The sequence below is a fragment of the Tauraco erythrolophus genome, chromosome 3 (genome assembly GCF_009769465.1).
Source record: "Tauraco erythrolophus isolate bTauEry1 chromosome 3, bTauEry1.pri, whole genome shotgun sequence".
Classification (NCBI taxonomy): domain Eukaryota; kingdom Metazoa; phylum Chordata; class Aves; order Musophagiformes; family Musophagidae; genus Tauraco; species Tauraco erythrolophus.
In genome coordinates this window covers 105,114,314-105,165,834 of record NC_141467.1, presented here as the reverse complement: position 1 = coordinate 105,165,834, position 51,521 = coordinate 105,114,314, and the positions used below count along the sequence as shown (strand labels likewise).

The window sequence follows — 51,521 nt, the reverse complement described above, 5'->3', positions numbered from 1 at the left end:
CGCATCCACCACCAGCAGGGCCTCAGCTCTGCAGCCCCGTGAAGCATGTTCACATCCAATTGCCCTCTGCAGTCTCCACATGCTCCTTCTCACCATCAGACACTGTGCACAGAAGTGGCCTCAGCACTCTCCCAAGGAACGACCCCAAAGGCCCTGGCTCACCAGCCTCCCCTGCTTTCCACTCCCACTCCTCCTCTGCCTCTTGACACACTCACGGGCTCTCCAGAAACTCACCTGCCCTTGCTGCCTGCCCTGTATGGGTCGGGGCAATCCCAAGCACAAGTACAGGTTGGGTGGGAAATGGATTGAGAGCAGCCCTGAGGAGAAGGACTTGGGGGTGTTGGTTGATGAGAAGCTCAACAGGTGTCACCAATATGCGCTGGCAGCCCACAAAGCCAAGTCAGGTGATGCTGCCCCTCTACTCTACTCTACTCTACTCTGCTCTCGTGAAACCCCATGTGGAGTATTGAGTTCAGCTCTGGGGTACCCAGTACCAGAAGGACATGGAGCTGTTGGAGTGGGTCCAGAGGAGGCATACAAAGATGATGAGAGGGATGGAGCACCTCCCCTATGAAGACAGGCTGAGAGAGTTGGGTCTGTTCAGCCTGGAGAACAGAAGGCTCCAGGGTGATCTTATAGCAGCCTTTCAGTAACAAAAGGGGGCCTCCAAGGAACCTGGAGAGGGATGTTTCACAAGGTCCTGTAGTGACAGGAAAAGGGGCAATGGCTTGAAACTGAAAGATGGGAGATTTAGGTTAGGTACAAGGAAAAAACTTTTTACAATGAGGGTGGTGAACCACAGGAACAGGTTCCACACAAACGTTATGGATGCGCTATCCCTGGAAGTGTTTGAGGCCAGGCTGGAGGAGGCTTTGAGCAACCTGACCTAGTGAAAAGTGTCCTTGCCCATGGCAGGAGGCTGGAACTAGATCATCTCGAATGTTCCTTCTAACCCAAAACATACTATGATTCTGTCATATACAAGCATTGCGAGTCATTGAGGTTGGAAAAGACCCTTAAGATCCTCAAGTCCAACCGTTAACCCAACACTTCCAAGTCCAACACTAAACCATGTCCCCAAGCAACACGTCTAAACACCTTTTCAATACCTCCCAGGATGGTGACTCAACCACTTCCCTGGCAGCCTCTGCCAGTGTTTCACAACACTTTTGGCAATGAAATTTTGCATAATATACAACCGAAACCTCCCCTTGCCAGACTTGAGGCCGTTTCCTCTTCTCCTATCATCTGTTACTTGGGAGAACAGACTGACACCCACCTCAGTACCAGCTCCTTTCAGGCAGTTGCAGAGACTGATAAGGTCCTCTCTCAGCCGTCTTCTTCCATAAAGTCAATACCACCACTACCATCAATACTCTTCATAATTCTTGTTCTCTAGGTCCTTCACCAGATTCTTTGCTCTTCTTTGGACACATCGTACCAGAGGCCAGGCTGTAAATGTGCTGGCTCCACCTAAGGGGAGTGGTACGGAGGAGCCAACACAACCCTTTGGAGAGCAGGCCAGACTCCCCACGTGCCAAGTTTTGCGAGCTCTCAACTAGGGCTGCCAGGACAACGTTCTTATCTCGCCAGCAACCCTCCTCTGCCTGCCTGCACTTTCAACCTCAGGGACAGCCCTGAGATGGCACAAGTCGAAACAGGCAGCCCCCTTTCCACTGGATAAAACCTTAAAAGCCAGACTGGCACCAAGATACCTACAAAGAACACCCAATATGAAAGGCAAGGCCAAAGACAGGCTTAGTGACCTTGGAACAAGGCACAGAGGGACCAAATGCGATGGAAGGGGCAGCTCCACACACCCGGCACACCTCCAAAGCCCAGACCAGCCTCCCAGGGCTGCCAGGAAATGGAGTTCCTCTTCAAAACACACCCGCAAACCACACCACAAGGCTGTTGTGGGATGACCTCACTGATGACACCCCATCTCTCAGACATTTTGGACGCGTCTCCCTAATGCCCACACACGCACCTTCCATGCAAATCCTCCCAAATCCCTACTCCCACTTAATAGCTGCCACCAGGGTCAGATGGACACATCCTCAAGAGGAGGACATGAAAAGGGAGCGTAGTGGGAAGGAAAACACCCCTCCAGCTCATGACTTGCATAGCTGTGGCATGGGACAGCAGCTTGCTGCAGAATGCCGTCATGAGCAAAGGCTGTCTCGTGCCCTCGGAGACCGGCATAAAAGCCGGCCCAGCGGCTCTCTCCCTCACACACTTCTCCTCCACCGTCAACAAGGTGAGCCTGAACCCCCTTCCCCTTCTTCTTCTGCCCCACCTGCCCTGTCTTTTCTACCACGCTCTGACCTCACCCTCAGCATCCCTGACACCCCCCCACCATGACGCTCCCCACAGCCCCTCACCAGCCTCCCCACTCCCTCGCCCTCCTGCATCACCACCCCTCGCACCTCCACGTCCCTCCCCTTCCTCAGCACCCTCTCTTCCAGGGCCCCTCCACACCACGGCCATGGCCTGCAACGATACCTGCCGCCCCTGCGGACCCACCCCGCTGGCTAACAGCTGCAACGAGCCCTGTGTCAGGCAGTGCGAGGACTCCCGCGTCGTCATCCAGCCTCCCGCCGTGCTGGTCACCCTGCCAGGACCCATCCTCAGCTCCTTCCCCCAGAGCACCGCCGTCGGATCCTCCTCATCCGCTGCCGTGGGCAACGTCCTCAGTGCCCAGGGAGTGCCCGTGTCCTCTGGGGGCTTTGGCTATGGCTATGGCTACGGCTTAGGAGGCCTGGGCTGCTACGGGGGCAGATGGGGCTGCTACCCCTGCTAAGGGCCAACACCATCTCTCCTACAGTAAGCAGCCACACCCTGGAAGCCATGCTACGGATGGAGGACACACACCTCCAGCCCGTTCCTGGCACATGGGCTTGCAGTCCAGACCGCCTCCTCTCAAGGCACCAAGCAAGTATGCAGGGAAGGAGTCAGCCTGTGCTGCCTGGGACCTTGGCCCATGTACCTCTTCCTCTTCTCCCACTTCCTTCTTTGGATGGCTCCTTCTCCTATGTCCACTAGTCTCTGCTGCAAACACATTCTCAAGAGCCAAAAATCAGCGGGGACCTCCAGTGGGCTGCTCCTACTGCAGGGCAAGAAGATGTATATACTTTGGGAAGATCTATCTTACGGAAGATCTCAGCTGATGGTTACTCTGCTTGCACCTTTAGATCAGCCTCATTCGACTTGGTGCTCTTGTCTTTCACTCTTTTTTTCCCCACAATAAAGTTCTCCTGCACCCCAGCATGAGATGTCTCCCTTTCTTTTCCCAAGGCTCTTCCGTGTTCACCTGGTAGAAACCTGGGACTCAAAAGGTGATATGAGTGGGTGGAAAAAGGGCCACAAGATCTCTGCTAGGAAATACATTACCACCGTTACCACCTCCTACACAGACCAGCACCTGGGTGCTTCTGCCACAAGTCCATCACTGGCTCAAACAAAGGCTTCAACACAACAATACCCTCCTGCGCATGCCTCTGAGGAAGCCTCTCCATGCCAGCACACGCTTGACTAACTCTCTTTCCCAACATGACTCTCCAGCCTCCCAGCAAATACAATCACAGAATCTTTTAGCTCGGCAGGACCCTCTGGAGAACATGTGCTTCAACTCTCCTGGTTAAGCAGGGCTAGCTAGAGCAGGTTGTTGGGGACCATGGCCAGTTGGATTTTTAGCATCTCCAGGGTTGGAGACTCCACCACCTCTTCCACTCTTTGACCACCCTCACACTGGAAAAAGGTGTCCTTCTTTTCCCACGGAACTCTATCTGTTTCTTGTGCCCACGGACTCTTCTTCCAGTAGTGTGCACTACTCAGAAGAACCAGGCTCTCTCAACTCCATTCCCTGCCATCAGAGATTTATACACAGTGATGACAGCTCCCTGCACATTATTTTCTCCTGGATAAACAGGTGCAGCTCTCTCAGCTTCTCCTCATATGAAAGATGTGCTACTAAGTCCCTGTCCTTCTCCCACTGGGGAACCCAAAACCACATGCAGCACCCCACTTCGGTCCTCCACAATGCTGAGGAGAGAGGAACAGTCACCTCCCTCAACCTCCTTGCAATGCTTTTCCTAATGCCACCCTGGAGACTGGTGGCCCCTTTTGCCGCAAGGGTGCTTTGCCACCTCATGGTCCACTTGTTCTCCAACAGGACCAGAAAGGCCTTTTCTGCTAAGCTGCTTTCTATCCAACTGGCTCCCAGTCATTCCTGCTACCTGGGGTGAATCCTTCCCAGAAACAGGACTTTGCATCTCCCCTTGCTCAACTCCACGAGGTTCCTCGATAGTCCAGTGCAAGGAAATCAGGTCATTCCCTCAGCAATCATAGGTTCAAACCATCTTTCCCCACGGACTTATCCACATGCTCTTCCTGAGGGGCAGCCGTGAGTCCATCTATCTGACTCACTGGCATCACCACATCAGCCCTGCATGGGCCCAGCGTGCCTCCTGCCTGCCAGGCACTCCAGCACCTCTCAACACAGAAGCACAGACAACCTTCCTACCTCACCTCATCTTCCTCACCAACAAGCACTGCTTGTACAGTGAACAACCCTCAAGACATATCTCCAATGTTGGGAGTCTTAATAGGTCCTCACTGACTGGAAACTAGCTAACTTTATTGCAACTTATGAAAAGGGCAAGAGGGTAGACCCAAGAAACTAGAGACCTGTCAGTCCAACTTCAGGACCTGGAAAAATTACGGAGTAGATCATCCTGAGTGCTACGGACAGGCATTTAAAGGACAATGCAATCATTAGGCACAGTCAACACAGGTTCACGAAGGGAAAGTGCCTCACAGCATCCTCCTGGACAAGTTGTCCAACTGTGAGATGAGTAGATACATGCCGTGCTGGGTGAAGAACTGGCTGAACAGCAAGACTCAAAGTGTTGTAGAGAATGGGGCTACATCCAGCTGGTGATGACTGGTCAGCAGCAGTGCTCCTCAGGGCTCTATTCAAGAGCCACTTCTGCTCAAGGTCTTAATCAAGGATCTAGAAGCAGGAGTCGAATGCACTATTAGAATATTTGCTGATGATACTAAACTGGGAGGTGCTGTTGACTCTCTTGAGGGACAAGAGGCCTTGCAAAGCAATCTACACAGATTGTAGCATTGAGCAGCGATCACAGAATCATAGAATGGTTAGAGTTGGAAGGGACCTCAAAGATTCTCTTGTTCCAACCCCCTGCCATGGGCAGGGACACCCTCCACTACATCAGGTTGCCCAAAGCCCCATCCAACCTGGCCTTGAACACTGCCAGGGATGGGGCAACCACAACTTCTCTGGGCAACCTGTTCCAATGTCTCACCACCCTCAGAGGGAAGAATTTCTTCCTTATAGCCCATCGAAACCTCCCCTCTTTCAGTTTAAAGCCATTGCCCCATGTCCCGTCACTACATGCCCTTGTAAAAAGTCCCTCTCCAGCTTTCCTGTAGGCCCCCTTTAAGTAATGGAAGGCTGCTATGAGATCACCCCGGAGCAATGGGATTAAATTTAACAATGGATCCTGCATCTAGGAAGGAGTAACGCTGGACACAAGTATAGATTGGGAGAGGAGTGGCTGGAGAACAGCCCTGCAGAGAGAGATCTGGGGGTTCTGGCTGACAGCAGGCTTGATAGGAGTCACCAGTGAGCCCTGGTAGCCAAGACGGCAAACCACATCTTGGGGTGCATTAAACAAAGCACAACCAGCTGGTCAAAAGAGGTGATTATCCCACTGAATTTTGCATTGGTGCATCCTCATCTTGAGTATTGTGTGTAGATCCGAGTCCCGCAGTCTAAAAAGGATGTTAAGGTACTTGAAAGCATCCAGAGGGCAACAAAGCTGCTGACAGGGCTGGAAGGCAAGTCCTAGGGGATCGGCTAAGGACACCGGGTTTCTCTAGTTTGGAGAGAAGGAGGCTGAGGAGCAACCTCATTGCTCTCTACAGCTTCTGAGGAGGGGGAGAGGGAGGTGCTGATCTCTCCTCCCTGGGATCAAGGGATAGGACCCATAGGAATGGTACAAAGAAACATGGCATTACCAAGAGGGTGGCCAAACACTAGAACAGGCTTCCTAGTGAGGTGGTCGATGCCTCCAGCCTGTCAGTGTTAAGAGGCATTTGGAGAATGCCCTTAACAACATGCTTTAACTTTTGCTCAGCCCTGAAGTGGTCAGGCAGTTGGACTAGATGATCATTGTAGGTCACAGAATCATGGAATGGTTTGGGTTGGAAGAGACCTCAAAGATCATCCAGTTCCAACCCCCCTTCCATGGGCAGGGACACCCTCCACTACACCAACTGAACTGTTCTGGTCTAGTCTAGTCTAGCCTATTCTGCTTCATCAACCCTTTGGCACTCACCATCACCGAGAAGTTCTTAGCCCCACGCAGCACGTATGCCTCCCATTTCCCCTTTGCTACCTCCAGTCCGACTCCGGCCCCACAAATACCATACAGAGAAATGGCCTCACCCTTTGGTGACACCCCAAATTACAACACCAAAGGCCCTGCCTGGCTCACCAGCCTCCCATGCCTACTGGTCCCACTCACCCCGGGCATCTCACCAGCCACACCAGCTCTACCAGAGCTGATCAGCCTCAGCCCCACAGCCACAGCCTTCTCTCACCAACTTCTTGAAGGTCCCTTCCAACCCAAACCACTCTATGATTCTATGATTCAATAACCTGCCAACCAGGAGGCAGCTGACAGGTGCCAGCAGCTGCAGCAGCTCATGGAAGGTTCTGGAAGGCATCGGGCAGGACCCGGATCAACATCTCCTGTACCAGGAATAGATCATCTGCACCAAACAGCCCCAGAGCAACTGCTGGGATGGCCGAGGGCTGAGCGAGGGAATGAACGAATGGAAATGGTGCCGAAAGCCAAACCGAACGCCCCACACGGCAGCAGTGAAGGGACTCTGGAGGGTGAGATGGAGGGAAAATGCCCGGATTAAATAATGCCCCAGAAAAAAGCCACAACCCATAAACACGTTAACATACTCTGTACTTCCTGCCTGTGCTGCACAGTGCTCGGGACACCCATGTGGGGTTCTCTGTCACGGTCCATCCTTTGCTGTGATCCCCAGCCCAACCACCTGGTGGTCCCCGTCGCACCATCTTCCTTCACAGCAGGGCCCCGGGGGCACCCACACAGGGTCCTGTGTGCCCTCCCTTGCTGCCAGGACCCTGGACAACCCATGCCGGGTGCCCAGGGTCACCACTCCCCTTGCTCTCAGGTCCTCACCGGACCCCAGTGTAGATACTTCTAGCATGGTTCACTTGGCGCATGTTCCCCATTCCACCTACAAGAGTCCCCAGGCCACACTCTCACCTTGCTATGGGATCCTCAACTGATCCCTTGGACGGGGATCCCCAGGCCACCATCCCCTCTTCACTGCAGGATCCCACAGTGACCCATGCAGGGAGGTCTCTGGACTACCATCCTCCTTGCTGCAGGGTCCCTGGACCACCTGTGCAGGGGAGCCAAAGCCACCACCCCTCTGCTGTGAGGTCACCCAGAAAGCCCCCTCTGTGAGGTCACCATCCTCCTCGCTGTGGGGTCCCTGAGGCACAGCATGGGGTATGGAGGACCAGGTGCAGGAATGAGCCTGTAACCCTGCTCTGCTGTGAAGATGGGGCTCTGTGGAGGGTTGACCTTGGCTGGACACCAGGTGCTCACCGAATTGCTCTATCACTCCCCGCCTCAACTGGATAGAGGGGAAAAAAATATGACGAAAGGCTCTTGAGTTGAGATAAGGACAGGGAGATATCTCACCAGTTACCATCACGGGCAAAACAGACTTAAATAAGAGAAATTAATCTATTTTGTTCCAAATCAAAAGTGAGAGTGGGACAATGAAAAATAAGAACAACTCTTAACACACCTTCCCCATGCTCCTCCCTTCTTCCAGGCTCAACATCATTCCTGAATTCTCTACCTCCTCCCCACAAGCGGATGGGGACTGGTGGTTGTGGTCAGTTCATTATGTGTTGTCTCTCCCACTCCTACCTCCTCACACTCTTCCCCTCCTTCACCATGGGGTCTCACACACGAGGGACTGTCCTTCATGAACGTCTGCATTGTGGGTCCTTCCCACAGGCTGCAGTTCTTCACAAACTGCTCCAGCATGGGTCCTTTCCACAGGGTGCAGTCCTTCAGGAATGGACTTCTCCAGCATGGTTCCCTCATGAGGTCACCGGCCCTGCCAAGAGACCTGCTCCAGTGCAGGCTCCTCTCCACGGGGCCGCAGGTCCTACAAGGAGCCTGCTCCAGCACGAATGCTCCATTTGATCATAGCCTCCTTAGAGCACAACCACCTGCTCCACCATGGACCTCCATGAGCTGCAGGGAGACAGTTGCCTCACCATGGTCTTTACCCCAGAGTGCAGGGAAATCTCTGTGCCGGTGCCTGGAGCACCAACTCCTTGTCCTCCTTCACTGACCTTCAGTTCTGTAGAGTCGTTTCTCTCACATATTCTCACTCCTCTCTCCCGGCTGCTGTCGCACAGCAGGTTTTTTCCCTTCTGAAATGCCACAAGGTGCTACTACTGTCGCTGACTGGATCAGTTTTGGTCAGAGGCAGCTCTGTCGTGAAGCTCTATTGGACATGAAGGAAACTTTTGGCATCTTCTCAGAGAAGTCACCCCGCAGAGTAATGAGAGTTCTTTGACTATGAGAACCTCACCACGCAAAACCAATACACCCAGCTACAACCTTACGAGCAAGAGGGGCACCAGGCCACCCACAGAGCACACCCAGTGGGAATGACCAGGCCTACAGACAGGCTTAGGGAGCTGGGAGCAAGGCAGGGAGAGAGTGAACGTGATGGAACAGGCAGACTGGCACCTTGCACACCTCCAAAGCCCAGACCAGACTTCCAGGGCTGCAAGGAAATGGGGTCTCCTCTTCACAACGCACCCGCAAACCACACCACACGAGCGCCACGGGATGATCGCACCCACAGCACCCCACCTCTCCTACGCTTTGGTCGCGTCTTCTACCCACCCCGACATGCACCATCAACACCAAACCTTTGCCCTCTAATATTTGCACTTAAAAGCTGCCGCCAGGGAGAAGTGGACACGTCCTCAAGAGGAGGACATGGAATTGCAGAATTGTGGTGAGGGAAACACACCCCACCTCATTACTCACAGAGCTGTGGCATGAAACAGCTGCGTGCTCAAAATGTGCAAAGGCTGTCCCGCCCCTGGGGGAGCAGCATAAAAGCCACCCAGCACCTCTGTCCCTCACACACTTCTCCTGACGCCTTCTCCTCCACCGTCAGCAAGGTGAGCCTGAACCCCCTTCCCCTTCTTCTCCATTCCCACCTTCCCTGTCTCTTCTACCACGCTCTGCCCTCACCCTCAGCACCCCTGATGCCTCCCCACCACCATGATCCCCACAGCACCACACTAGATCTTCTCACTCCCTTGTACTCCTCAAACACTGTCCCTGGCATCCCCATGTCCTCTCTTCCTCAGCACCCTCTCTTCCAGGGCCCCTCCACACCACGGCCATGGCCTGCAACGATATCTGCCGCCCCTGCGGACCCACCCCGCTGGCTAACAGCTGCAACGAGCCCTGTGTCAGGCAGTGCGAGGACTCCCGCGTCGTCATCCAGCCTTCCACCGTGGTGGTCACCCTGCCAGGACCCATCCTCAGCTCCTTCCCCCAGAGCACCGCCGTCGGATCCTCCTCATCCGCTGCCGTGGGCAACGTCCTCAGTGCCCAGGGAGTGCCCGTGTCCTCTGGGGGCTTCGGCTATGGCTATGGCTACGGCTTAGGAGGCCTGGGCTGCTACGGCGGCAGATGGGGCTGCTACCCCTGCTAAGGGACATCACCATCTCTCCTACAGTAACCACCCACACCCTGCAAACCATGGCAGAGATAGAGCATACACACCTCCAGCCCGTTCCTGGCACATGGCCTTGCAGTCCAGAGACCCTCCTCTCAAGGCACCAAGCAAGCAGGAAAAGTGCCTGTCCAGGGTGTCCGGAAACATGACCCATGTTCCTCCTCCTCTTCTCCCACTTCTTTCTTTGCATCTTTTTCTTCTCAATAAAGTCCTCCTGCATCCCAGCATGAGACGCCTCCTCTTCATTTCTTCTCCCAAGCCTCTTCCAACCTCACCCAGTGCTAAGCCATGGCTTAACAGGCTGTCAGGGTGGGTGGAAAAGGGCCACCAGATCTCTCCTAGGAAATATGTCACCATCACTACCACCACAAACACAGACCAGCACATGGAGGTCATCCAGAACGTGACACAAGACCATCACTGGCTCAAAGGCTTTGACAACGCTCACCTGCACACGTCTCTGATGAGGTCTCTCCATGCCAGAACACGCTTGGATAACTCTCTTCCCCACCATGACTCTCTGGCCCTCCCGCCAAACACAATCACAGAATCATTTATTTGGCAGCAACTCTGGAGAGCACATGCTTCAAGCATCCCTGACCAAGCAGGGCCAGCTAGAGCAGGTTGTCTGAGAACATGGTCAGTTGGGTTTTCACTGTCTCCAGGGACAGAGACTCCACCACCTCTACGCAGCCCCGTGCACCATCCTCACATCCAATGCCCTCCACAATCTCCAAATCCTCTTTCTGCCCATCAGACACTGTGCAGAGAACTGGCCTCACCCCTCGGCGCTCACCACGACTAAGGACCCCAAAGGCCCTGGCTCATCAGCCTCCCCTGCCTTCTCCCCCTCTGCCTCTCACAATTCTCATGGGCTCTCCAGAAACTCACCTGCCCTTGCAGGCTGCCCCATGTACAATCATAGAGTCATTGAGGTTGGAAAAGACCCTTAACATCATCAAGTCCAACCGTTAACCCAACACCACCAAGTCCAACACTAAACCATGTCCCCAGGCACCAGCTCTATGCATCTTTTAAATACCTCCGGGGATGGTGACTCAACCACTTCCCTGGCAGCCTCTTCCAGTGCTTCATAACCCTTTTGGCAATTAAATTTTACCTAATATCCAATCTCAACCTCCCCTGGTTCCACTTGAGGCTGTTTCCTCTTGTCCTTTCATTTGTCACTAGGGAGAAGACACTGACACCCACCTCATTACTGGCTCCTTTCAGGGAGCTGTAGAGAGTGATAAGGTCTTCCCTCAGCCACCTTCTTCTGAAAACTAAATACCCCCAGTACCATCAACGCTCTTCATAATTCTTTTTCATTAGATCCTTCACCAGCTTCGTTGTGAGCTGCCTGGAAATATGGCCCATATACCTCCTCCTCTTCTCCCATGTCCTTCTCTGCACCTCAGACATGCTCCCTTCCACTTGGTGCTCCTGCCTTTTCACTCTTTTTTTTTACCTCAATAAAGTTCTCCTGCATCCCAACCTGAGACATCTGCACTACCTTTCTTCTCCCAAATCTCTTCCAAGTTGACCCTAGAAAAACCAAGGCTCCACAAGCCACCAGAGTGCGTAGAAAAGGGCAACAAGACCTCTCCTATGAAATATGCCACCACTAACACCAGTGCCTGGGGGCTTCCAGAATGCGACATAAGCCCATCGTTTTCCACAATCAATAAATACATCAACAGACTCTGCACTTCTTTTCCGTGCTGTAGGGTGACAGGAACAGCCATGTGGGGTCCTCCATCACTGCTCCCTCCCTTGCTGTGGTCTCCAGCCCAACTGTCTGGCAATCTCCTTCGCACCATCTTCCCTCATGGTGAGGTCCCAGGGCCACCCACACAGGCTCTTGGTTACCTGTCCCCGCTTGCTGCCAGGACCCTGGGCAACCTGTGCTGGGTGCCCAGGTCACCACGCCCCTTGCTGTGGGGTCCTCAGCTGACCCAAATGTGGGTCCTTATTGCACCACCTGCCTGGCTGCATGTTCCCCGTTCCACCTACATGGCAGGCCCCAGGTCATGGTCTCACCTTGCTATGGGATCTTCAACTGATCCCTTGGAGAGGGATCCCCAGGCCACCATCCCCTCTTCACTGCAGGATCCCACAGTGACCCATGCAGGGAGGTCTCTGGACTACCATCCTCCTTGCTGCAGGGTCCCTGGACCACCTGTGCAGGGGAGCCAAGGCCACCACCCCTCTGCTGTGAGGTCACCATCCTCCTCGCTGTGGGGTCCCTGAGGCACAGCATGGGGCACGGAGGACCAGGTGCAGGAATGAGCCTGTGACCCTGCTCTGCTGTGAAGATTGGGCTCCTGCAGGGCTGCGTGGCTCTGAAGTTTGTTGGGTGGGCATGTTCCCTTATGCCACCCTCCCACCTCTGTGCCTCCCAACACGGGCACTCAAACCCAGATCTTTGGGCACCAAAGATCTTTGGTTCCCCCAAACTGCTTATCACCAATGCTGCTCGCTCTTTCTTCTCCTTCGTTGTTTTTGCTTTTCCCTGTCTCTAAGTGAAAAATAAAAAGCTCCTGCAAAGCAGGTGAACTCTGGGCCAAGACAGGAGATCACAGTCTCCAGGGCTACTGGCAGCACTCAAATATTCATCAAACGCAAATTAAGAGAACATCTCCAGACCAGCTGGATTGCCCCAGCTCCCGAGAGCTTTGTTCACATTAGTCAGCCTCGTTTCAAAGACGAAGCTTTTGCCAAGGAAAAAAGCCGTTCCCTAATATCAAACCCAAACACCACCTCCCTCCGAGCTGGGCAGGGAGAGAGGGGATGGGTTACGATCTGTTTGGCCTTTTTATCCAGTGATTTAGATGTTTCGGCTCTTCTTAAAGTGTCTAAGCAGTAGAAGACAAACTACCTGCAGTAGTTGTTCACCTTGGAGTTCAGCCAGCTTGACATCAACCCTTGAACTGCAACGGGTGCAGGATCTCGCCTCCCTGCAGCCCTGCGACGTGCCCGAGCAGCCAGGCCCAGTGGGATGGCTGCCTCATGCTTCAGAGCGTGTCTCAGCCCAAACTTGCTCCAGAGCTGCTCGGTTTGGGCACAGTCAGCTCAGACGGGTTCAAAGGAGTGCTGGGAGGAGGCTCTCTGCCCAGAGGATGGATGGGCAAGCACATGCCTCTGTCCCATCCACCCTGGGGAAGACAGAGGCCAGGTCTCTTAGATTGCTCCCTGCCCAGCTCTGTGCACCTCATCCTTAGGAGACCCCAAGGCAGGCATGGAGCAGGAGGAACATGCTGGAGGGCACCCTCCCGAGCTGCAGGTGAAATGGGTGGCACCTCTCCCATTGTCTGACTCTCGGTGGGACTCTCACCTACCGAGCCAGGACCTCGCTCTCTGAGCAGCCCCAAACACCATCACGGAGCAGTCACGGCTTGTGGCCATGCACGGCCTTTTCCCTGGTCTTCCTCCTTCAGGAGGATTGGACTCAGCAGGGTGGCGGCAAGGATGTTATTGTCCAGCAAGTCCTCCCAGTTCCATGAACCTGGAGTCTGCAAGGGGTCTAGTTTGTTCTTGTCCCAACCTAAGTCAGAAATTTTCCATTGGAACTGCTCCTGGTTCATATTCCATATGATCATCGAATGGTTTGGGTTGGAAGAGACCTTTAAAGCTCACCTAGTCCAACCCCCCCTGCAATGAACAGGGACATCTTCAACTAAATCAGGTTGCTCAGAGCCTCGTCCAACCTGACTTTGAATGTTTCCAGGGATGGGGCATCTACAGCCCCTCTGGGCAACCTGGTCCAGTGTTTCACCATCTGTCTTCCTTAGATCTAGTCCGAATCTCCCCTCTTTAAAACCATCACCCCTTGTCCCATCGCTACAGACCCTACTGAAAAATCTGTCCCTATCAGATGAGAAACCACCCGTTAGGAAGAGGGTCTACAAAAAGCCGTGGCCATCGCTCCTGTTGGCATCCCTGCCTCCCTGCTCCGTGGCTCTGCAAGACTGTCCCATACTTTTGGACAACTCTCCCATTGCCGAGAGGCTTCATGTTGGTGGGAGCAACCACCAACCCTTATGGAAACTGGTGGGAGCTGGGCTGCTTGGGACAAAATGCACTTCGTCCGGACGGAATCACGGGCAGAGGGAGTCACAGGCTGTGTGTAACCCCTGGGAAGGGGCTCGTTGCCGGCATGCTGTCTACCTCAGAGTGCAAAAAAGAGCCACGAAACTGAAATTCAAGTAGGAGAGCGATGCTTAGAGCTGGTGTGTCTCACCTGGGCTCCTGGAGCTTGGCTGCAGCCATGTAGAGTCATCACAAGCCGGCTTCCACGCTGGGATGGGCTGCATCCAGGCAGCTTGTATCCGTCTGCCTCGCTTTCCCAAGAGAAACAAAGAGGGCAGAGCAGGGAGTGGGGCTGGAGCCGAAACCAGACCAGTTTGAGAGAAAGAGGTCACCCACAAGGAAGCTTCGTTATGGAAACAACATAGAGATGAAGCAGCGGTTCTCCGACGGCAATGGGATCTGACGGACCTACCAAAGCTTCATCCTGTCTGCTGCAAGGTCCTGTGGTTCATGTCACGCGGGAGACCTGCCCGGTTGACTTAATGAGTGTCCTCCAAGCTTTCATCCTTAACTCACAAGATCTTGCTAGGGAATGTCAAAAGCCTGGGTGATAGTTCATTAAACGAGAGAGTCCTGCTCCAGCTCCGTGTGGTCACTGCACGTTTACGCCTCTGCCCTGTGATCTTCCCTCATGCCCTGACATCGCTTTGCTAATTAGCTGCAGAATTACCATATTTAACCCCAGCACTGCAGTTATTCAGCTGCTGCCGCAGCAGCTCCAGCTGCGCCACCTCCTCGCAATTCCTCCACCCAAACAGGGATTACCTCTGGATGCAGCAGGAAGCTCTTATCCTCCCACCGGCACCTGGAATATCTTCCTTCGCCTTTTGCATTTCCCTAGCTCATCTCATGGATGCCCCACAGAATGGTTAGGGTTGGAAGGGACCTCAAAGATCGTTGGAAGTCTTCCATCGTTGGAAGTCTTCAAGTTGAGGTTGGACGGGGCTTTGAGGAACCTGATCTAGTGAAAGACGTCCCTGCCCACGGCAGGGGGGTCAGACCAGAAGATCTTTAAAGGTCCCTTTCAACCCAAACTCTTCTATAATTTTTCCATGTGACGAGCTGGAAGCGTGGATGCAGCTGGATGGGGGGGGGTTGTGATTCATCCCCCTGCCTTGAGCCAGCGCAGGTAGAGCGGGATGTGCAGGAAACATCAACACGAGGTTTCTCCTTGCCAAACCTCGGTGTCTCATGGAGGATGAAGGAGGTGATGCTGTTTGCAGGGCAGACAAGGGATTAGCTGGCATGGAGAAGGAGCTTCAGTGCTTCATCCTTGGCTCCACACATGAGATCAGCCAGGGCATCCTGCATGATTGGAGGGAAAATAGCACCAGGGCTGGAGCTGCTCATGGGAGCGGGACTTTGGAATTGGGAAAGCCCTGGAAGGGCTGGGAACATGCTGGGACTTACCCAGCTGGGAGAGAGGCCGGATGCTTCTGCAGGACACAGCTGGTCACACGAGCACAAGGTGACATTTTTCGATGTGCAGGAGGAAAAAAACGACCCCCGTCAGGAAGGGGATCCCCAAGGATTCAGCTTTTTCCCACCAAAGGAAAAGGGCACGTTTCTCTTCCATGTCTGACCCAGGAGAAAGGAGTGAAAAGCCGCGATGTCCTACTACTCCTCGACTTGGGGACTTTACGTCTTTTGGAGGAAAAGTGAGAATTCCTGGCTGGGTGTCCTTAAACCCATCCTTCACCGTGTTAATTTGGAGCAGCGCAAGGCGCTGCCTGCACTCCCCCCAAAAATCCCACAGGAAAAGCCAGCTGGAGGGGACGTCCCCCTCCCCGCCCACCAGGACGCCCTGCTCGGCTTTAGTCCCAGCTGCAGTGCATTAAAGCCGATGGAGCCTTTTCTCACGGAAATCCCTCTGGAAGAGCCCCTCGCGGGAGGGAGGAGGGGAGGGAACGCGCACCCGCTGCACCCCTTCTGCACCGCTGCCCGCCCGGTGCGGGTGTGCACGTGCCTGGGCTCGCACCGGCACCCCGCGGGGACTGGCAGCGGTGCCAGGGTGCCCCCCGGTGCTGCGGCAGCTCCCGGTGCTGCGGCAGCTCCCGGTGCTGCGGCGGCTCCCGGCACCGGTCGCTCCGGGCGCGGACTCCATTTCCCAGGGAGCCGAGCGGCGGCGCCCGGTGACGGAGGGAGGAAGCGGGGCAGAGCCCGGCCGAGCCGAGCCGAGCTCCGCCGAGCCGAGCCGAGCTGAGCCGAAGTCCGCCGAGCCGAGAGGAGCCGAGCCGAGAGGAGTCGAGAGGAGCCGAGCTAAGCCGAAGTCCGCCGAGCCGAGAGGAGCCAAGCCGAACCGACGGCGGAGCCGAGCCGAGAGGAGTCGAGAGGAGCCGAGCTGAGCCGAAGTCCGCCGAGCCGAGAGGAGCCGAGCCGAGCCGACGGCGGAGCCGAGCCGAGCCGAAGTCCGCCGAGCCGAGAGGAGCCGAGCCGAACCGACGGCGGAGCCGAGCCGAGAGGAGCCGAGCTGAGCCGAAGTCCGCCGAGCCGAGAGGAGCCGAGCCGAACCGACGGCGGAGCCGAGCCTAGAGGAGCCGAGCTGAGCCGAGCTGAGCCGAAGTCCGCCGAGCCGAGAGGAGCCGAGCTTCGCGGAGCCGAGGGCGGAGCCGAGCCGAGCCCCGCCCCACGGAGCCGAGGGCCCTGCCGAGCCGAGCCGAGCGCAGCCGACCCCCGTGGCGGGGTGAGACGGGACCCCCCCAGCCTCATCAGGGAGCGTTTGCGGGGGCAGCACCCCGGCCCCCCCCGCTGCGGGGGCGCTCAGGGCGGTGTAGAAGTGGGGGGGTCCCCAGCGGAAGGGGAGGAGCACGGACGGGGAGAGCCCAGCGCGGGGTGAGGGCTCGGGGGGCCCCGCGGTGGGAGGCTGCGGGGTGGGATGGGGCCGGTGCTGCGGGAGTGGGGGGGGGTGCGGGGAGGAGTGGGGTGCGGAGCGGGGACTCGGGGTGCAGGGGGTCTGGGCTGCAGAGCTGGGAGTTGGGGTGCGGGGGAGGGGTCTAGGGTGCAGAGCTTGGAGTTGGGGTGCGGGGGAGGGGTTTGGGGTGCAGAGCTTGGATTTGGGGTGCATGGGAGGGGTCTGGGGTGCAGACCTGGGATTTGGGGGGCAGGGGAGTTGTGTGGTGCAGAGCTGGGATTTAGGGTGCAGGGCAGGCATGGGGTGCAGACCTGGAACTCTGGGTGCAGAGGAGGCATGGGATGCAGACCTGGGATTTGGGGTGCAGACCTGAAACTCTGGGTGCAGAGGAGACTTGGGATGCAGACCTGGGATTTGGGGTGCAGGGGAAGCATGGGATGCAGACCTGGCATTTGGGGTGCAGACCTGGGACTCTGGGTGCAGAGGAGGCATGGGATGCAGACCTGGTATTTGGGGTGCAGGGGAGGTGTGGGGTGCCAGCCTGAGATTTGGGGTGCAGGGAAGGCATTGGGTGCAGAGCTGGGTGCAGAATTGGAACTCGGGGTGCAGACCTGGCTGCAGACTTGAGACTCAGGGCGCAGGGGAGGTGTGGGGTGCAGACCTGGCCCTCGGGGTGCAGGAGGAGATCCGTGGTGCAGACCTGGCACACGGGGAGATTTGGGGTGCAGACCTGGGACTCGGGAGAAGGCACGGGGGGGTGCGGGGTGAGCCTCCCTTTCCGGAGGCCACGTAGCGCCGTGTGGTGCTGCGTGGCAGGATCTGGCACCGGCCCAGGTGCCACGTGCGCATGAGGAGCCCGTGGGCCACTGGCCAGTTTCATTAATTAACAACTCCAGCTGACGAGTTTCTGCTGCCCCAGCTGTCTCATCGCCAAACACGCCGCTTCTGCTTTCCTTTTTGTTTTCGCCAGCAGAAGCGGGTAAAAGCCCCTCCCAAAAACTAATCCCGCTGACCTGGCACGTGGCTGATGCTCATGGGCACCCATGCCAGGGGTGGGGGTGAGCTCAGCAGTCCGCAGCGGGGTGCACCTCGAGGTGACCCTGGCTTAGCCCCTGGCTCCCCGCAGGGTTTTGGCCATGACCGAGGCGGTGGGGCCGGTGCCCAAGCGCATCCTGGTGACGGGTGGCACCGGCTTGGTGGGAAGAGCCATCGAGAAGGTGGTGGCTGATGGAGAGGGGCAACCGGATGAGGAGTGGATCTTCGTGTCCTCCAGAGACGCCGACTTGACGTGAGTTGACCGCGCGGGTTTTCGGTTGGAAACCCCCCTGGTCTGCTCTTTCGGCACCGCTGAACCCCAAAATTTCCTGTCCCAGGAACGCGGCGGAGACCAAAGCCTTGTTTGAGCAGCACAAGCCCACCCACGTCATCCACCTGGCTGCCATGGTTGGAGGTCTCTTCAAAAACATCCGCTACAACCTGGATTTTTGGGTGAGCACCCGGCAAATGGGTGGTGTCAGGGTCCCTGAGGATGCTGCACGCACCTCCCTCCCCGAGCTGGGACACGGGGACATGGCTTGCTCTGCTCCTGGGGCCAAACCAGAGCTCCTCTGGTTTCTGGAGCTACTAATGAGTTATAGGGTGCAGGGTTTTGGGGCTCCCCACCCCACAGATGTGACAAATATGTCCATCCCTAGAGGAGAAACGTCCATATCAACGACAACGTCCTGCACTCGGCGTATGAGACGGGGGTGCAGAAGGTGGTCTCCTGCCTCTCCACCTGCATCTTCCCAGATAAGACGACGTACCCCATTGACGAGACCATGGTGAGCATCTCCGTTCCCGTGCACAGCCCGGGGTGTCCAAGTCCCACTTAACTCTACTTTCTTGTCCCCAGATTCACAATGGGCCGCCTCATACCTCCAACTTTGGCTACTCCTACGCCAAGAGGATGATTGACATCCAGAATAGGTGTGTGGGGGGACACAGGAGAGCTCTTGCAGGCCGTGAGCACCCTCTGGTTATCAGGGCAAGGGGAATCCCTTGGGGTTCCCAGGAATTAAATGGAGCTGGGGAAGATACCTGGGCTCAGCAGATGGAGATGCTGCTGGCTGAGGTCTTCTGGGGACAGCTCTGTGCTGGAGAGGGGTGACTGCAGCTGGTGGACAACCCACCTGCACCACCCCGTCTTGCTCTCACCCAGGGGCTACTTTGAGCAGCACGGCTGCCGCTTCACCGCTGTCATCCCCACCAACGTCTTCGGGCCCCACGACAACTTCAACATTGAGGATGGCCACGTCTTGCCGGGGCTCATCCACAAGGTCTACCTGGCCAAACGTGAGTGTGGCAGGACTTCTTACGGCTTTTTTTTGCGAGGGTTGGGTTGCTTTATTTCCCTCTTCCCCATCTGCTCCATGAGCTGCTCTGCAGGGTAGCTGGAGTGAGTGGAGGTAGCTCCGATGCTCATGGACATGCTCTCCTTCCTTCTACAGAGACTGGCTCCCCTCTGACCGTCTGGGGCACGGGCAAGCCCAGGAGACAGTTCATCTACTCCCTGGTATGGGTGGCCTTGGGGAGCACTCGCCTCCCCTGGCTCAGGGAGGGCAGCGTATGGGGCTGGTGGGGTCGGTGCCTGGAACCCAGCAGGGTCTGAGCCCACCTGGGTTGTCCTGGGCAGCATTGGCCATCCTTAGGGTTGGGTCCCCTTGCGATGGGAGGGCTGGGGGGCAGCAGCCACCCCCCAAGAGCCGTCTGCCCCTCCGCAGGACCTGGCCCGGCTCTTCATTTGGGTCCTGCGGGAATACGATGAGGTGGAGCCCATCATTTTGTCAGGTAAGCCCTGGCTGCCCCCCCTGTAACCCCTCCTCCAGCCCCTTTCCAAGAGGATGGTGGAAGGGCCACAATCACGCCCTTCTCCACAGTGGGAGAAGAAGATGAAGTCTCCATCAGGGAGGCCGCAGAGGCGATCGTGGAGGCCATGGACTTCAGGGGAGAGCTTGTTGTATCCTTCACTGCAAGTCGTTCCCCCCCCTCCTTGCTCATGGGGCTGCTGCAGCATCGGGGGCACCCCGCTATGCCACCAGCAGCCATAGGGCTCCAGGGGAAGATGCCGTGGTCCAGAGCGTCCCTCCCACTGCCCCAGCCAGGACATGGTGGGGGAGAGCAAGACCTGGTTTTCCCCTTTGGTTTCCCTTAATCCTTCCCGTCCCAGTTCGACACCACCAAGGCGGATGGGCAGTTCAAGAAGACGGCCAGCAATGCCAAGCTACGGCGTTACCTGCCCGGTTTCCAGTTCACACCCTTCAAGCAAGGTGAGATGGGAGGACACCACAGAACACAGTCCTACCCACTGCAATCAGTCTTGGTGGCATTGAGGGTGGTCCATCCTGTCACTACTTCAAGGGGGCTTCTAAGAAGGATGAGGACAGAGTTTTTAGTAGGGCCTGTTGTGATAGGACAAGGGATAATGGTTTTAAACTGAAAGAGAGGAGATTCAGACTAGATACAAGACATTTTTTTACGATAAGAGTGACGAAGCACTGGACCAGTTTGCCCGGAGAGGTGGTAGGTGCCCCATCCCTGGATCATCGTTCAAGGTCAGGTTGGATGGGGCTTTGAGCAACCTGATCTAATTGAAGATGTCTCTGCTCATGGCACGGGGGTTGGAACTTGATGGTCTTCAAAAGGCCCAAACCATTCGATGATTCTATGAACAAACTATGTTCCCAATCCCCAAACCCATCCCATCTTCTCCCTCCCCAGCCGTGAAGGAGACCTGCACCTGGTTCAGCGCCAACTACGTCAACGCCAGGAAGTGACGGGCCAACGCGGCACTGGAACCGGCATCATCTTCTTCATCTCAGGGTTGTCCTTTGCTGGGGCAGAGGACAGGGCTGGTGGAGGGTCACAGTGACATTTCCAAAGTTAAAGAGGGCCAGAGAGCTCAGTGAGCAGCCCCCGCATTCCTGCCCGCTGCTGGGAGCGGTGCGGGACACCCAGGGCAGGGGGGAGGAAGGTTGAGGCACCCCAGACAAGGTGGGAGCCATCAACCGGAGCCACCACCGCAGGAGGCTGGTGGCTTCTTCTGAGCTGTAACGGGCTACACTGCTAATTACTTGTAATTAGGCTGTAATAAAGGGAGAGTGATCGGGGTTATTCCTCTGGTGCAGGAAGGGCGGCCAAGTGTTTGCTGTTGCTTTTGCCACATGGGGATGGTCCCGAAGCCCCCAGCAAAGCCACCCCACCCCAGACCAGACCAGGGAAGGCTCCAACTGTAAATATGGCATTTATTCAAATATGTGCAAACAGTATAAAAATGGTGGGGTGAGGAACGTCTGCCCCACAGCACAGTCCTATACCCGTGTGGATGGAACCCCTAAGGTCCCAAGCGCCACCGTATGTTCTCCATCACGATCTGGAAGAGCCAAAAAAGGGTGTAAAGTCCCTCTGGGAGGAGGTAGAGGGTCAGACATGGGGGGTTGAGTCCATGGCTAAGCCACTGTGTGAGGCTTGACTGGTGGTGTGGACGTGGCAGAAGTCCTGCCTGGGGATGGTTTTCTTCTGGCACCACTGCCTGGCCCTGGTGAGCCCCTGGCATGGAGACCGTGGAGACAGCAAGAACCTATAGAAGAGAGCCCCGTCAGCACCAGCACCCCAAGAAGTCTCCAGCAGGGCTGTCCCCCACACTGTCGGATCACTGGCTGTGCCCTGAGGTGACACCAGCCCCAACATGTCCCTGGAGAAGGAACGTCCCCTGCAGTTGGCACTCGTGTCACTGGCCAGAGACTGGCTTGGGTTGTAGGGTTTGGGCTCTCAATGCTTCCTGGCACCCAGAGCTGGCTCTGGCATCACCTGGTTGGGGAAGAAGAGGTTTGGCAGGGCACCCTCTGTCCCGGTGACCCTCCTGACTTGCAGGAGATGACCCTTGTCCTCTGGGGACACGTGGGTCCTGCAGGATAGGTGCCTTGGTCATCCATCCTTGGAGGACACCCCCTCCACCCAAAAGTCTTCCTCCTTGGGCGTCATGCTCAGCCCTGGCCGTTCTCCCAACAGGGTGTCCAGCACCCACGAGTGCAGTCATGATGAGGACTCCCCACCCTAGAGGACCTGACCTTCAAGGGTACCCAGGTGGCCCTCAGGAGCAGGGTCTGGCCCAACCTGGGGACATCCCACCCAGCACCTGCCCCCACGCTCAGGCTTACCCCACATGAGCTCAGCTTTGTCCTCCAGCCACCAGGGGTGGGTCACACCTGCCCTGCGAAGCTGGGGAGGTTCTCTGCCACCACTGGGGGCTGCTCCAAGCACGTGGGCTCTGCAGGAACATGGCATAGGTGGGGACATGTTCCCAGTGCTGCTGTCCCCAGGGGTTGGATGGGGACACCTTGGGGTGCTGACACATACCCCAGCGTAGCTTGGGGACACTGGGGTAACACAGCTCATCTCCATCCTGTCCAGCTCCTCCTGGAACAGCTCCATTTTTGTGCTCCCTACACAGGAAGAAGGAAACCCAGAGCTCCAGCACCTTGGTGGCTCCTTCCTCAATCCCATCATGATGGCAGGCCCCTCTCCAGCCTCCCCACACCTTCCTCCAGGCAGAAATAGGGCAAGGAGCTGCGATGAGGTGCACAAAAGCTGCAGGCGAGCCATCAAAACGTGTCCTGCTCCCTCCCAGGGACCAGCAGCCCGCCCTGGGGACCTCTGCCAGATAGCAGCAAGAGGTGACCTCCAGGATGGGTGCCCAGGTTGGGTCCTAGGAGCTCCCAAGGGTGCCATGCCCAAACTTACCCTACCTGTCTGGGGTGGAGGTGAGCTGATGACGGGGTTCATCCCGAGGAAGCACCAGCCAGGTTCTCCCAGCACTGCAGCAGGCGGCGGCCACCAGCCACTGCCCTGCAGCGAAGCGAGAGGGTGGGAAGGGGGCAGAGCACCCCCAGTCCACGCCCATAGCACCCCCAGGGTGGTGTGTCCTCAACCAGGTCCCCCCACACGTGTCCCCACCTGCCACAGCAAGGGCCAAGAGAGTCGAGAGTGCCGGGATGCCGAGGAGCTCGCAGGCGAGGAAGAGGAGGAGGAGGATGGCACGGAGCAGCCTGGTGTCGTGGTTTTATAATAAAAGGACTGAGGGTCAAGACAAGAACAGAGAGGGAGCAGCCACCGACCACGGTCCCGGGCAAAACACGACTCGGGTTTTTTCTTAAAACAGTTTATTAACAGTTGCTTAAACAAGGACAAAAGGAAACAAAACTGGTTAGTTGAGAGGAGAAAGACAAAACAAGGCCAGATCTTAAACCAACACCTCCCCACCCCCTTTTTTCCTTTCGTTCCTGGCTCTACCTCCCCCCCGGCGGCGCAGGGGGACAGGGAATGGGGGAGTGCAGGTCAGTTCATCCATGTTGTTCCTGCTGCTCCTTTCTTAAAGGAGGAGGAGTCCTTACACCATTTTTCCCTTGCTTCGGTGGATCCCCTACTCACGAGAAAAATCCACAAACTTCTCTCAGGCTGAGTCCTACTCGCAGGATGCAATCCTTCCCCATCGGATCGCTCCAGTTCGGGCTTCACCACAGTCTTGGATTCTTAGGGAGTTGTGGCCACTCGCTTCAGCGTGGGTTGTCCCACGGACTCTGGATGCCTCATGACCTCATCGTGCATCCCATGCCCCATTATTAACAGTACCTGGTCGTGCATCCCCTGCTCCACGACCTCTCCTGCGCTCAGGCATCTCTTTCCCCGACGTGGGCGTTTCCACTGGCCGCAAGTGGGTCTCTGCTCCCCCGAGGACCGTCATGGTTGCAGGGGGCCACCTGCCGTCTCACCACCGGTTGCAGGGGAAACTCAGCTCCAGCATACCTCCACCCGCTCCGTCTTCACTGACCTGGTGTCGGTGTGGCCGTTTCTCTCAGATCTCAGTCCTCCCCGGGTGAACTCGGCCCGGCGGGCACCCCGGGAGCGGGTCGCTCCCCGAGTTCCCCAAACGGCTCCGTCGCTGCCATCTTGAGCACATGGCACCGGCTCGGCCCGGGCAGCCGCCTGGCTGGGGGGCCAGGCAGTGAGGGCAGCGCCCTCCTGCCCTCTCCTCCCTCCTGGGCAAAAGCAAAAAGCCCCTCCTGCCCCTTTGTCCCAACTTAAATAGGGCCATTCGCAGAGGCGCCGATTTGGCTCAACCCCCCGGGAGGGATGGGACTCCGATCTGGTGGCACAGGGAGCAAATCCCCTCTCCTGCCATCAGAACACCCCCCCCCCCCCATCAAACTATCACACCTGGGCACCAGTAGCATGACCAGAAGCATGAAGTAGGAGCCATGCAGGATGCAAGTGGAGATGACACTTGGCTTCTGACCAGTGAAACAGAGAGCAAGAGCCCGGCGTTGGCACCCACCAGCACCCGTCTGCCCTCCAGCACCCATCTCCTGCTCACCAGCTGGGTCGAGGACAGCGTGGAGGTGCTGCAGGTGGTTCTCCAGTCGGCTCCGTGCACCCTCCACAGCCACCAGCATCAGCTCCAGGTTCTGGTTGACCAGCTTCTCCATCACCTCCTCCATCCGGCGCTGCGGGGCCAGGAGAAGGGCCAGGTCGCTCTCTGCGTGCAGAGGAGATGGATCCAGCGTTAGGATGAGCCGGAGAAGCTGAACCCAGGGGTGTCCTTGTGGAAGGATTCCTAAGAATCGATGGACATATGAACAATCCAGCCTTTCCTGAGAACACGTGCTGGGATGTGGCAGAGCTGCAGAAAGCATAAACAACCCTCGGATGCAGAACAGGAAGCGGTCACCATGACGACGTTGCTTCCTTCTGGGAAGAATCAGGAACGACGTTACGCGGATATACTCGGCGATACAACCAATCACACCAAGGGGTGGGTTATTGCTTGTATCGTAACCAATCACAGATTGCCAAGACTCATTCAGAAAGCTATAAATCACGCTGGGTGGAAGGAAATAAAGGTTCGCTTGTCTGATCACGTCGATGGTGTCGGTGTCCTCACCCATCTCCCGCAACTGGCGCCCCAACAGGGACCCTCGGAATTCCTCACGGCAAAGTGGCGAGACTTGGCGAGGAAGAGGATGGAAAGCCGGCCGAAATGAGCAGTGACCCGCCCAGTCGCTGAACGGGAAAAGGTGCACCTTGTCCAAGGACGACGACGGAATCTAGAAGAGGTGAGCGGTCGGGGAGACAGATGGAGTTGGATGAGCAGCAGGAAGCTGTCCTAAATCGGCTCCAACACATACTCTCTGCGAGAAAGCTTGAGTATGAGCCCTCTGCTCTTAAAGGGCTGTTACTGTGGACATGGAGCAAGGAGTTAATCCCCTCCGCCGGAGTCGTTTTTGAGCTCGCTACGTGGGAAGCCATCGGCAGAGAGCTGTGGGATGACATCAGCTCGGGGGGAGCGGGCGCGACGGAGGCGAATAAATATGCCACCCTGTGGAAGTCAATTAAGGAAACGCTGCGCAGCATGAAAGCCGAACGGAATGTCGCCGCTGCTGCTTTTGCCGCCTTCACCCCCTCTTCTGCTGATGCCTCGCCAACAACTATGAACGCCTCCTCTGTCTTTTCTACGCGGATTTCTGAGCCTGCACCCCCCGCTAACAACGCGGGAACCGCGAGTTCGGGGGAGAAAGGGAACTCTGTGGAGACCACACCCCTGAAAGGGGAACTGCGCCAAAATGGCGGCTGCGCGCTGCGCCAAAATGGCGGCGGCACGTGTGCGGAGCCAGCGGGCTCGGAGGAGAAGGCGGAAGAACTACAAAGGGGCGGGGTAGCTGGCGGGCCGCCATGTTGTCCTGAGTCCCGCCTGTCCCGAGCGGGCTCGGAGGAGAAGGCGGGAGAACTACAAAGGGGCGGGAAAGCGGGCGGGCCGCCATGTTGTCCTGAGTCCCGCCTCTCCCGAGCGGGCTCGGAGGAGAAGGCGGAAAAACTACAAAGGGGCGGGGAAGCGGGCGGGCCGCCATGTTGTCCTGAGTCCCGCCTCTCCCCTGCCCTCACACCGCCCCGCCCAGGCGACGAGCCTTCTCCCCCGCCGGTTTCATCGGGGGAACAGCAGGAAACGGAACGATTTCAAGAATTCTTGCGGCAAGTCTTGGACGAACTGTCGCGACTGAATACGGCAGGTGCCGACAAGAGAAATCCAGAGTGTTCTGCCGGCGCCGCAGCCCGCGCCACGCCTGTGCCCACATCGCACCCACCTGCGCCAACTGCCCCACCACCGCCCTTGGCACCGCCGGGCGGACAGGAGGGAAGCCAAAGATGGAAGGGAGTTCTTCGTGAAGCCTTAATCGAGGGGAATTTTCTACCGCCTGCCTTTCCCATTGCCACAGACCATGGGGGACAGAGAAAGTGGGAGCCTTTTGACTGGAAAATTTTACGAAAAGCGCGTTCTGCGGTGTCGCAGTATGGGCTTCAATCCAGTTATACTCAACAACTGCTGCAGTTTATCTTCACGGCAGATGTGCTGTTGCCATATGATTCTCAACAAGTTGCTAATATTCTTTTGTCCCCTTCTCAGCAGCTTTTGTTTTCCAGAGCCTGGCAGCAACTATGTGACCGTGAAGCTGCACGACCTCGGCAGCAGGGAGACCCTCTGTATGGTGTTCAAGCACAAATGCTGATGGGCCAAGGTCCTTTTGCAAATATGGCCTTACAGCAAGGGTTTCCCGGAGAAGTATTGCAGTTGTCACAACAATTAGCTTACCAAGCAATGATTTCCATCAGAGACCCGGGAAAAGCATATTCCTTTGCAAATATTAAACAAGGCCCCCAGGAAAGTTTTCCTTCCTTTATTGATCGTTTACATCAGGCTGTTCGAAGTCATCCTGATTTGGACGAGACAATGAAGGAACTCGTCTTTAAAATGCTTGCCTTTGAGAACGCCAATGATAAAGCAAAAAGGGTCTTGAGCACGTTACCTAGAGATGCCCAAGTGGCAGATATGTTAGAAGTTATGGAACGCACCACCGGCCTTGCGTCTTTAGTTGCTGCTGCGGTATATGGTGCTGTTCGTCCTCTATTAGAGAAAAAAAGGGGAGGAGCCAAGCAAAAGAAATGCTTTAATTGTGGGAAATCAGGCCATTACAGAAACCAATGTAAACAGCCACAACAACGGCAGCAACATGGTAGCAAGAAATGGTGCAAAAATTGCAAAAAAGATAATCATAATACCTACGAGTGCCGGAAACTGAGAAACCGAAAACCGAGAGCGCCAGCCGCGCGCGCGATGGTGGTAAATCAGGGAGCAACACCAGTATCGAGTCTGAATCTAAAGCAGAAGCAAAGTCAGGAATTTGTTCCCTCCGTGCCGCCACCACAGGAAGTGCCGGAGTGGATGTAGAAACCACAGTAGATTCAATGCTCGTATCTGACAAAGTAGTAATAATAGACACAAACACGAAGGGACCATTAGGTGAGGGGTTATCAGCCTTATTAAGATCATGGTATACACGTTAACTCCACCTGTTTTTATTCCAAAGGGCATTAAAATTGCTCAATTACTGCCTTTCCGTAGCTGCGTGCCTTCATTCGATGATGTTGAATGAGGAGAAAGAGGATTTGGCTCCACTGGACAACCAGAGGTGTACTTTGCTTTGGGTTTGAAAAGGACAAAACCCGAAACGATGGTAACAATGTTAGGGCCAGACAGTGTTAAAATAACCAGAAAAATGTTAATTGATTGAGGCACTGATGTCACAATCATAGCTGCACACAACTGGCCAGCCAATTGGCCAACCCTCAATTCACAATTAGGAGTATTTGCTATTGGGGGAACTCAATCCACCAGAATTAGCAAAAACGTAATTTCATTTATTTTTCCAGACGGGGCGCAAGTATCTGCTAAGCCATATGTCATGAACACATCAATCACGTTGGTTGGTAGAGACTTGTTGAGCCAAATAAAAGCACAAATCGTGACCCGGCCTTTTCAGCTGCGGCCACTGGGGAGCAGCCTATCCTCAAAATACATTGGAAAACGAACCACCCAGTGTGGCTGGATCAGTGGCCGCTCTCCCAAGAAAAGCTGCTCAAAGTACAAGAATTAGTATACCAAGAGTTGTGTGCAGGCCATATTGCGCCGTCAATAAGTCCTTGGAACACTCCAATTTTCACAATACCAAAAAAGAGTGGAAAGCGGAGATTGTTGCACGATCTACGAGCAGTTAATGCAATAATGGAGGACATGGGAACCTTACAACCAGGTTTACCGTCCCCATCAATGATTCCAGAAAAGTGGAAGTTGTTAGTAATTGACTTAAAAGATTGTTTTTTCACAATACTATTACATCCAGATGATGTGGAACGTTTTGCGTTTACGGTACCTTCTGTAAATAGAGTTGAGCCGGTGAAAGATATCGTTGGATTGTGTTGCTGCAAGGCATGAAAAATTCTCTTACAATATGTCAGATGTTCGTTGCATGGACCTTAGATCCGATTCGGAAAAAATACCCACAGTACTTAACATATCACTATATGGATGATATATTGATTGCTGGGGAAGAACTTGATGCAAAAACGCTTATACCTGAACTTATTACACAGCTGGAAGGAAAGGGACTAAAAATTGCTCCAGAGAAAATTCAAGAAAAGACACCGTGGCATTATCTGGGATGGATTATCACAGAATCCCAAATAAAGCCACAAAAGGTCGAGCTGAAAACAAACATTAAAACATTGTCAGATGTACAAGGGTTGGTCGGTGATATTCAGTGGGTGTGCAATATTTGTGGAATCACAAATGATGACCTAAGTCCTCTAATTCAGTTATTGGGGACAAGCAACCATGCAAATGAACCTAGAGAAATTGGACCATCCCAGAAAATAGCTTTACAAACAATTGCAGCAAAATTAACTTCTCCATGTGGATTGAGGTTCGTCAAAGATGAACCGATGACATTAATGGTTGTCAATTCTAATCAAAATAGAAAGTATCTATTTGCTCTTTTTATGCAATGGGACAAATCAAAAAGAGATCCTTTATCAATTTTGGAATGGGTTTTCCTACCCATGCAACCACACAAACCCGTTACAACAAGAATGGAATTGCTTGCCCTTCTGATAATGAAAGGACGGACACGGCTATTAGAGATAGCAGGGAAAGATCCCGAAATAATAGTATTACCGGTCGCATCTGTCTGGCTTGAATGGGATTTACGACATTCATCAGAATTACAAACAGCACTATGTGGATTTTCAGGTCAATTAAGTAATCCGTTCCCTGCTCACAAAATGTTGACATTTTTAACTGACCAAGATTTTGTTTCAACTCCACAACTGTCGGAGGTCCCGGTGGAAGGACTTAGGATATTCACTGATGCAGGACGGAAATCAAAAAAGGCTGTGAGTACGTGGCAATCTTCAACAGGTACCTGGGAGGAACGTGTCATCAAAGGAGGCCTGAAGGACTCGTTACAGACTCTTGAACTGCAAGCCGTGGTGTGGACATTTTCAAACTGGACTCAGCAACCTATCAGTATTGTTTCAGGTTCGCTATACGTGGTAGGTATAGTACGTCGGTTAGAACGGGCTATGCTAAAGGCAATATCTAATCCAGTTTTAGGCAAGTTATTAGGTCAGCTGTTACATTTACTAAATATGTGCTCTGTTCCTTACTTCATCACGCATATACGTAGTCATCTAACTCAACAAGGCTTAGCAATTGGCAATAACCGTGCTATTCAATTAGTAGCACCTGCGTGGACGAGACCACCTATAGATGCCTTCCAACAAGCTCGTATATCTCATGACTTTTTCCACCAGTCAGCCAAGGTGCTCCAGAGACAATTTCATATCCCCTTAGCGGACGCACAAGGCATAGTAAAGTCCTGTGCTTCCTGTCAGAAGCTAGGCTTTGGTCTCGGTCGAGGTGTCAATCCACGAGGACTACACGCACTCCAACTATGGCAGATGGATGTCACTCATGTAACAGAGTTTGGACGTTGGAGATACGTGCACGTCTGTATAGACACCTATTCTATGGTAATTTGGGCTACTGCACAAACTGGAGAGACCACGCGACATCTCGAGCGGCATTTATATGCTTGCTTCGCAGTTTTAGGGGTTCCACGTGAAATTAAGACAGATAACGGACCCGCTTATGCTTCGCTTTGCTCACTTTTTGCAGTCTTTGGGGTATCACCTCATAGATTCATAGATTCATAGATTTCTAGGTTGGAAAAGACCTTAGAGATCATCGAGTCCAACCATCCCTAATCCCCATTAAACCATATCCCTAAGTAGATCATCCACCCTATTCTTAAACACATCCAGGGATGGGGACTCAACCACCTCCCTGGGCAGCCTAATTCTCCCACTGGTCAAGCCACCACTGAGCGCTCCCACCACACGTTAAAAACCATGTTGTTAAAACAAAAAGGGGGAAGTCGGGGTTGGCTGCCCAGTGATCGATTAATGAAAACGTCGTATGTCCTGAACTTTTTACGGCCGGCAGGGAACAGCGATGAGCCGCCTATGGTAGTGCACGGTAAAGGAATGGGCTCGCTCTGGAAAGAAAAAACACAAGCCTAGTACTTTATAAAGATTTAAAAACAGGGAAATGGGAAGGACTAGTAAGAGTTAAAAGTAACAGGCAGAGGATATATGTGTTTACTTACAGGAAACGGACCACTGTGGGTTCCAGCAAAGTGGGTAAAACCATATATACCCGAAGCAAACAAGAATGTGGATACGAGTACTGGTAATATGCGGAATGATGGAGACGATTTTCGGAGTTGAAACCCGACAGAATATATGGGTAACAATGGCTAACCTTACTGGGCAGGATACCATTTCCTTATCTATAGCCAACCCCGGGAATCCTTTTGCAACGTGTTCGGTGGGGCTCCCTTCTGATGTTTGGCCCGTGCCTTCCAAGCTGGTTGAATCTGGGCTAGGAAATACCAGTAAGAGTTATGTTGATAATTGGGATGGCGTTGTCATCCAGTTTACACAGACCACACAGGAAATCGAGTTACTTGGGTCTGCTAAAATGGATGCCTGTGTCTATTTTAATTATTCAACGAACGGTGCCCTGAAAATTAGTCAAAATGTCAATGCTGCGCTGTCGATTTATCACGATAGTACAGCCTGGTGCAACTACGTCTAAAAATATTTCCAAATTAACTAATACCCCTCTCGCTTTACCCGCGGGAATCTTCTTGATATGCAGAGATAGGGCCGGATCAGGGATTCCTTCACAAATTAAAGGAGGACCCTGGAGTCTTGGGAGACTTTCCCTACTCACACCAAAGGCCTCTATGATTTTAAGTCATGCCCGGAGAAGATAACGAAGAATGGCACATCAATTTACTAGTGAATGCGATGACCAAGTCACTTTCTGGGGCCCAGGTGAAATAATTCCAGCATCCTTTCTCGCACCTGGAGTAGAAAAAGTTAACCAATTTGGGTTGTTGGCTAGCAAAACAAACTAATCAAACATCAATCGCGCTGAGTGGGTTGCTTGCTGATGTAGTTGCTCCCAGTTCTGGAGCCCCCAACATAAGAAGGACATGGACCAGTTGGAGAGGGTCCAGAGGAGGGCCACGAAGATGATAAGAGGGCTGGAGCACCTTTCCTATGAGGACAGGCTGAAAGAGTTGGGGCTGTTCAGCCTGGAGAAGAGGAGGCTCCAGGGTGACCTTGTAGTGGTCTTCCAGTACCTCAAGGGGGCCTACAGGAAAGATGGGGAGAGGCTGTTCAGGAGGGCCAGTTGTGATAGGACAAGGGGTAATGGTTTTAAAATAGAGGGAGGTAGATTCAGATTGGATATTAGGAAGATATTTTTTACCATGAGAGTTGTAGAACACTGGAACAGGTTGCCCAGAGAGGTGGTGGATGCTCCATCCCTGGAGACGTTCAAGGCCAGGTTGGACAAGGCCCTGAGCAACCTGATCTAGTTGGAGATATCCCTGTTCCTTGCAGGGGGGTTGGACTAGATGACCTTTGAAGGTCCCTTCCAGCCCTAACCATTCTATGATTCTATGTGGGTAGTGTTCCGTCACACCAAACTTCAAAATAGAGCTGCCATAGATTTTTTTTTATTGTTGGCACAAGGACACGGATGTGATGATTTTCAGGGCATGTGTGGTACGAATTTGTCAGATCATTCAGAATCCATACATAAAAGTATGCAGCGGCAAAACTAGAAACGGATGATAGCTGGAGCTGGTTGGACAATCTGTTCAAGGGATGGAGGATTTCGGGATGGTTCACATCCTTGATGAAAAGCCTTCTGTTAGTTTTAGCAGCTATCGCAATGATTCTCTTAATAATTCCTTGTCTGGTAACGCTTGCTCACGAAAATGATTGCACGGGCTGTAAACCAAGTCTGGATTGTTCAAAAACAAGAAGGGGGAATGTGTGGAAGGATCCCTAAGGATCAAGAATGACCTTATGCGGATATGCTCCGTGATACAACCAATCATACTAAGGGGTGGGCTATTGCGTGTATTACAACCAATCACAAATTGCCAAGAAAATTCAGAAATTTATGTTTTATTCAGAAAGCTATAAATCACGCTGGGTGGAAGGAAATAAAAGGTTCACTTGTCTGATCACATTGATGGTGTCGGTGTCCTCACTCATCTCCTGCATGTCCTGGTGCAAAAGAGCTGGGAAGAGGGTTTGCTGTGTTCCCACCTAGTTGGGAAAAAGATGTCCTGAGCTCTTTCCTGCACGTGGTGGAGGTCGGACAGGACAACCCGGTGCCATTCCCGGAGCCCCACGGCAGCTCATGTTCCCTGGAGGGAGGCACGAGAGGTTGGGTCGGTCCCCAAGGTGGGACACGGGGACGTAGCAGCATCCCAGCCGGTGGCTCTAACCAATCTGCTGAGTGATGTCCTCCATGAGCTGGGCCACCCGGTGCTGCCCGCTGGCGAGGAGGGTCTCGTCCAGCGCTGCCCGTCCCAGGTTGTGGTGGATGGGGGTCTCCGCTCTTGGCTGCAGCTCCTCCTGCCCCTCCTGGGGTGAATATTGGGGTGGTGGTGATGAGGGTTGACCCCACGGTCCCCCAAAAACCATCACCCCACAGCGATGCCCACCACCACGTAGATGCTGGATTTCCCCATGGGCACCCTGAAATGAGCCCCCAGCCTTTGATTTCCATCCCACGGTGCTGGGGAAAGAGACTTTGGAAAAGCTTTCGGAAGCGAGCGAGGCTGGGGGTGGGAAGGGGATCAGGAGTGGAAACCCCACCACCACCCCATCTGCCGTGGAGGAAATGAGCTAAATTAGGCTGGTTTTACCCCAAAACAAGGAGAAGAGGCTGAGCAGAGGTGGCTGGGTGCAGCTCAGGCTCCGCGGCTACAAAATTTGGGATTTTGGGTGGGGAATCGCATGGGATGACTATAGGATTTGGGGTGGAATTGGAGAAAACAGGATTTGGGGTGCCCTGTCCCACCATCTTACCATCCCTGGTGACCTTCAGCACTGGCCCGGCAGTTGAACAGGTCCACCCCCAGCCTGACCTACTCCTTCTCCTCTTCCTCCTCGCTCCAGGTGGTGCGGGATGAGCGGAGCTGCACCACGACCTGGGGGCAGCCCCAGTGTCAGCGAGGCTCAGCACCCATGGGTGCTCCCAGCACAGCCTGGGTGGGTGGGGGTCACAGAGGAGCAGGTTTTAGGTGGGAAATTAAGGAGAAAGGTCTGAGCTCACCCCGACACTTGGCCTTCACCCACCCCCTAAAACCATCCTACGTGGACATGGGGCACCCCACACTCAGCAAAGTGGGTGCTCAGGGTGGGGGGGTCCCAAGGACCCCCCATTTCCCCGCTGGGGGAGGGATGGTGGGGTGGGGGAGTCCCACCACCACCACCAGGAGTCTGGGGGTGACCAGTTCCCAGGCTGGAACCACTCATCACCCGTGGACATCTCAAAGGGGATGTGAGTGGGGACCCCCAGCTCTGGGGGGGGGGGTCCCACCTCCTGTAGGGGGACGGGGCGGGGGGGTGCACAGCCCCAGCCACCCAAAAAACCCAACAGCGGCGCAGAGCAGAGCCCGGCAGCTCCAGGGCAGCATGATGGGGGGGGATGAAAAGGGGTGGGGGGCACCCCGAGGCCAAGAGGAGCCCCCCCAAATCCAGGGAAAAGTTTGGGGGACCCTCCCCCAATTGAGGGGGACCCCTCCCAATACACCCAAAGGTACGGGGGGGGGCCTCGGCCGCAGCCCCCGGGCGGGGGAAGGGCTGGGGACCGTGTCCCCCCCCCCCCCAATTTCCCCGGGGGGGCCGCGGGGTTCTCGCCCCCCCACCCCGCCCCGCATCTGCGCAGATCGCCGCCCCGCTCCCAAGTCCCGCCTCTTCTAGCCGGGCGCCGCCAATGGGCGGGCAGGGGAGAGGGGAGCGCAGCCAATGAGCGTTCGGAGGGGGCGTGGTCTGGCGGGGGAGGAGGGGGGCGTGTCGGGCGGCGCGATGGAGGCGGCGGAGCTGCGGGTCGGGTTCGTGGGCGCCGGGCGGATGGCGGGGGGGCCTGGCCCGGGGGGTGCTGCGGGCAGGTACGGGCGGGGGGCGGCCCGGGGGTCCCTGCCCCATAGATCGGGGGCGGGGGGACATGGGGACAGCCCCGTCCTGCCCCCCTTCCCGGGGTCTCTGCCCCATAGATCGGCGGGGGACATGGGGACAGCCACGTTCTGCCCCCCTTCCCGGGGTCTCTGCCCCATAGATCGGCGGGGGGACATGGGGACAGCCACGTTCTGCCCCCCTTCCCGGGGTCTCTGCCCTTCCTGGGGTCCCTGCCCCATAGATCAGTGGGGGGGACATGGGGACAGCCCCGTCCTGCCCCCCTTCCCGGGGTCTCTGCCCCATAGATCGGCGGGGGGACATGGGGACAGCCATGTTCTGCCCCCCTTCCCGGGGTCTCTTGCCCCATAGATCGGCGGGGGGACATGGGGACAGCCACGTTCTGCCCCCCTTCCCGGGGTCTCTGCCCCATAGATCGGCGGGGGGACATGGGGACAGCCACGTTCTGCCCCCCTTCCCGGGGTCTCTGCCCTTCCTGGGGTCCCTGCCCCATAGATCAGTGGGGGGACATGGGGACAGCCCCGTCCTGCCCCCCTTCCCGGGGTCTCTGCCCCATAGATCGGCGGGGGGACATGGGGACAGCCATGTTCTGCCCCCCTTCCCGGGGTCTCTGCCCCATAGATCGGCGGGGGGACATGGGGACAGCCACGTTCTGCCCCCCTTCCCGGGGTCTCTGCCCCATAGATCGGCGGGGGGACATGGGGACAGCCACGTTCTGCCCCCCTTCCCGGGGTCTCTGCCCTTCCTGGGGTCCCTGCCCCATAGATCAGTGGGGGGACATGGGGACAGCCCCGTCCTGCCCCCCTTCCCGGGGTCTCTGCCCCATAGATCGGCGGGGGGACATGGGGACAAGCCATGTTCTGCCCCCCTTCCCGGGGTCTCTGCCCCATAGATCGGCGGGGGGACATGGGGACAGCCACGTTCTGCCCCCCTTCCCGGGGTCTCTGCCCTTCCTGGGGTCCCTGTCCCATAGATCAGTGGGGGGACATGGGGACAGCCCCGTCCTGCCCCCCTTCCCGGGGTCTCTGCCCCATAGATCGGCGGGGGGACATGGGGACAGCCATGTTCTGCCCCCCTTCCCGGGGTCTCTGCCCTTCCTGGGGTCCCTGTCCCATAGATCAGTGGGGGGACATGGGGACAGCCCCGTTCTGCCCCCCTTCCCGGGGTCTCTGCCCTTCCTGGGGTCCCTGTCCCATAGATCAGTGGGGGGACATGGGGACAGCCCCGTCCTGACCCCCTTCCCGGGGTCTCTGCCCTCCCCGGGATCCCTGCCCCATAGACCAGTGGGAGAACATGGGGACAGCCATGTTCTGCCCCCCTTCCCGGGGTCTCTGCCCTTCCTGGGGTCCCTGTCCCATAGATCAGTGGGGGGACATGGAGACAGCTCTGTCCTGCCCCCCTTCCCGGGGTCTCTGCCCTCTCCAGGGTCCCTGCTCCATAGATCGGCGAGGGGACATGGGGACAGCCCTGTCCTGCCCCCCCTCCCTGGGGTCCCTGCCCCATAGATCAGTGTGGGGACATGGAGACAGCTCTGTCCTGCCCCCCTTCCCGGGGTCTCTGCCCTCCCCAGGGTCCCTGCCCCACAGATAGTGGGGGGACAGCCCTGTCCATCCCACCCGGGTGTCCCTGCCCCATAGCGCAGGGTAGGGACAGCCCCGCTCATACTCCGAAGTTGGGAGATGGCCCCTGGTTTTGGGGTCACCTCCCTTGTCACTGCACTGTGGCACAACGGGGTGCCCATAGCCGTCCCTGTGGGGTGCCCGTGCCAGCAGGACTGGCAGGATCCAGCCCCAGCCCCCTTCGCTCCATGTCCCCCAGGCTGATGGTGCTGGGGTTGGAGGAGAGGAGCACATCCCGGCTGAGATGGGGGTGCCTGGGCTCTGCTGGGGTGTCCCCACCACCCTGGGGCCACCCCGGCCGCTCACCCCAGTCCCCTTGTTCCCCAAGGGAAGGTGCCAGCCAGCAGCATCCTGGCCAGCGCTCCCTCGGACAAAAACCTGGATGCTTGGCGGGTGAGTGGAGATGTGGGGTGGCTGCAGCGGTGGGAGGCATGTTGGGGTGCCCCTTGCCACGATTTCGGGCACTCTTTTCCCCCCACATAGGGCTTTGGTTCATCTTTCCCAGGTCTGGGTGAAATCCAGGCAAATCCTTGGTGGCTTTGTGACTGGAGCGGGTCCCCAGGCTGTGTCCCTGCATGACAACGTCCCTGGCCAGTGGGGATGGTGAGGGTGGGGGTGCCAGGCTGTGACACCTCTCCCTGCCCGCGGGCAGGAGTCGGGCTGCCGGACCACGCACTGCAACCTGGAGGTGCTGCAGGAGAGCACCCTGGTCTTCCTGGCCACCAAACCCCACGTCCTGCCGGGCGTCCTGCAGGAGATCCGTCCGGCCGTGGGACCCCATCACGTCGTCGTCTCACTGGCAGCCGGCGTCACCCTCCAGACGCTGCAGCGGGTGAGCCTCCTCTTCCTCCTCTTCCTCCTCTTTCTCCTCTTCCTCCTCTTCCTCCTCTTCCTCCTCTTCCTCCTCTTCCTCCTCTTTCTCCTCTTCCTCCTCTTCCTCCTCTTCCTCTTCTCTTGTCCCATTTGCACCCAGGCCCATGGAGAAGGGCACGCCGCCGCAGATCTCTCCCTGCCTGGGTCCTTCCCCATGGACTGCGCTTCTCCGCCGGCCCCCAATGGGTGATACCCACCGGTGTCTCAGGGCACCCTTGGGTGCTGCCCAAGAGCTGGCACCTCTCTCCCATCTCCGTCTCTCCCCAGCTTCTCCCCGCCGGGACCAAGGTGCTGCGGCTTATGCCCAACCTGCCGTGCGTGGTGCAGGCAGGGGCGATGGTCTTTCGCCCGGGGCAGCTGTGTTGGTGACGGCGAAGCCGCTCTGCTGAAGAGCCTGCTGTCCTCCTGCGGGCTCTGCGAGGAGGTCCCCGAATCCTACATCAACATCCACACCGGCCTCAGCGGCAGCGGAGTGGCCTACGTAAGCACCTGCGCTCGGCGGGCACCGGCTCACCTGCAGGACACGGGACGCCGGCGGAAATCCCACCCGTGTGGAGTTGGGGTTTGGGGTCCCCCACCTTGCGCCACGCTCACCCCTGATGCTCCTCTCCCCAGGTGTACCTGTTTTGCTGAAGCCTTGGCCGAGGGAGCGGTGAAGATGGGCATGCCGGGCGGCTTAGCCAGCAGGATCGCGGCACAGACGCTGCTGGTGAGTCGGTGTCTTCGCTTCAGGACGCCTGGTATTGCTCCTCTTCCTCCTGCCTCACAGCTCCCACCTGGCTTGGGCACCCTGTCACCGTCACTGCCCTGGCTTCTGCGGCACCTGAGAGGGTGGCAGAGTGAGGGAGAAGGTGCTGGATGGCGTCCTGCCTCAGTTTCCCTTCTTGAAGCCGAAGATGGGGTCACTAGGAGACAGCGGAGGGCATGGCAGTGGGACATATGCTTCGGTGCCATGTCCCTCACCGTGGGAAGGATGCTGCCATCCAATCCTTGGGCAAGGAGAGGGAGGGTTTGGGAAGTCCCCTTCTCTCTGACCCACCCTGATCTCCCGTAGGGTGCAGCGAAGATGATGCTGGAGACGGGGGAGCACCCGGCGAAGCTGCGAGGAGACGTCTGCACTCCCGGGGGCACCACCATCCACGCGCTGTACCAGCTGGAGAAGGGCGCGCTGCGGGCCACCGTCATGGACGCCGTGGAGGCGGCCACCAACCGGGCACGTGACATGGCCGAGGACTAGCGGGCCTGGCTGGGGATAAGCCCCTCCATCCCTTCCCTCGCGGGGCAGGAGGGGTGATGGGGACCAGACTGAACCCCTTTAGGGAGCAGAGGGACCCTGACACCCCCAGGAGACCCTGGCTGGGGGTGGGAGATGGCGTGGACCTGTGTCCACGCCACATGCTACCTCTGCAGGACTAGGACCAAATAAACGTGGGCAGCACGATGGCAGGCTTGGCTCTTTCTGGTCCCTTCAGTCTTGGGGGTGGGCTACTGCACCCAGCATGGGGTCACCTCCATGGGGGGGCGACAGCCATGGGCCCCTGGGCCAGCAGGGATGGAGCCAATGCCACGCCGGCTCCGTGCTTACCAAGGATGGAGCTGATGCCACGCTGGCTCTACCCTCACCGATGCTGTGCCATGATGTATGGCACTGGGGACGGAGTTTTGGGGACGGGATGACCCAAGTTAAGCCTGCTGGGGCTGGGCAGAGCGGCCCGCGTTCCTGCAGCAGGAGGCAAGGACCATCACAGGTGCCATGAGGATGCCAGGGGACCTTGAGATGCATCCCAGAACCACGGGCGAGAAGTCAACCAGCCGAAAAACCTCCACCTCCCACGCTGGCCGGGCATCAGCATCCCACCATGGTCCTATAGATGGGTCTTGCTCCAGCAGCGAGGCAGTGGGATGGAAGCCCAGACCCGCTCTTGGCTCTGTGGTGCTGCACATGGAGGAGAAACTCAAAGCTCACCTGTCTGGAGAAGATCTGAGCCTTTTGCACGCCCTAATTAAGCTTCGTTTGCCTCCTGGCGCCTGCATGGATGCAATAGTGATGATTTGGGAACCACTTTGAAGACGAAACAGCGAAACAGATGGGTGCTGAACCTCCGGCTCCTACGGCTTCGATCCCGTCGTCGTGGGTGCTGGTGGTGCCAAGCCAAGAGAGACGCTGCCGCCATACGGCGCTGCCGCGTCACGCCAAGGTATGACCTCCCTGGGCAGCTTCTCGAGGCACCTAATTAATTAGCAAAGCTGCACAAAAGCTGGAGATGGATCTCAAGCCTGCCTGTCCCCTCCTGCCCATCTCTACGCTTTGCCGTGGAGCCAGGGAAGGGGCTCATGGCACCTACGTGGTGCAAGGAAGCAGCGGTCCTCCAGGTTTCCAAGCCACCTGGTAGCTCCTTTGTCCTTCTTCTGCCTGCCTCTATCCCTGCCCTGTCCCTAGATGTCCCCAGGTTGTCCCTCACAAGGTGATTCTGCCCATTTCTCTGAAATATGAAGTGCTGCCACCTTCCGATTTCATTCTTGGGCATCTCTGTATCTTCTGTGTCCTCTACACCACTCTTTGACACATCTGGCCAAAAAGTCTTGGCCAAATCCAGCCCCACAGCTCATGATGTGGCTCACCCCAGCCCCTGCCCGTTCCCCACCTCCATGTGTCCTCCTTAAGGCTTTTGAGCTTTGGGTTCTCAAGTTGTCTTTCAAAGAAGCGGCACGTTCAACCTCAAAGCCAGGATGCTGATGACCATCATTACTTTGCTAAGCGCTAGATTTAACAAAAACAGCTGAAATTCCATTAATTTTATTCAAAAAGCCAGCACTCCCTGCAAGTAAATTATTGCTGCTTAACTGCTAGTACTCCTGCCTTCCAGAGAGACATCTCATCCTGCTTGGTGAGATCGTGGAGCAGATCCTCCTGGAAGACATGTTGGAATGTACAGAAGGCAGAGAGGAGGTAAGAGAGAGCCAACATGGCTCCACCAAGGGCAAACAGTGGCTGACCAAAGCAGTGGCCTTCCGTGATGGAGTAACTGCATTGGTGGACGAGGGAAGAGCTACGGATGTCATCTACCTAGATTGTAAGGCCTTTGATATGGTCCCACACAACATTCCTGCCGCTAAAATTGGAGAGATACGGGTTTGATGGATGGACTGGTAGATGGATGAGGAATTGGCTGGATGGCCGTGTCCAAAGAGTTACAGTCAATGGCTCAATGTCCAGGTGGAAACCAGGAACGAATGGTGTCCCTCAAGGGTCCGTACTGGGACCAATACTATTAGATATCCTCATCAATAACATAGACAGTGGGATTGAGTGCACCCTTGGCAAGTTTGGAGACGACACCAAGTTGAGTGGTGCGGTGGATTCCCTTGAGGGACAAGATGCCATCTGGAGGGACCTTGACAGGCTGGAGGAGTGGGCCCATGTGAACCTCATGAAGTTCGAGGCCAAGCGCAGGTTCTGCACCTGAGTTGGGACAATCCCCGGTAGCATAGAGTGGGAGATGAAAGGACTGAGAGCAGCCCTGAGGAGAAGGACTTGGGGATACTGGTGGATGAAAAATGGGATGTGAGCCAGCAACATGCGCTGGCAGCCCAGAAAGCCACCTGTGTCCTGGGCTGCATTCAGAGCAGCGTGGGCAGCAGGGCGAGGGAGGGGATTCTGCCCCTCTGCTCTGCTCTCGTGAGAAGCCCTGGAGCACTGTGTCCAGCTCTGGGGTCCCCAGCACAAGAAGGACATGAAGCTGCTGGAGCGGGGTCCAGAGAAGGGACAGGGAAATGGTCCAAGGGCTGGAGAACCTCTGCTGTGGAGACAGGCTGAGAAAGTTGGAGTTGCTCAGTCTGGAGAAGGCTCCGGGGAGACCTTCTTGTGGTGTCTCAAAAGGGAGGTTATAGGAAAGACGGGACACGTTTTAAACTGAAGGAGGGTAGGTTCAGATTGGAGATAAGGGAGATATTTTTTACCATGAGGATGGTGAGGCACTGGCACAGGGTGCCCAGAGAAGCTGTGGCTGCCCCATCCCTGGCAGTGTTCCAGGCCAGGTTGGATGGGGCTTTGGGCAACCTGGTGTGGTGGAGGGTGTCCCTGCCCATGGCAGGGGGTTGGAACTGCATGGTCTTTGAGGTCACTTCCAACCCAAACCATTTGATGATTCCATGAAAAGGCCAACCTCAACTCCAAATTTGACATTTTGTGAGGATTTTTTTTCTTGCTGCTCCCTAAATTCCCTGGCAGCTTCTTTTATTGGTAAGTTAACCCTATAAATAAAGTAAAAAAAGTAAATTTGGGGAGCAGCTGCATTAAACAAGCTGCAGAGAGACAGAGAACGTGACGGAGAAGACTACATGGAGAAGACACAACCACACGGAGGTCCCCCTTATGCACCCCCCCACCATCCCGCTGCGACCGGCTCCGCGTGACCGTTTACAGACGACAACCCCAAAGTGGGAATAAAAATCCATTTAATTTTCATAAACTCTGACGTTATGAGACAAAGACCCAACAAATAAAACCACCCACCCCGCCCGCTGACGCACGGCGTGGCAGCACTGCTGAGTTGTCGGGGTTTGGTTTTTTTTTTTCCTCCTTTCAATAATTTGGCTAAACAGGCTAAAATTTAATCCAAATCAGGTCAAGAGCTGCTAAATTCACATTTGGTGCCTCCGGTATTCCAAGGCCAGTGCCAGGAGCCCTCCTTGCTCCCATCTCCCCTGCAGGAGACACGTCCTCCAGCCCCAGCTACCCCACAAACGCTGGGGTGGGGGCACCTCCATCCCCATCCCCAGACCCTTCGGCTTGGCAAGGATGCTCAGATGATGGCACCTGTTTCAGCAGGTCTCTGCGGTCTGGGTCTTCCCGGGCGCGGGGCTGCCATGGGAATGACGGAGGTGACCCTCTCCAGGAAGCTGCAGTTTCTTGGATGCCACCCAAGTGGCCCTGTCCCAATCCAGTGCACGAAGAACGTTGTCTTAAACCAGCCTCCAACCTCCCCCCCGTTTCACAGGACTCCGTTTCAGCAGCGGGAAGGTGTCACCAGCCTCTTCCAGGACAGAACGTTTGCCCGACAGCACCCAGGTGTGGTCCCTCTCCACCTCAGCCCTGCTCCGAGACGACGGGAATTCTTTAGCGTAACTTCCCGCGTCATCCCGGGTGATGCTGAGCAGGTCCCTCCATCGCCCCTTCTCCCCACGGGGTCGCGGGGACCGGGCAGGATGAGGGGCATCCACCCCTTCTCTGGTGACCAGGGAGCCACCTCCGCTCAGTCCGTGGGATTTTCAGAAAATAGCACCTCCTAAATGTACGGGGTGAGGAACAACCCTCGGCTACGCGACGTACGGAGAGGCTGTTCCACAAAACCCTCCGTTAGCCCTAAATTGTAACCCTTTCCCTCACCAGGTGACCCAGGGGCATTCCGGAATGCCGGTGACGGAGGGATGAGGGGAGCTGGCACCTCTGCCGCCAGCCCCCGGGACACCCAGGGTGTCCTCCCCACCCCGAGCGGGGCGGTCGGTAGCCCAGAGGTGGCGGGGCACCGTGCCCTAGGAACGGGGGCTGCCGCCGCGGTGCAGCCGCTGGGCCACGCGGATGAGGGAGCGGAGCTGCACCAGCTTCAGCGGCCCCACCTGCCGCGGGTCCTGCCCCTCCAGCCAGCGCAGCGCCGTCTCCAGACCTTTGATGGCTTCCCGAGCCGTGGGCAGCAAGCCGTCGCCTGCTTCCCCGCTCCTTCTGCCACCTCCATCTCCGGCAACTGCCTCCTCCTCATCCTCCTCTGCCCTGCAGCCCCCAGAGCCTTCCTCCTCAACGTCTTCCTCCCCATCGTCCTCCTCCGTACCGGGGGCTGCGTCATCCAAGTGCAACCAGTCGGCCACCTCCTCGGGAGCCAAGCGCTTGTAGGCCAACGCGGCCAGGTGGGTCAGGTCACTGAAGACTTTGCTGTCCCCGTTGCCTTCCTCCCCGCGCGGCGAGGCTCCGTGCTCTTCCTCCCCGGGCTGGGGCTCAAAGGCGGCTCGCAGCCCCAGGAGCCAGCACTTCTCAATGGAGCCGGGCGGGATGAGGTCCCGGAGAGGCCGGCGAGATACAACATGTCCTTGAGGAGGAAGGACCGCACAAAGTCCACGGGACCGCCGGAGCCGCCGCCGGCCGCGCAGGAGACAGCCAGGCGCAGCAATTCCCGCTTGTAGAGCTGCTTGAAGGCGGACACCACCCCTGCTCCAGCGGGCCGGGATTCGGCCGCCTCCTCCGGCCAAGCTGCTACCGGCAGTGCCCTTGAGAGGAAGAGGGCACGGATGGAGCCGTCGGGCGTCTGCAGCGGTGGGGATTCCTCGGGGGTCACCCCAGGAGTGGGTGGCGGGGAGCTGAGCAGCAACACGGCCTTCTGCTGCAGGCAGCTCCGGCGCAGGTAGCGTTTGACGCCCGGCACGAAGTCCTCAAAGAACCAAGCCCGGAGAAGGGCAGGTCCCAGCCTGGCTTCGGGGCTGTAGCGGTAGCAAGCGGGGAATTGTCCTGGTTGTGATGGCGGAGACTGGGAGGATCACGGAGGCCCCCAACCACCAACGGCTTGAGCTTGTGGGCGCCGGTCAAGTTGGCAGCCAGCAGCACGGTGACCCGCTGGCGGGGAGCCGGCCGCCGCCGCGACGCCACCCTCGTCCCACCGGCTTGCCCCGGCAGCAGCTTCCAGTAGAGCCCGGTGACGTTGGCGTTGTAGATCTGCTCATCGCCGTAGCCCGCGGTGTCGGGGCCGGCGCGGCGAGGCGTTGGGAGCCCGCTCGGGCTCGGCGGGGAGCCCTCGCCGTAGATGCGCTGGCTGGAGATGCCGTGGCGCTTCTGCCAGCCAGAACCAGCCATGGCTGGCCTTGAAGGTACATTCCGCACCGTAGATCTGCCTGGCGAAGGCTTCGGCTTGGGCTTGGATGAGCGGCCCGGAGAGGGGCACGCCGTGCCGGCGGAGGGCGAGGAACCAGGCGTAGACGGCGCGGTCGATCTCCTCCTCGTTGGCCAGGCGCATCTCTTGCGCTGGGTGCCCACCTCGCCGCCCAGTTGCTCCAGGAACCACCGCAGCTTGGCCTCGTCCTTCAGCCACCCCCGGAGCGTGCCCCCCGGCACGCCGAAGGCGCGGCAAACCGCCGCCTGCCGCTCGCCCTTCTTCACCCGCTCGATGGCCCGCAGCTTGTCCTTGATGGAGTACGCCCGCCGCAGCGCCATCTTCACCGACACCCCACCGGCCCCGCCGCCACGCCGCCCTCCCGCCATACCGCCCGGCCCCCCACCCGCCTCCAGCTCCCCCCGGGCATGGAGCGGCCCCCACAGCCATGAGCCGCGGCGGGACCGGGGAGGGGGGAGCGCGTTATAACCGGGGGGAGGAGGAGAAGGGGGGGGAGGGGGGGGGGGCGCGGCCGCTTTGTCTCCGCGGCGGCCCCGAGCCGGCCGGGAGGGCGGGGCGGCGCGCAACGCGCATGCGCGGCCCCCCCCCCCGCAGAGCGCTCCTATTGCGCCGTTCCAACACCCCCCCCCTTTGCGCTGTTGGACTCTTCCGCGCAGCTCCGCCCGCCGCTTTTGGGTTGTACCACTGCGACAAAGGGGGGGGGCGCGCCTCGCGCTCCCCCCCTCCCCGCTCCTTGCTTCCCCCCACACCCCGGCTTTGCCCGACTGTTCCACCGGGGGGGGGGGAGGTCCGCGCTGCGAGCGCGGCGCGGTGTCTCCCTGAACGCGGCTGTTCTCCCCCCCGCCCGCGCGTGGTTCGCGCCGCCCCACAAGCCCCTGCGGCGGGGCCGTGTCTCCCTTTGCCCTGTGGAGGCCGAGGAGCGGAGCGGCGCCGCCTGCGCGGGGCCAGCGCTGCCGGTGAGTGCCGGCCCCCTCCCGGGGACCCTAATACCCGCTGGGCGCCTCGGTAACGGCGGTTCTGGGGGGTCTCTGAGGCTGGCGCCTCGCACAGCCCTGCGCGGGGGGAGCCCTCATGGTCCGTCAGGGTCTTTCCCGCTCAGCAGCCGTGAGGGGGTGGGGGGCGGCCCGCGGGGTCCCTTTCTCCTCTCGCGGTTCGCAGGGAGGGGAGGATCTCCCCGCTGTTAGGCCCGGGAAGGGGGCTTTTGGAGGTTCCTCGGGGTCGGTGGGGTCCCTTTTGTGGCATGGGGGGAAGGAGGGAGTTGGGGGGGACCCTCGTTATAGGGGGGAGTCTCTTTTCCTGCTTTAGTCTCAGGGAAGGGAGTCGTGGGCTTCCCCCATCGTCTTTGGGATCCTTTTCTCTTTATGGCGTCGGGAAGGGGGGTGGTTCCCCCGCCCCCCTTGTGGTGTGGGGTCTCTTTTCCTCCGGAGTCCTGAGGGAGAGGGCTTAAGGTGCCCGTGTTCTTCGGGATTACTTTTCTCTGCTCAGAGTCCCAGGGAATAGAATCATAGAATGGTTTGGGTTGGAAGGGACCTCAAAGACCATCCAGTTCCAACCCCCTGCCATGGGCAGGGACACCCTCCACTACACCAGGTTGCTGAAAGCCCCATCCAACCTGGCCTGGAACACTTCCAGGGATGGGGCAGCCACAGCTTCTCTGGGCAACCTGTGCCAGTGCCTCAGCACCCTCAGAGGGAAGAATTTCTTCCTGAGATCCCATTGAAGTCTCCCCTCTTCCAGTTTAAAGCCATTGCCCCATGTCCTGTCACTCCACACCCTTGCCCAAAGCCCCTCTCCAGCTTTTCTGTAGCCCCTTTAGGCACTGGAAGGTGCTGGAAGGTCCCCGGAGCCTTTCTTCTCCAGGCTGAACAGCCCCAACTCTCCAGCCTGTCTCCAGAGCAGAGGTGCTCCAGCCCTTGGAGCATCTCTGTGGCCTCCTCTGGACTCGCTCCAGCAGCTCCATGTCCTTCTGCTGTTGGGGACCCAGAGCTGAAGGCAGCACTGCAGGGGGGTCTCATGAGAGCAGAGGGGCAGAATTCCCTCCCTCGACCTGCTGCCCACTATATAATTGGGTGACAACCCCTCATGTTCCCCCCACTATCTCTTAGGTACTTTTCCTCTTAAAAGGTCTGGGAAGGGGGTTCTGTGGGGGTCACATTCCCTGTGGGGTCTCTTCTCCCGTCACACCTCAAGAACGAGTGTGGGGAAGCCTCGTTACCTGTGACATCCCCTTTCCTATGGGCCTGGAGAAGGGGCTTGTTGAATTCTCCCATGTCTGTGGGATCGCTCCCCCCTTGCAGACTGTAGCTGGGTGGTTGCAAGAGCACCCCATTACTGGGATGCCCCATCCCTGGAAGTGTTGCAGGCCAGGTTGGATGAGGCTTTGAGCAACCTGGTGTAGGGAAAGGGTGTCCCTGCGCATGGCAGGGGGTTGGAACTGGTGGTCTGTGAGGTCCCTTCCAACCCAAACCATTCTGTGGTCTGTGATTACCAGTGTAGAGGCTGAGTATGCTGTGCTGGAGGTCTCCTTGAACCTGGCCACTTTTCGAGAGGGGGAGGCATCTTTCCTCTCTTTTGGGGTGCCGGTTTTGGGGATACCTCTGCTGCGTGGAGCCTCATCCCTCCCAGTCTGGGTGGGGGTGGCTCAGTGCAGTTTCTACCTCACAGGAGGGGAGTTTAGGGGACCCCTCCTGTCCCCAGCTGCTGGGTGCATCAAGGGTCTGCTGTTCTCCTGATTCCTCATCTTGGCAGAGGTTTCTTGTCCAGTCGGCTGCTGCAGAGGGAAACTCGAGCTGCTGCCGTGTCCTGGCGCAGAGCGGCTGTAACCGAAGCCTTCAGCAGCAGGCCCGATCCACGTGGCCCAGCACCCTCAGCTGCCTCTCCAGATTCGGTTTGGAGCTGGGAGCCCTGTCACCTGCCATCACTCTGGAGGTGCTCCTGGGCTCTGCTCATTCACCTCTCCCAGTGATCCCAACCACACCATACCCTTGGCGGTGCCTCCGACAGCCCGCCTCGCTCCGCCTGCTTTTTGTTTCAGTGACAGCTCACTGGGGAGGCACCAGTTTCAAAGCTATATTTGGGGACTGGGCAGAGCTGGAGGGGAGTGGTTGTGCAGAGGCTGCCGATGTGCTCCCAGGGGGGTTGTGAAGGATTACGGCTGCAGTCTGTCCTTCCTCCCCTCCTCCCATCCTGGCGTTCACTAGAATCAATATGGGATTTGTTCTTTCGCCTTGAGATCATTGATGGTTTGGAATTAATTGTAATCTGACGTTCCCAGTCCTGTCGTGCTCAGTATGGAGGGGAAAAACAACTTTCCCCACGTAGCTGTAATTCTTTCCTCTCCTTTTCTAGGTGTGCCCTCTCTCTCCCTGACCTTGCAGGTATGCCTTTTTTTTTCCCCTCTCTTCACCTAAGCTGTTTGCTTTCAACTACTTTGCTTTTCTTGTCAAGGTGAGTTCTTTCCTGTCTTTCCCTGCTGCCGATTCCCCGTGTCCCTGATTAGCTCTTCATCAGCAATGCCAGCGGCGTCGCTCGGAGTCGTGTTTTTAGGGGGTCGAGGCTGAGAGTCGCGGTCGTTTCCCTGGCTGAAGGTTGGTGTGGAGCTGCTGTTATAGTGAAGATGATGAAGGTGGTCCTCTCTTCTGTCCTCGTGCTGCTGGTCCTGCTGCTCATGAGCTGGTGGGGAGCCGATTTTAGGGATTAAACCAGCACAGAGCAATTCCACACAAGCATTAATATTTCTTTACTTCAGCTGCCTGTATTGACCCAGAGCCGGTGTTGAGGGGGTGGATTTGCTCCCTTGAGCTGCAGGAGGCCGTCAGACCCTCTGCTGTGAGATCAGTCTCAATTCTTTTAACTCTGAATCAAAAAAGAAAAAAAAAAAAAGCAAGAGTGGGGCAGGGGAAGAGCAGCAGCATTTCAATAGGAAGATGTGAGCAGCGCAGGTGTCTGAGTGGCATAGCCCAGGTGCCAGTCTGAGGCTGTAGAAGGGAACAGACTGATGCCCGTGGACCTTCCTCCTCCTCTCTCTGCTCTGACATCAAATGGGCTCTTTCTGGGTTTTCTGGTATTTATTTTTTCTGGTCGCTGCTGGAATGAGTGAATCTCCTGTAGTGAGAACCCGTCAGTGCTGGCCTGGGGGAAGAGCGACCGATGTTGGCTTGAGTGCTGCCTGGATTTCCTGCGGAAATCAGGACTATCCTGCCTAACTTTTGGGGCTGTGTCCACGGGGTGTTTTAGGGTCCAACTACTCCGTGTCTCCACCATTCCATGTCCCCTAATGTCCGTTTTTGGTGTCTCCCCTGAAGGAAGGAGCTGAACTGTAACTGTCATTTTGCCCTCTTGGTTATGGTTTGCAGAAAGCAGCTGTCACATCCCTCCAGAAGTCAGGGACGGATGGGATCTGCTGTGCTCGCTCATCTAAAGAGACTTTTCAAGGCTCTTGCAAATTTTTAAGCCACATCAAACCCAAATTATTTCTGGGAGAGCTGCTTTCAAATCCTGGCACTGCCCGACTCGCTGTGCCCTGTTGGGAGCTGCCAGGTCAGCTGAAATTAAAATCACAGATCACTTCTAGTGCAAGAAATTGTGGTATCTGGTGGAATTTAGGTCTCTGTGGGGCTGTGGCAAACTTATAACCTGACCCCTCCAAAAAAACCCACATTTATTTTATAGGCCTCTCAGTTGAGGAGGAATGTAACTTTGTGGTGGACAGAAGAGAAAGAAATGACTTCACTTTCTTTTTTTGGCTACAGCCCAGGGTAATGTATTGTACCACTTTTGTTTTTCAAAAGTAGCTAGACTCAGGGGGATAATGCAGCCAAACAGCCGAAGTCCAGAGCTTCTTTGGGATTTCCAGAACAACAGAGACCTTTTCAATGCCTATTTTAACTTTATGCCTTTCCCTGCAGTGCTGGAAGTCCAAAACAGATTGTTCTGGCTTGAAATACCTGGGATGTGGTGACAAGACCAAGCCCAAAGCTCTGGAGCAGTAGCTATGATTAAAATTCTTCCCAATTTTTTTTAAGCCCTCTTTAATAGTCCATGGGAGGCCTAAACGTTGACCTGTGATTTTGTTTTTTTTTTTGTTGTTACTTAGGAGCATTTGGTTATTTGGCCTTGATAAAAATGAATAAGACCATTTGCCTTTCCAGTGGCTTTATGCCACACCTGATGGATTGTCTGCACTGTCACTGGAAAAGCAAAATTGTCCTGGGTAGACAGGAGCCAGCCTCTGGGGCGTGCAGTAGGAGCTCTTGGGAGGTTTTTCTCCTCCACTCACACATTTGTCGTTCTCAAACACTTTTTATCAAGTTTGCTGCCTCTGTCTCAAAGTAGTGTTATCTTTGTGGTTCAAAAAGTGCTAATTGAATGAAAACCAGCTTCACTTCTGAAAAACGTTCCTGGGCAGCGGATGAACGTGGTCTCAGAAGTGGTTTGAGGGAGGGACCTTCTTCACATCACTTCCTTCGCTTCAAGGTGGGCTTCGAATTCAACTCTAGGTTCCGTGCAGTACTTGGCAGACTTGGCTGAAGCTGAACTGGGAGCTTGTGTCTTGTCTGGAGGGATTTGTGTACTGGGAGAACTGGTGGTAGTGCTGTGGTCTGGTTTTCGTGATCTGCAGCTCAGAGCTCTCATCAGGCTGTCCACACCAGCTCAGGTGATGGTTTGTGTGAGTAAAATCCTTGTGTATACCTTTTCCCAGGTTCCTCGGAAAACTTAGGAACACAGGGCAGAAATGACTTTTTTTTCCAATTTTCCTTGCGTTTATAAACTTTATTTCATTGAAAATCTGGTCTTTATCGTAACTCAACCTAAGGGTTGGTCCCTCACGGAACCAAATAGGTGCTGCAAGTGCCACCACAAGCTTTCACGCGTCACGTTGATGTTTTTCCTGAAAAATCAGTAGGCTGAGCGTTGGCACTGGGGTTTTATTTCCACCTCATTCCCAGGGTGTTGTACAGAGAGCTGACTTCTGGTGGAAATACCTACAGTCAGGTGAATTCATTCTGTGATGTTGTAATCGTGACATTTTCAGAATTCTTGGAAGAATTTGCTGTTGGGGTTTAGTTCCCTGAAACTGGGGGTTCTGAGCGTCGCCGTTTGGAACCAGTTGGTTCGTGAAGATAATGTGGTTCTGGAAAGGAAACCAGCTGTAAGATTAATTAAATGTATTATTTATGGGGGGAATTGATTATGTAATAATACATTTGGCTTCGGTTGCTCTGTCCTCGCCGCTGCAGCTCTGGAATGTGAAAAACTTCTCTAACTTCATTTTTTTCTTAATGCTGTCACAGGAGCTGAAAAAGTAAGTACTCTTGAGTTGTCGCGTGGTTGGTTTTTTTTTTGCATTTTTTTTTTAAATTTTGCAATTTCTGGAAAATCAGAGCAATGTAGGCGCTGAGCTGATACTTCTTCCTAGACAGATTATTGCACAGTTTTGGTTTCCACTGGAAATAAGGGTTATCTTTCCAGGTTTATTGATGAAATTCAGTGGGGTCAGCTTTGATTCAAGACAGCTCTTGGAATTGGGAGAAACCTCCTGATGATTGGAGTCCTCCGTAATGCACCTCGCCCTTGAGAGGAGCGACTGCAACTCCAGTGCTTGAAGCTGCTGGACTTGAGCAAAATCACCTCTAATTAAAAAAAAAATAAATTACCCCCCCAATTTAATTGTTTTGTCAAATGAGCACACTCGTTCGATATGTTAATAGCTGGAATGCAAATTAAATATTTAAAGGTGTGACAGTTCGAGCTGTGCTGAGTCATGTCCGAGTTTCTTGTTGCACCCACTAGAGATTCGTCCTGAAGTAATTTGAAGTTGTAAACTCTGAGTATAACGCCCTTGCTCTGGGTTAATGAAGTTTTCTCCATAAAAGATCTCCTCGAAGGCTGCAGACTCGGATTTTTCCCTTGGGATGACTCAAAGGAACGCGAATGTAGAGCCAAGCAGAGCATGCCAGGCAAGAGCAGAAATCCAGGTGCTGTTTCGGAGTCTGTATCGACCTGAGTAACCCAAAAATCCAAATATCTGTCCCACTATGCCATTTCAGCTGGGCATTTTGCTTTTCCCGGCGGTTTCGTGCTGCCCGGTGGCTACGCTGGATCCGGATGGCCGTTCCTGTCGAACATGTACGCTGCAAAGCGGTGCCTTTGTGCTCCACAAATTTTAATTTGCATCGTTTGATCTTCTCCAGCCTGATGTACCCTCTGAAAATCCCATTTAAAATCCCATTTAAATCCACACCGCCTGCAAAGAGATTTTTTTTTAAGGGGAATGCTGTTGGCCATGTAAGAATAAAAAATATCTTCAATTATTCCCCAGCAGCTGTGACAATCAGCAGTATGAGGCTGCCCCAGTGTGTTTTTTTTACACCAGGAACGTATCCTTACACCTCAAAATAACTTGTGCAGCCTCTTTAGTAGCACCTCGCTCCCCGAGACGTACACGGTGTCGATTTCACTGCTCCATAACGCCGTGGAAGCTGTAGTAACAGAGGAGTAAACCTGAGTTACTGCTTGCTCCTGCCTACAATGCGTGTGCTTCCAGCTGGGGTGGTTTGGTGTTGATGGAACGAGTAGGTTAATGTTATTGGAAGCACTGGTTTGTTTCTGGTGTTTTATTGCTCCATAACTGGTGTAAAATGCAAGAGAAGAGTGCGAAGTGAAATAAAGGCTTCAAAATAAGTTGAAGTTTAGATTTTTAAAATGTTCTCAGCTGTGTCACAGTGTGTTCAGCAGTGGTTCATGACTCCAACAAAAAAAAAAAGACCTACTTTTGCTTTTCCTAGGAATTTTTAGCATTGAAGTATAGTATTAACATTGCTTTAATACTTTAAACTATATAAATTTAAATTGGAAGTT

General features: G+C 56.0%; 3 protein-coding genes and 1 pseudogene across 3 annotated transcripts; all 4 read left to right on the top strand.

The window, feature by feature from the left end:
* The first annotated feature begins 2,488 nt into the window (after nucleotides 1-2,488).
* LOC147529085 (feather keratin-like) lies at nucleotides 2,489-2,803 on the top strand. Its single transcript, XM_086609613.1, has one exon. The coding sequence runs from the start codon at nucleotides 2,489-2,491 to the stop codon at nucleotides 2,801-2,803; it is 315 nt and encodes a 104-aa protein (XP_086465739.1).
* Nucleotides 2,804-9,519: 6,716 nt separating this feature from the next.
* Nucleotides 9,520-9,834, top strand: LOC147529084 (feather keratin pseudogene; annotated as a pseudogene).
* Nucleotides 9,835-16,748: 6,914 nt separating this feature from the next.
* On the top strand, nucleotides 16,749-20,967 carry LOC104378716 (GDP-L-fucose synthase). The gene is made up of 11 exons (XM_086609612.1): nucleotides 16,749-16,779; nucleotides 17,925-18,086; nucleotides 18,172-18,286; nucleotides 18,493-18,621; nucleotides 18,693-18,766; nucleotides 18,999-19,132; nucleotides 19,288-19,352; nucleotides 19,561-19,627; nucleotides 19,717-19,796; nucleotides 20,007-20,106; nucleotides 20,558-20,967. The coding sequence occupies exons 2-11, from the start codon at nucleotides 17,935-17,937 to the stop codon at nucleotides 20,611-20,613; spliced, it is 972 nt and encodes a 323-aa protein (XP_086465738.1). The 5' UTR covers nucleotides 16,749-16,779; nucleotides 17,925-17,934; the 3' UTR covers nucleotides 20,614-20,967.
* A 13,216-nt stretch (nucleotides 20,968-34,183) lies between these two features.
* LOC147529083 (pyrroline-5-carboxylate reductase 3-like) lies at nucleotides 34,184-38,028 on the top strand. Its single transcript, XM_086609611.1, is given in 9 exon segments — nucleotides 34,184-34,234; nucleotides 34,236-34,266; nucleotides 36,239-36,303; nucleotides 36,563-36,742; nucleotides 37,051-37,125; nucleotides 37,127-37,264; nucleotides 37,399-37,407; nucleotides 37,409-37,492; nucleotides 37,838-38,028. Coding segments are annotated over 9 exon segments (816 nt in total). The 3' UTR covers nucleotides 38,021-38,028.
* Nucleotides 38,029-51,521: the final 13,493 nt, after the last annotated feature.

What these genes read in the sequence shown, in the direction of transcription:
- LOC104378716 (XM_086609612.1), top strand. Translation starts at nt 17,935, where the DNA reads ATGACCGAGGCGGTGGGGCCGGTGCCCAAGCGCATCCTGGTGACGGGT. An exon ending in ACCCCATTGACGAGACCATG is followed by an intron (nt 18,622 to 18,692) that starts GTGAGCATCTCC and finishes TCTTGTCCCCAG; the next exon opens with ATTCACAATGGGCCGCCTCA. An exon ending in ATGATTGACATCCAGAATAG is followed by an intron (nt 18,767 to 18,998) that starts GTGTGTGGGGGG and finishes GCTCTCACCCAG; the next exon opens with GGGCTACTTTGAGCAGCACG.
- LOC147529085 (XM_086609613.1), top strand. Translation starts at nt 2,489, where the DNA reads ATGGCCTGCAACGATACCTGCCGCCCCTGCGGACCCACCCCGCTGGCT.